At 44.4% G+C, this 69,251-nt stretch overlaps 1 protein-coding gene across 1 annotated transcript; it reads left to right on the top strand.

Moving 5' to 3' along the window:
• The first annotated feature begins 29,360 nt into the window (after positions 1–29,360).
• On the top strand, positions 29,361–66,920 carry NME9 (NME/NM23 family member 9). Its single transcript, XM_044273875.1, has 17 exons — positions 29,361–29,458; positions 33,116–33,173; positions 35,887–35,990; positions 37,489–37,560; positions 38,920–39,036; positions 42,248–42,323; positions 43,999–44,081; positions 45,119–45,211; positions 46,800–46,951; positions 49,646–49,842; positions 50,525–50,669; positions 50,766–50,873; positions 54,052–54,203; positions 55,138–55,282; positions 57,751–57,983; positions 58,112–58,171; positions 66,529–66,920. The coding sequence occupies exons 1-17, from the start codon at positions 29,426–29,428 to the stop codon at positions 66,561–66,563; spliced, it is 1,863 nt and encodes a 620-aa protein (XP_044129810.1). The 5' UTR covers positions 29,361–29,425; the 3' UTR covers positions 66,564–66,920.
• The last annotated feature ends 2,331 nt before the right edge of the window (positions 66,921–69,251 follow it).

Below are 69,251 nucleotides of genomic sequence, written 5' to 3'. Positions count from 1 at the left end.
TTTAGAACATGCTGCAATGCAGAACTGATGCGTGATAAACAACGCTCATGTACACAGACCCATTGAAATGAATTGGTCAGGATTAAGTGCGGGTGCTATGTGTTCACGTCACGCATTGCACCTGTGTGGATAACTTGCTCGTGTGAAAGGGGCCATAGAGGTGTGGGGTGCTGCTCCCGGGAGTAGGCTGGGGCTGGGGAGACAGAAAAGAACACCGTTTCCTCATTCAGATGGAACGAGACCACCTTTGGCTGAAAGGAGCGAATTGGTCCCAGGATGACTTCATCCTAATACACAACCAGAAAGAGAGGCCTAGCACAGACAGCCGTGAGCTCCGACAGGCCCCATAAGGATGTGATGGAATGAACAGTCCACAGGAAAAAATCTTGAGGGAGTGAGAAAAAACACGAAACAAAAATACACACACACACACGGAAACAAGACAGTGGAACCGACCCAAACCCCATAAAAAATTGGGGTGCAACCTGTCATTCGGGATAAAAATAAAAAATTCCATTTATCCCCACGGCCGAGAGGTTTACCTCATTAAAGTTTTCCCCAATTAAAATGGCAATGTGGTAAGCAGGGGCATATAGATGATGGCAGGAAACGCCATTACAGGGGAGAAGTCATCTGCAACTGCATGGAAGACCGCCTGAACTGGCAGACCCAACCGCAGGCTGTAGAAAAACATACCTACGGGACAGGCAGAAGCAATGACACTATCCACCGCCATAGCGGAACAAACTCTGTCTAAAGAAGGAGAGAATGTAGTTATCAGATAAATGCACAAAACAGCCAGACAGGGAGCAGAGATTGTATAAATACTGAACCAAAAAGGGAGTGTGGACGCCGAACACCACGAGAGTCCCAGAAAAAACAGGTGATATAGAACCAATACCACCCACACAGGCACTCCACAACAGAAAGGGGCAATACGAGAATCCAATGACTATGGAAAACTGGCCAAGAAGGCAGAACCAGTATCTGGGGAAGTGCAACTACTTGCCTTGTGGAAGGGGAGAAGCAGAAAAGGGCGTAGCGGCTCAGTAGCAAACCAGCTATTAACAATAACAAGGACAGTACAGCCGCTCTACCTGATGAGGGGAGAAATGCAGACGACTCGCATAGGAAAACTGAATACGTGCGTACCCAAACTCCCAACGGAGATAAAGCTGATGCTGTCACCATCTCAAATGGGGGTGGCAATACACTACTTGGAAAGGGAACAAAGTGCAGACCAGTGCCATAGAAATTAGTAAGGATACGTAAAGAAAAAATAAATAAAAAAAACGTACTAGCGCACACCAAAGAACAAACTCATCAGTTACTGCACGCCATGCTATTGGCAGACGACCCGTGCCTTAAAGGGGCTGTCTAACTTCAGTAAGTGGCATTTATCATGTATAGAACGTTAATACAAGCCACTTACTAATATGATGTTATTATCCTTATTGCTTCTGGTGCTGGCTAGATTAATTTTTCCATCACATACACTGCTTGTTTCCATGGTTACAGACCACCCTGCAATCCATCAGTGGTGGTCGCGCTTGCACACTATAGGAGAAAGCATCAGCCTCTCTGGTGGCCGGGACTGTAATAGCTCACATAGGCTGGTGCTTTTTCCTGTATTGTGCAAGCACAAACACCACTGATGGATTACAGGGTGGTCTGTAACCATGGAAGTGTGCAGTGTATAATGTGATGGAAAAACAAATCCAGCCAGCACCAGAAGCAATGTGGACAATCACAATGCATTAGTAAGTGGCTTGTATTAACTTTCTCAACATGATAAATGCCACTTACTGAAGTGAGACAACCCCTTTAAGGAATGAGTGTACCTTTCAGCTACTGTTCCAGGTGCAGCATAAATACCACTCCTGCTGGATCTACCGCACCCCAACACTGGCAAAATATGAGCACAGTGCCACTTGTAGAAGGAAAGTAGACACAATCACAGCTCCTAGAACAAGCAAGAAGGTTTCACCCATAGAAGGGGGAATGCATAACATCTACTGCAGCAAGTGCCAGGGCCGATCCTCACATGGAAAAAGGAGATGCAAGCAGCGCTTTGGTGTCCGTCTCCAAAGCAGAATGGAGACGGAAATGATGCAAACAGATGCACTCCGAGCAGATCCTTTTCCATTCAGATTGCATTAGCGCAAAACTGATCCGTTATGGACCGCTTGTGAGAGCCCTAGATGGATCTCACAAACGGAAAGCCGAAATGCAAGTGGGAAAGTAGACTAATGCTACTCTGTGTACAGTAACCAGCGGTAGTGAAAATATTCCGCCTATGGAAAGAGAATAATGCTACAGGATGGACATTGTCCAGTGGTAGTGGAATTACACCACCTAGAGAAGGAGGGCAATACTACAGGATGTATGGTATCCAGCGGTTATGGTAGGAACTCCGACTACGGAAGGAGGTTCAGCTAGTATGGTCCTTTGGGGGACACGGTAAAAATAACAGGGAAGATGGGTGGTGGGAACTTGGTCCAGGTAGCTCCAAGGGTTAATAAAATTGTATTTTTTTGTAATGTTAAATTACATAACTAATGCTATAATAACATAACATGGCAATACCAAACCTACAATAAACTATCCCCAGGTATAGGGGTAACCATTTTACCCCACCACTAAGGTGTAAAGGCAGGAAAAGGGTTAAGTAGGAGGCTGGGGGCAGAGCTCAGCGGGCCGCTGGAGGAGAGGAGGTATGGGCATCAAAATCATGCTGGGGCAAAGCCGGGGCCTCGCGTACAAGCTGTAGCTGGTGGGAGAAGTTAATACTTTTTATTGTCTGCCTCCTAGTGGCAGCAGTTTATACCCAAGGTCTTTGCTGTGTTTCCCAATGACACAGACAAGAAAAATATTCTGTAGATACTACATATTCATGTACTCTGTCATTTCCAGTAGTAAATGTGTCAAAAGAGGAGCATGTGCCGGGCCCGGCATGGATGTTTCTATCTGGACTGGGAATTTATCCTTTCTGCCAGAGTCCTAGTGCCAACCAACTTTACTGCAAGGAATTTTCTACCTTTTATATATTGACCACCAATCCTCCCGATAGGTCATCAATATCAGATCGGTGAGGGTCTGACTCCAGCAGAGATCAGCTCTTCACAGCAGCCTCTGGTGTTTGAGTGGATGGAGTTACAAGCATAAAGATTCTGTTCATTCTGTAGTGGTCATAGTGGTTTAATGCATCCCAGCTGCTGTTCACATGAAAGAGAACCCCACCGATCTGATATTGAAGACCTATCTGGAGGAATGTAATATATAAAAAGGTAGAAAATTTAGTGTCACTTTATGTGTGAATAACTTTAAAACGCTTTTACTTATCCAAGCCATTCTGAGATTGTTTCTTTGTCACATATTGTACTTCATGACACTGGTAAAATGAAGTAAAAAAAAAATCATTTTTATTTATAATAAAAAAAATACCAATTTTTTTTTTAAAAATGTGCAAATTTCCAAGTTTCAATTTCTCTACTTCTATAATACATAGTAATACCTCCAAAAATAGTTATTACTTTAAATTCCCCATATGTCTACTTCATGTTTGGATCGATTTGGGAATTACATTTTATTTTTTGGGCTTAGAAGTTTAGAAGCAAATCTTGAAATCTTTCAGAAATTTTTAAAAACCCACTTTTTAATGACCAGTTCAGGTGTGAAGTCAAAAAAAATTATCAAAATGGAAAATTTGCCCAAAATTAGCTGTTTTGGCACAGTTTTTATTTTTTATTATTTACGTTCATCTGACAGGTTAAATCATGTACTCTTTTTATAGAGCAGGTCGTTACAGACGCAAGGATACCTAATGTTTATTTTTTTTATTTATTTTTTAGACAATATCATTTTTGAAACAAAAATAATAATTTTAGTGTCTCCATAGTCTGAGAGCCATATTTTTTATTTATTTTTTGGGCGATTGTCTTAGTTAGGATCTAATTTTTTGAAGGATGAGAGGACGGTTTGATTGGTAAGATTTTGGGGTGTGTATACATTTTTGATCGCTTGCTATTACACTTTTTGTGATGTAAGGTGACAAAAAAAAAAAGGCTTTTTTGACACCGTTTATTTTTACTGTGTTCACCTGAGGGGTTAGGTCATGTGATATTTTTATAGAGCAGGTTCTTACGGACGCGGTCATATGTATACTTTTTTTTATTTATTTAGGTTTTACACCATATTTTTTTTAACAAAAAAATAATAATAATAATCATGTTTTAGTGTCTCCATAGTCTGAGAGCCCGTTTTTTCAGTTTTTAGGTGATTGTCTCAGATTGGGTATCATTTTTGCGTGATGAGATGACGGTTAGATTGGCACTATTTTGGGATGCATATGACTTTTTGATCGCTTGCTATTACACTTTTTGTGATGTAAGGTAACAAAAGATGATCATTACTTACCGGTAATTTGATTTTCCATTTAGCCTCGACAACAGCACTAAGCAGGAGGGTTACCCCGCCTCCCAGGGACAGGAAACAATGTGGAGAACGAACCTTTAAAAGCCTCCTTCCATGTTCCTTCTCCAGTAAGTATCTGAGTAACTCAAAGATGTTGCTGAACATAAGAGTTTATTAAAGAAAAGAAACAGAGCACCATGCAAAACTAGTCAAGTTACATTGAAAATTGTTATGGATAAGAAATCATAAAGGTGGGAAATACCAGTGCTGTTGTGGAGGCTAAATAAAAAATCGAATTACCGGTAAGTAATGATCTTTTCCATGCGCCTCCCCAACGACACTAAGCAGGAGGATTAACAGGGAAGTAATCAAGCCCCCTAGGGTGGGACGACCGCAGATAGAACCTTGCGTTCAAAGGAGAGGTCCCTGTTGGAGGCAATATCCAGCCTATAGTGCTTGAAAAAGGTGTTTGGGCAAGATCAGGTGGCCGCCTGACATACTTGATTCAGGGAGGCGGAAGCATTTTCCGCCCAGGAGGTAGAGACAGCCCTGGTGGTATGGGCCATTAGCTGAGATTGAGGAGAACAACCTTTTTCTTTGTATGCCTTGGAAATAACTGTTTTTATCCAACAGGAGATAGTCATTTTAGAGGCCCCTAGGCCTTATTTTCCCCTGCATATTGGATTAGTAGGCGGCTAGACTTCCTAAAGTCCTTTGTGGCTTCTAGGTAGGTCAGGACACATCTTCTAATGTCCAAGTTATGGAATTTGGCTTCTTTTCAGTCTTGGCCTATGGACAGAAGGTAGGCAAAGAGATCTGTTGGTCGCAGTGAAACTTAGAGAACACTTTAGGTAGAAAAGAGGGTTCATGTTTTATTATTATCCTGTCGTCTAGCACTGTCAAGTATGGTGGGCGACAGGACAAGGCTTGGATTACGCCTACTCTTCTAGCGGAGGTGATGGCAATTAAGAAGGCTGTTTTCATGGAGAGCAGGCTAAGAGGTATCTCTGAGAGGGGTTCAAAAGGAGGGTCTAATAAAACAGAAAGGACCAGGTTAAGGTCCCACGGAGGAACCATGGTTCTGACTGTAGGTTTCAGCTTACTGGCACCCTTAAAGAAACGCCTGATCAGAGGCACCTCTGCTAGCTTAGAGTCCAAAAAGGCACTAAGGGCTGCTATCTGAACTTTCAGAGTACTAACTCTTAAACAGCTTTCAAGACCTTTCTGCAGAAATTCTAGGATTGTTTTAATTTCAGTTTTTTTTTTTTTGAAGGATCATAACAATGCTCTGAAAATCGCAGATAGGCTTTCCAGATCCTAAGGTCGATTTTTGAGGCAATCAGCTTACGGCTGTACAACAGAGTGTTGATTACCGCATCTGAAAGACCCCTAGCTCTAAGGAGGGAACGTTCAGTCTCCAGGCAGTCAGATTCAGTTGCCGGACATCCGGATGATGAACAGGGCCCTGAAGAAGAATATCCGGGATCCAAGTATGCGTCCAGAAGTCCCCTTTGGCTAGGCTTAACAAGAACGAAAACCAAGTCCTTCTTGGCCAGGATTATGTCGCATCTGTCCATCATTATTTTGGCTAGGGTTCTGGGTATTAGCGATATAGGAGGGAAGGCATATAGTAGGTCTGTTGGCCAAGGGATCTAGAATGCGTCCACCCCGTTTGGGTTGTCTTGCTAGGACAGGGAAAATAATTTATCTACTTGTCTTTTCGTTTTCGAGGCAAAAAGATCCAGGATTGGAGTACCCCATTTTTCGCACAGAAGTTAGAAGACCCTCTTGTTCAGGGACCATTCTCCTGACTTTAGGGGTTGTCTGCCAGCTGATTTTTTTTTCATCTGAGATGGACCGCCAAAATCAAGTTTACCCCTACCTGTGCCCAGGAGAACAAAAGGTAAGATGTGTGATTGAGGTTTTTGCTTCTCGTGCCCCCTGCTTGTTTACATAGGCCACTGCTGTACTGTTGTCTGATAAAATCTTTACGTCTTTTCAATGTATGGTTGATGAAAAGGCTTTTTAGGGCCAGGAAAATTGCTTGAAGTTCCCTCAAGTTTAAAGACATGGGAAGGTACGACTGTTTCCACACTCCCTGTACAACCAGGTCTCCGCAATGAGCTCCCCAACCTAAATTGCTTGCGTCGGTGGTGATCACAATTGGGTTCTGTGGTCTCCATTAGACTCATTGAGCCAAGTGATCTTAACCACCAGCTTAGAGTCATTTTGATCTGAAACGGGAGTGACACTTTCCTGTCCAGCAAAAGAGAGCTTTTGTTCCAGGTTTATAAAATAACATTTTGTAGTGGCCTGCTATGGAACTGTGCCCATTTGACGGAGGGAATGGTTGAAGTCATCAGCCCCAGGACAGCCATAATTTGTCTGAAGGAGACTTTCGGTAACGACCGGAATGACAGGATTCTTAACTCCAGGTCCTGAATTTTTCCCTCTGGGAGAAAAGATGTAATTACCCGGGAATCCAGGAGACCTCTTACAAATTCTTTCCTCTGGGTAGGAATGAGGTCCGATTTTTCTAGGTTTACTATCCACCCCAGGGAATGAAGTGTGTTCTTGACTACCTGTAAGTCACCGAGAAGGTTCTCCAGAGAATGAGCAGCTATCAGGAAGTCATCCAGATAGGGGATGAACAGGATCTTCTGCTGATGGACGTAAGCCGATACTTCCGCCATAACTTTCGTGAACACCCGAGGGGCGGATAAAATGCTGAATGGAAGTACCTGGAATTGAAGATGAACAAGACAGCTGCCCAGATAGATCGCAAACCTCAAATACTTCTGATGTTCTTTGTAGATGGGGACGTGATAGTAAGCGTCAGCCAGGTCGTGCGTATTGATACAATAGATTGATAGTGGATTTTATTGTTTCCATTTTGAATTTTTTGTAGGAAACATGTCTGTTTAGGTCTTTTAGGTTTATAATTGCCCTGTAGGAGCCATTCGTTTTTTTTTTCACCAGAAAGACAGGTGAATAGAAGCCTTCCCCTTCCTGATCCCGGGACACTGTTGTCACTGCCTGCTTTAAGAGCAAGGAATGAATCTGTACTTCAAGAAGGGATTGATCTTTAATGCAAAGTTTCCTGTTTATGTAGAATCTTTTTGGTGGAGGAGAAGCAAACTATTTTGTAGCCTGAGGATAATGAGGTCCAGGACCCACAGAGACTTTGCAGTTCTTTCCCAGGCTGGGAGACACTTTTGGTTGAAGAGAAATCCTTTTCCTCTGCCTCTGGATGGTTTCCATATACCCGAACTCTCTCTTTTCCTGTGGTCTGGTCTACCTTTCTTTTGGGGACGAAAGGATCGGCGGTTATGGAAGAATCTGGCTTCTGATGGAAACCCTTTTTTCCTGTCGGAGGCTTTGTCCAGGACATGATTCAGGATGGAGCCAAAGAGCCTGTCTCCTTCGCAGGGTATACTAAATAGTTTGTTCTTAGAGGTGCTATCCCCCTGCCCATGACCTTAGCCATATAGACCTCCTGGCTGAATTAGCCAAGGCGGCCGATCTGGCTGATAGCTTTACCAGATTAGCAGAGGAGTCTGACAGAAAATTAGTGGCCTGCTTAAGGACTGGGAGGGAGGCTAGAATGTCTTCCATAGGAGTACCCGCAAGCAGATGCTCTTCTAACTAGGCAAGCCACATTGAGAGGGTCCTGGCAGTACAAGTAAGCGCAATGCTGGGCCGTAACATAGCGGTGCAAGTGTCCCAGGATTTTTTAAGGATTGACTCGCATTTTTTGTCCATGGGCTCTCTCTTAAGAGTCCCACATCTTCAAAGGGAAGTGAGGACATTTTTGAAATCCTGGTGACTGGGGCATCGACTCGTGTGGTTTTATCCCAGTGAGCCGAGTTTGATTTGCTGAAGGGGTACTTGCGTTTATAAATCCTGGAGACTCCCGATCTTTCCATTCATTAGCAATTAATTTTAAAATATTTTCGTGTACCGGAAAAACTCGTCTTTTTTTGTCTGCCAGACCCCTAAACATATGATCTTGGATGGATTAAGGTTCTTTAATTTGCTCAATATTCTAATAGTCTTTAATAATGAGTCAGTATCTTCAACTGAACAGAGGGGCCTCTCGGAATTATTGTCAGATGAATCCGAATCTGAAGATACTTCGCCTTCATCCAAATCAAATTCAGATTCTAGAGGAGTCTCTGGAATGGATTTTGAAGTGGAGGGAGCCTATTCTGGTTTCGAAGGCTGAGGAAACTTCTTCTTTAATAATGGATCTTAGACTGTCCACTAGAGACGGCATTTCCTCTGGCATTACTTTATCTGCACATTTTTGGCAGTGTTTTTTTGGAGTGGCCTGCTAGCTGTTTTTTACAGATGGCACATTTCCTTTTAATAGAGGATTCCCCGACCTTGGGTTTTCCCTAAGAATTTAAATAAAAAGATTCCTTTAGGAAGTATTCATAAAGGAAAACTTTCCAGTGAAAGGAGCCTTCACCCAGTACAGAGGCCTCCCCAGGAAATTTAAAAGGGTAGGGGTGAGCAGAGAGATGTTAAAAAATTACTCCTATTAGGAGGACGCTTATCGGGCTCGAGGCCTTCGGAGGGTCTGAGGGCAGATCCGCGGACAGAGACATACTGGGCCCTTCTGGAGCTTGCACGCTGAGACAGGCGTCCTTCTCTGCCTCTAGCCAGCATTTAGCTGTTACTTCCTGGTCATACCGACGTTGCACGCGTGCACCCATGTGACCGGATCTCACGATTCTTCGGCCCAGAAGTTCTCGCTCTACCAGCATCCTCCTACGCAGGCCGCAAATGGAGACCGTGTCACCCAGGGTAGCCTGCAAACCGCAGGGCTTATACCTGGATGTCAGAAGGGCCTCTCTCTTGCCCCGGGATACGACATTCTGCTGCAGGCCTCCTGACACCCGGCCAGGGAGAAAAAAAAAAAATGATAATAGGCTGCGTGATACTGGTAAAGAGCAGGAAAGAAACCCGCTCCATTCTCCACTTCATCCCAGAGGGACAGGAAACAACTGGAGAAGGAACATGGGAGGAGGCTTTTAAAGGTTGGTTCTACACGTTGTTTCCTGTCCCTGGGAGGCAGGGTAACCCTCCTGCTTAGTGCCGTTGGGGAGGCGCATGGAAAAATAATAGCTTTTTTTTTAACACCGTTTTATTTATTTTTTAAATTACAGTGTTCACCTGAGGGGTTAGGTCATGTGGTATTTTTATAGAGCAGGTTCTTACGGAGGTGGCAATACCCAATATGTATACCTTTTTAAATTTATTTCGGTTTTACACAACAATATTTTTGAAACAAAAACCAACAAAAAATAAACATGTTTTAGTGTCTCCATAGTCTGAGAGCCATATTTTTTTTTTTTCTTGGGCGATTGTCTTATGTAGGGTATAATTTTTTGCGGGATGAGGTGACGGTTAGATTGGCACCATTGTGGGGGGCATACGCCTTTTTGATCGCTTGCTATTACACTTTTTGTGATTTAAAGTGACAAAAAAAATGACTTTTTTTACATAGTTTTTTTTTTTTTACGGTGTTCACCTCAGGGTTTAGGTCATGTGGTATTTTTATAGAGCAGATTCTTACGGACTTATTTTTTGGGCCATTGTCTCATGTAGGGGCAAATTTTTTGCGGGATGAGGTGACTGTTTGGTACTATTTTGGCTTACATACGACTTTTTTGATCACTTTTATTACCTTTTTTGGGAAGTAAGGTGGGCAAAATTTCAGAGTACTGTACTGTGTTTTTACTTTACACTTAATCTGCTAAAGGGGCCCCCTCTCTCTGTGATCCTGTCAAGAATCAGGGGCTGAAAAGTCACAGCAGCCCCCGATGGGAGAGAGCTCCCGTCAATACAACGGTCCCTACGGACCGCAGCATGGAAGGGGTTAAACAGCTGACATCTGTGTGATGATGTCAGCCGTTTCAAGCAGAGTGTCAACAAAGTGCTGACACTCTGCTTTACAAGCTCGGCCATCCTGAAAATGAGTGGGAGGGCGAGCAGATGTGTCCCTAAGAGGTTAAGGGGCTGTCTAGGAATTTACAAGTGTTTGCCTAACCTCCAGAGAGGCCATCGCTATATGATTAGCAAGGTTAACACTTGGGATGAGCAAATTTGCATAAAACTTTGAATACTGTACGAAGTGAGCGCTCCGTACAGTATTAGACTGTATTGGCTCAGATGAGCTGAAGTTATTGGAGCCGAACCCGTTTGCGAGCAAGGTTTTTTACAGTAGAAATTAAATTTACGAAGTTATTACCGACGTTTCGCAAGAATTTGCGAAGCAATTACGTCGGCTCATTCAAGCCAATACATTCTAATACTGCACGGAGCGCTCGCTCCGTACAGCATTCAAACGAAGTTTTATGCGATTTGACTTCAGATGAAGCATCCAAAGTCGATTCGCTCATCCCTAGTTAACATCTTGTACCCCCGCCAGGGCCAGACTGGCCATAGACCCTAGAGGGAAATTTCTCAGTGGGCCAATGCACAGGGAGCTACCTGAGCCCTCCTTATGGCTGCCAGACAGGTTCATAACGATATTATGATTTCATCATTAATTTTGTGCACCTGGTTATGCTAAGATTAGTATTTTGTTCCTCTTGCGCAGTATTTTGCACTGCACTGTGGTATTTGGTTCTGCTGGGGTGGTATTTTGCACTGCGCTGTGGTATTTGGTTCTGCTGGGGCGGTATTTTGCTCTGTGCTGTGGTATTTGGTTCCTCTTGGGCAGTATTTTGCACTGTGCTGTGGTATTTGGTTTTGCTGGAGCGGTATTTTGCACTGCAGTAAGCTATTGCTGACCCTACTAAGCCATTTCTGTTGATCCCCCATCTACTTCTGTTGCTCCACCTTCTGTGAATTTGAACCCACCTACAGCATGGGAGCCACATTTAGGTTTCTTTCCAGGGCCACTTTAAGTTCCCAGTACGCCCTTGACCCCCGCCGATCAGCTAGGGCTGGGAGATTAATCAAATTCATTTGAATAGTTCACCCTTTTAAAGTCCAACAATTGTTTTAAATCATATTGATTTTTTTTATTTTTCTTCTGGAACATTATAGAGAATAAGAGCCAAATTCCCAGTGCCCGAGATGTGATGACCGAGTGGCATCTTCAGTCATGAGGAGCTGGGATGCAGCAGGCAGAAGCAATGGGCGCCCAGGGCCTGGAGGTAGTGCCTGCCTCTGCACGTCATTGTCTTACTGCTGCTTCCCCCGGCCTCGATGTGCATGCTGTACGAGGCTGATGGTACACAAAGAAGACGGGATACCCCAGAGGTGGTGATGATGCATAGGTGGTGGGTACAGGTAGATGACCCACCTGGATGACTTTTTCTATGTAGAAGAAAGCTTCTGCCTCACACCCATCCTGCCCAGGACAGGGGACCAAGAAAGTGTGCTGTAGGTAATGCCCGTGCTTCATATGTGGGCACGTGAACATGTCTGTAGGGTGTCAATGGGAGCAGCTGGGCATAAATTATGGCACTTGTACCTTGCATATTCTCTGTTGTCCAAGCATTTCACACCCATTAGCCCAGACGTTCCCATTACTGGCAGTCCGACCACACGCCTTATGCACCCCTCCTTCTATGTGCAACTTATGGGGCCTGGGTGACTCTCGGCCAAGGACAATTTAATGGTCAAGGTTCTGGAGGGATGGATTATATGACCGCACCAGAAGTGTTAGGCGTCTGCTTATTTCCTGCCGCTCTACTGAAAAAGGCTCATTAATAGTTTAGAGATGGAAATAGAAGTGTTCTATTCACACTGTAGGGATTTGCTCTGGTAGGCAGGGTATGCGGACGCAATACAGAGGCAAGACCACGGTTGAAATAACTAAAGTCCAGTGTTTATTCACACAGAAAAGAAAAACCAATGCTTTACAGAGTCCTGTTGTTAGTTCACACAGCAAGAGCTCCCAAAAATAACACAAATCACCTGGCAGACCACAGCAGGCTTTAGGGCGCCTGACTCCGAGCAGGCGGCTCTCATGCAGGTCCCAAAAACACTGAGCTTTCAACAGCTCCACTCTCACTTGGAGGAACATACCTCACCCAGCTGAGCTGCTGGCTGGGGTTTTAAACCCAAGCCCAAAACCTGGCCTGGACGTGGGGAACAGCCACCCACCCTGCTCTTTGGCTGCTCCCAATAAGAACCAGCCCGGATTGGCTTTACAGCTACACTAAGTAAAACCGTGTCAGTGTCACTAGCTGCCGCTGACACATAAAATTACCGGTTCTCATCTCACCGAGGCCAGGAACCTCGTGACACGTACCTTCCATCAATGACGGACCCATGCACCCTCTTACATACCTCCCCCCTTTGTTCAACCCCGAGAGGGTGCACACACACCAGTGTACCCGGGACAGTGCATCTGCATTTCCCTGTAACCTGCCTGCCCTATGTTCCACAGAGAATTTAAAGTTCTGTAGAGACAAGAACCACCTGGTGACCTGGGCATTCCTGTCTTTGGCCAGGCTCATCCACTTGAGGGGAGTGGTCGGTCACCAGACGAAACTTCCTCCCTATCAGATAATAGCGGAGACTCGAGTGCCCACTTGATGGCCAGGCGCACACTCTCCACTATGCTGTACCGCAGTGTTTCCCAACCAGGAGTGCCTCCAGCTGTTACAAAACTACAACTCCCAGCACAGCCAAATGCTATCCGGGTACGCTGGGAGTTGTAGTTTTGCAACAGCTGGAGGCACACTGGTTGGGAAACACTGCTGTACCGGGTCTCCGCTGGAGTGAGCTTACGGCTGAGGAAGACAACGGGATGCTCCTCCCCGTTGACTTCCTGAGACCGTACCGCACCAAGACCTACTTAGGAGGCATCGGTCTGTACCACAAATTCCCTCTGGAAGTCGGGCATCACCAAAACCAGGGACCCACACAGGGCTGACTTCAAAGCAGAGAAAGCCTCTTCCTCCTGGTCATTCCAGCAGACTATCACGGACTTCTGTCACTTTAAGAGCCCCGTCAACGGAGCCGCTAAAGTGGTAAATCTAATAATAGCCCACCATTCCCTGGAACGACTACTTGTCTAGAGGTGGAAAGTCAGGGCCAATTCTGTATCACCTCTATTTTGTTTACTTGGGGTTCGAGGACTCCGCGCTCAATAACAAACCCAAGGTATTTAGTCTGCTCTAACCCCATCGCACATTTCTTTGGGTTAGCTGTTAGTCCCGCCTTTCGAAGGGAGTTCACTACGGCCTGTACTTTGGGCAGGCGACTTTCCCAGTCGGTAATGTGAATGATATCATCCAGGTAAGCTAAGGCGTACTGCCGATTTGGACGAAATACAATATCCATTAGCCGCTGAAAAGTGGCAGGGGCGCCATGCAGCCCAAAGGGTAATACCTTATATTGGTACTCTGGTGTGATGAAGGCAGTTTTCTCTTTGGCAGCCTCCGTCAGGGGTACCTGCCAGTACCCTTTGGTGAGGTCCAAAACAAAAAAATACCTTGCTTGGCCTAGCTTCTCAATTAGTTCATCTACCCGAGGCATGGGATATGCATCGAATTTAGATATTTAGTTACAATTTTGTAACTATTTTAGAAAGTTTAACGTGCCATCTGGCTTAGGAATCAAGACTATAGGACTGGCCCACTCACTTTTAGATCCCCCAATGACGTCTAGCCACAGCATGAGCTCCACTTCCTCCGAGATGGCTTGTCGCTGAGCCTCGGGCACCCGGTATGGCTTTAACCGGACTTTGGTACTAGGCCTACTAGGTCCATAGCGATTCGCTCAAATGGCACCTCGATGATCGGGAGAGGCACCAAAGGACTGCGAAAAAGGTGCTGGGGGCTAGTTGCCTGACAGGTCGGGCAAGACTTACAGAACTCATCTACCTCTTTAAACACACTGGGCCAGTAAAACCGTTGTAGTATCCGGTCCTGTGTTTTCTGCATCCCCAGATGACCCCCGAGAATATGCTGGTGGACTAACTCGACCACGCGTTTGCGATAAGCTTGGGGCACCACCAACTGTTCAATGGATTCACCTGGCAGCTGATTTACCCGATGCAACATATCCTGATGAACCACAAAACGGGGGAACACCGACTCTGCCCCTGGTTGTTGTGGTTTACCATCTATTAGTACATTTCCCCCAAGCCCGGGATAAGGTTGGATCCCAGTATTGTACAGTGCCAAAATGATCTCCGGAGACATTGATGTCCACCAGCTCAGTCCTCAGCGGCAATTCCTCCATGTCTCCCACCATTACACTTAGCAGGGTTGCTTCCCCCTCTTCCACCGAAATGGCAGTCACCCCTACCGCTGGCTCTTCAGACTCAGGTTGCCAGGGTTCTGGTCTCCCCCCTGAGCCAGGCCACTCTTCTAGGGTTATCCCTGTCACATGGGTATCAGTCAATCTCGTAGCCGGCCACAGTGCCGGGAAGTCTCTCTCTATTATAAGTTCATAGTGAATGTTGGTTGAGACAGCCACCTTGTGGGTCCACCTGCCGGAAACCATGGACAGATACACCATAGCAGTAGGGTAGTCTTTTAAGTCCCCATGTATATACATGACCCCTACTTTACGGCCATTATACTCAGCGGAGCTTAGCAGGGTCACCAGACTCCCTGAGTCCAACAGAGCCTCCGCTGGAGTGTCTCCCACCTCCACCTGGCACAGGTTGTTCAGAGACTCCGGAGCAGCCACGACACACAGTTTCCTGGCATACAATAATTGATGGAAGCCAAAGTTCGTGTCCATGGGTTTCCCCTGCTGTGGACAGTCTGCTCAAACATGGCCAGGCGCCCAACACCGCCAGCAGACCATTGGAGCGGGGTCCACAGGGGCCTCATCCGGGCAGGTTTGGTGGGCACCAGTCGCCCGGTCCGGAGGGACACAGGATTTGAGTGACCCCCTCCCAAAAGAACCCCCCTGTAAGTTCCGGGTAGCCTCATAGCGCTCCACCAGGTCGACCATCTCCAGCGCATTACCTGGAAAGACCTGACCAATCCATTGCTGGAGAGAGGGTGGCAGAGCCCTCCAGAACCTGTCTGCTAGCAACCGGTCCAGCATAGCAGTGGGGCTCAGCACGTCAGGTTGTAGCCATTTTTGCATCAGGTTGAGCAGGTTATTATACTGGGGTATCAAGGGTTCAGCTGGGTTGAACTCCCACTGATGCACCCTCTGGGCCCGAACCAGCACATTCACCCCCAGTCTTGCATAATCTCCCCCTTTACCTTTGGATAGTGGTCCGCTTGATCGTCCGGCAAATCGAAGTACACGCGCTGAGACTCTGATGCCAGGAAAGGAGCAACGACCCCCTCAGCCCACTGGTCCGGGGGCAGCCTTTCCCTGGTGGCCACTTTCTCATACATCGCCAGGTATGTTTCGATGTCATCTTAGGGATTGCTGCACGAACAGCTTTCCGGGCATCGTGGACACTTGGGGGTGCTCCAGCTGTTTGCAAAGCCATCACGTGTTGTAGCAGCAACTGGTTGGTCTCTTGCTGCTTATTAGCCTCGCAGATTAGCTTCCATGAGGGCCTTCAAAACAGCCTCAATTTTGTCACGTGACAGGTTTAAACCTAGCAGGTTTGATAAACGACATACACCCGTGCGCAAACCTAAAATATTTTGGCGATCACGCCAGCCTCACTGCGCTTGCCCACATCCTCCACCAATTGTAGGGATTTGCTCTGGTAGGCAGGGTAAGCGGACGCAATACAGAGGCAAGACCACGGTTGAAAAAACAAAAGTCCAGTGTTTATTCACACAGAAAATAAAATAAAATGCTTTACAGACACCTGTGTTAGTTCACACAGCAAGAGCTCCCAAAAATAACATAAATCACCTGGCAGACCACAGTAGGCATTAGGGCGGCTGACTCCCAGCAGGTGGCTCTCATGCAGCTCCCTCAACTCTCGGAGGAACATACCACACCCAGCTGAGCTGCTGGTTTTTAAACCCAAGCCCAAAACCTGGCCTGGACGTGGGGAACAGCCACCCACCCTGCTCTTTGGCTGCTCCCAACAAGAACCGTCCCGGATTGGCTTTACAGCCACACTAAGTAAAACTGAATTGCTCTTTTTGGTGAGCCAAGTAAAATAGTGTCAGCGAGCCCTAGCTGCCGCTGACACACAAAATTACCGGTTCTTATCTCACAGAGGCCAGGAACCTTGGTGACACGTACCTTCCGTCAATGACGGACCCTTGTGCCCTCCTACAACACCCTATGGATGACAAGGTTCTGCTGACGATGCTGCTAATGATATGCAAGTTCCTCGAGGGTAGCTCACTCCAAGAATGAACTACTGATGGCACCTCACCCTATGCAAGACCTAGAATGAAAAGTTGCTGGCATCTGAGTCACCATGTGCTACAGAAGACACCTGATAAGACTCCTGTGTATACAGGACCTACAATGTACCCAACCGAGAACAGAGACTAAAATCTGAGAGAATATGACCCCCACTTCTAAAGGACCCGAGTATCATGGATACTATAATGGTCCATAATGGTGAAATAATTGGAATCAATACAGAGACAGTTGGTGGTAAGGGGAGGGGATCATTAAAATATAGTCCATATATTAGAGGAAATCTGTCATCTAGTTTTACCCTATAGAGCTGCGGACATGCAGGAATAGATCTCTGCTAGCATGTCCACAATATACCTGTCCCATAGCTCTGTGTGGTTTTATTTTATTTAAAAAATGATTTTATAGATATGTAAATTACCTAAGTGAAGTGCCTAAGCTGGTTACTTACGGTTAAGGAGCCCAGCACCGCCTGCCTTCAGGAATCTTCTCCTTGCTCACAAATATACAGTGCTGTAATCTCGCGATGCGCAAGCTAGCGCATGCGCAGTTCGTTCACTCAGGCTGATGCCAGCAAAGGGAACGAACACTTTGCCGGCACTATGCATGCGCTAGCTTGCGCATCGCGAGATTATGGCACTAACTTTGTGAGCAAGGAGAAGATTCCTGGATGCAGGAGGTCCTGGGCTCCTTCACAGGTGGCGTGGCTGGGCTCCTTAACCGTAAATAACCATGCTGTGGGCACCTTACTGGCTAAGGCTAGTTTCACACTAGCGTTCGTCGGTCCGCTCGTGAGCTCCGTTTGAAGGAGCTCACGAGCGGACCCGAACGCCTCCGTCCAGCCCTGATGCAGTCTGAATGAAGCGGATCCGTTCAGACTGCATCAGTCTGGCGGCGTTCAGCCTCCGCTCCGCTCGCCTCCGCACGGACAGGCGGACAGCTGAACGCTGCTTGCAGCGTTCAGCTGTCCGCCTGGCCGTGCGGATCCGTTCAGACTTACAATGTAAGTCAATGGGAACGGATCCGCTTGAAGAGGTCACCATATGGCTCAATCTTCAAGCGGATCCGTCCCCCATTGACTTTACATTGAAAGTCTGAACGGATCCGCTCAGGCATCTTGCGCACTTAGAAAATTTTCTAAGTTATTAATGCAGACGGATCCGTACTGAACGGAGCCTCCGTCTGCATTAATATGATCGGATCCGTTCAGAACGGATCCGATCAAGCGCTAGTGTGAAAGTAGCCTTAGGCTACTTTTACACTGGCGTTTTGGTTTCCGTGGTGCGATCTGTTCAGGGAGCTCACAAACGGATCAGTTTTGCCCTTAATACATTCTGAATAGATAAGGATCCGCTCAGAATGCATTAGTTTGGCTCTGTTCCGCTTTGGTGTCCGTCTGACGAAACTGAGCCAAACGGATCCGTCCTGAAACACAATGTAAGTCAATGGGGACGGATCAGTTTTCACTGACAATAAAAAACCGATCCGTCCCCACTGACTTACATGGTGTGTCAGGACAGATCCGTTTTGGCTATGTTAAAGATAATACAAACGGATCTGTTCTGAACGGATGCATGCGGTTGTATTATCTGAACGGATGCGTTTGTGCAGATCTATGACTGATCCGCACCAAACACGAGTGTGAAAGTAGCCTAATTTACATATCTATAAAATCATTTTTTTAACTAAATAAAACCACACACACAGAGCTATGGGACAGGTACATTGCGGACATGCTAGCGTCGATCTAGCAGTGTATGTCCGCAGCTCTATAGGGTAAAACTAGGTGACAGATTCCCTTTAATTTTACATGACAAAGTGCCAGGACTACAAAGGCAGCCCAGGCACATATCACGAATTATATATAAGACTGGCACTCACTATGTGGGTCACATCAACACAATTTAATATTGCAGCATAAAATACATTTGCTAATACACCATAAAATTCACTTAAAACAACTCTACACATCCACAGTTACGGATAAATGTGTATGTGTGGAAAGAATAGAGTGAAAACAATCACATTCAATCACAATATAAAATATATTAAAAAAAATATATAAAGAAACCCATAAAAAGCGCATAAGAAGCGCAATGCACTCACAGCAATACTCTACACACAAAGTAGGACTCTATAAGTAAAATCTCTTCAATTGCTGTAATATGGGATATTATGCTGCTCAAATGCCAGATATCCAGCAAGCCTGTTAGTATACAGCGGTATATTTCATTTTCAATTGTGCTCCTTAAAGGGCTTCTGTCACGCCACTAAACTCATTTTTTTTTTGGTCTCCCTAAAATCCTTATGCTGCGATTTCTCTACATATAGCTATTACTCTGGTTCAGTAGTTCTATAAAAAAACAGACTTTTATATTATGCAAATTACCTCTCTAGCAGCAGGTAGGGCGGCTACCTGCTGCTAGCAGCCGCATCCTCCTATCATAGACGCCCCCTCATCATGTTGATTGACAGGGCCAGCGGACGCGCTCGTCCTCTGACTGGCCCTGTCTGCGCTTTAAATCTCGCGCCGGTCTTCAGTTGGCGCAGGCGCACTGAGTGGAGGACGCTCTCTCAGCCGCTCCATCCTCAGTGCGCCTGCGCCGGGTGTACATGTGACGTCATCGGCGCACTGAGGATGGAGCGGCCGAGCGAGCGTCCTCCACTCAGTGCGCCTGCGCCAACTGAAGACCGGCGCGAGATTTAAAACACAGACAGGGCCAGTCAGAGAACGAGCGCGTCCGCTGGCCCTGTCAATCAACATGAGGAGGGGGCGTCATTATGAATGGAGGATGCGGCTGCTAGCAGCAGGTAGCCGCCCTACCTGCTGCTAGCAGCAGGTAGCCGCCCTACCTGCTGCTAGAGAGGTAATTTGCATAATATAAAAGTCAGTTTTTTTATAGAACTACTGAACCAGAGTAATAGCTATATGTAGAGAAATCGCAGCATAAGGATTTTAGGGAGACCAAAAAAATATATATGAGTTTAGTGGAGTGACAGAAGCATGTCCATGTGACTGTTAAATCCGGCAAGAAGGAATCTCCGCCTGTATTCCTATAGTAAAAAGTTCACATTGGGCATATGACAATAAAGTAGTAACAGTCTTTACTCCTGAAGTGCAATATCCACACTCAATGTATAGCGGTTATATCCGGTAGTAGAAAGTTAACAAACGGGACTGCCAACTGCCGGTTGACTGATCACCTACCGGTAAGATTTCTATTCCCATTCCACTTACCACCACACTGTATTGCCTACAATACCATCGGGCATAGTGCTATTTTGATCACGATGTTTGCTCCCTGCCGGATATAACTGTACGCTCCATAGGGTTGAGCTTTATGGCAGAGTGGCCAGTAAGCCATTACTTTCAGCAAAAAACAAAAAGGCACGTTGCGAGTTTGCGAAAAGGCATGTGGGAGACTCCCAAAATGTATGTAGGAAGGTGCTCTGGCCTGATGAGACTGAAATTTAACTTTTCGGCCATCAAAGAAAAACGGGATGTCTGGAGCAAACCCAACACATCACCCTAACAGGGGGTTCAGACCTGAGCGTTCTGAAACGAGCGCTCTGTATGCGCGATTGTACGGGCGTTTACAATCGCGCATACAGAGACTGGCGTTCACACATTGTCACGCGTTCCCGAATATCTATGTGCTGGAACGCGCGACAAACGCCCCAAAAAAAGCTCAAGAACTTGTTTGAGCGTCGGGCGTTTTACAGCGCGATCGTACGCGCTGTAAAACGCCCAGGTGAGAACCATTCCCATAGGGAATTATTGGTTTCTCCGTGTTGAGAGTTTTACAGCACGTAGAAACGCGCTGTAAAACGCTCAGGTCTGAACTTAGGGTAAGGCCTCTTTCACACGGGCGTCATGTTTTTTGGCCGGATGCGTTCAGTGAAAAGCTTGTGATTTTTCTAGCGAGTGCTGTATTTTTACTATGCGATTGCGTCGCGTTTCACGCGCGTGAAAAAAAACTGATCCATCCACTAGATTCACCTGTAATGCAAAGACAATATAAATAGCCCCAGCATGCAGTGTTTTGTTGGACAGCTCCATTTTTTGTGGTAGAGTGGTTTTTGTGTGGTTGACGTGTGTCTTTGTTATTGGATTATCCTTTGCAGGATGTCCACTTTCACCCTGTCAACTGACCATGTCTTTTTGCACTGGCTGGTGTCCCGTTGTTTTGGGGAGCAGCCAGAAATGATTGAGGAGGAGCCGCGGAAGAAGTGTATGTGGGTGCATCCTATACTTTCGCAGAGGCCCAGCAAAGGACTCTTTTTTTTGGCTTGTACGCTCCCTCCAAAGTTCTTCAATTATAGGCCAAAAATCCAATACATGAATGTGTGTTTACAGATTGTGAATAAAAACTTTAAAATGTATGGATCTTTTGTGGCTAATGATGTTTTCCACAAATCATAAATCTATATTATATTGTGTGTGTTTGTGCCAAATAAACACCAAAGTTAACAATTATAAACTTGGAAAAAATAAACGTGTTTTATTGCACACTATATTCCAGTATACTATGGCTTTTAAAAAAAAAAAAAAAAAAAAGGGAACAAATATAAATTATACATTTACATAACGTCTTGATGGCGACGAGGCTCCCTGATAATGAGGGGCAGAAATTTGTTGCTGTGAATGAGGCCCGGAGTAGTGACTAGGCCCAGGTTGAGTGGATGATGGGCCCTGATATTGGGGTCCAGTAAATTGTGTCTGGGAAGGGGGCCCAGAGTATTGGCTTGGGCCAGGTTGGCTGGACGATGGGCCCTGCTGACTGTAACAGGGTTCCCCCTGAAACTGTGGCACATATTGGGCAATTGGTGTGCCATAGGGATCCCTTTGGGGCTGAAATTGTTGGGGGCCCTGTGAGGGCTGACTACCTGCGGGGTGGTGGGGGCTAAATATGTTGCCATGACAGCGCAGGCTTTCCAGCGCGTCAAACATTTCTGTCGGCTCTTGGGGGCGATTAGCTACCTCCAGAACTATTTCTAATGCAGTTCTGGTTCGCAGTAGTCGTTCTGGAGGTAGCGGACGCATAAAATGGGCCAGACTACGGGCAAACATGTCGTGATGATCCTCCTGCCGTGCTCTAGATAAATAATCTAGAACTTGCAAATTGATGTTAGACTCGGCAGGAGGCATTGCCCGTCGTCTGGCCCTGCTGGGTAGAGCCAGAGGGGAGGTGGGGGACTCGCCACCAGATGCTGCAGGAGGCCTTGATGGTGCTGTGCTTGGTCCAGCTCCACTTTCAGGCTGGGCTGATGTGGTGTCCTCCTCACATGCACCTGATTGGTGTGGGCCCGACTCATCAGCTTCCTCCTCTAGGTTGTCTTCAGTTCTAAAAACAGTAGAAAATGCATAAACATATGTTGAAATTTCAATACTTTAGTTACATTATAACAGATTTAGCAGGAATAACACACACACTCTTTAACTTGAATGTCTATAATAATCATGTTATCTTTAAGCAAAATGGCGCGATAAGCTATTGCATAATGCATTTATAAGCATTTAGTTAGCATCACATGTCACATAAATCATGTGTATTACCCTGCTGCATCTGTAACCTATATGTCCATACCATAAATACTACTCAGATGACCATTTCAGTATGACTATAAAATGAACTTACGGACGCAGCTCCATAACATCGCGCAGGAACATCAGCTGCTCCATGAAAAGATAGGGCCTTTTCTTGGGAGGGACCAGACCCGCTCCGCCCACGATGTTTCATCTCTTTGCGGAACTGGTCCCTGCAGCTCCGCCAACGATTCTTGACCTCCTCAACTGGTAATACAAAGACATGAAAGGAACAGGTATCAATATCTACATCTATTCATAAAAAATAGTCAATTAACGCCTATATACTAGGAACAATAACGTATAACTACGTCTATATACTAGGAACAATAACGTATAACTACGTCTATATACTAGGGAGTACTGAAAGCCTCAAACATGGTATACATTATGTACTTACTTAAATTCCTTCTACTTGGGCCTTGTGTCTTCTCCCAGATTGGGGCAAAAAGTTCCTGGGTAATTTCCGTCCAGGCAGCATCCTTTTTGTAGCGGTCCTGATACTCGGCAGCCCAAAGATCCCAGATGCAGGGCCTCTCCTGCACCAGGACAATCAGTTTTTCAACGTCAATGACGTGTGGTGATTTGGGCATTTTTTCACTCCGCAAGGGCTGGAAAAGTTTGGCCTGATTTGGAGAGGACCAACTACCCATCTAGACCTAGGAGAGAATCCAAAGAAAGTGTATTTGAGCAAATCGTTCCCTACACGGATCGACGCATACACTTATCCATAATCAGAAGTAGGGCTCGAATCCATCGCGAGCTAATACGAGAGTTGCCGGGAGAATGACACGCAAACCAGACGAGGTTTGATGATGTCAGAGGAAGGCCACGAGACCAACAAACAACGCCGAAAGCAACTATCGTTTTTACCATATTCAGCGGCGATACACAGCGAGTCGCACCGAAGCTGACCACCTAAAAGCAGCGAACATCACGCAGGGGAAGGTAAGAGGGTGAGCATCAGGGGGACGCCCCAGACGCAACCCCTATATACTAATACCTAACCCCATATATTAATATCTAACCTCCATGCTATATTGATTGCCAGCAGTGAAAACACTGACGGATATTGGGAGATTCAAACATCTATCCTAAGTCTTCAATTTGCTTGTCTGGATATTTTATACTGCACGAGGATTCTCATCACATTGAATAATATCTTGACACTTTGTTTCAGCATTTTTACCTTGACACTTGTTCTTGTGAATTAATATATTTTGGAAATAATTTTGGAACTATTTGAATAGTTTTGCCACACTATGGACACTTTTGGAAATACCTTTTGATATCTTTATATTTATCTGTATTTATTTGTTTATTTATTTTTATCTATTATTACATATGGTGCTAATGTATTAGGTATACCTGAGGCAGGATATTTATTCCAGACACCAAGAGATCAGCGATATTTATTAACTATAGTTATCAGCTAGATTCATCAGCTATATTCATCAGTTACATCCACCAATATCTATGCAATTATGTTTTAATGTTATATGTGTTGCTAATATAATTTTTTTAAAAATGTGAAGAGATAAACTATTGATAACCAGGTGGTGAGTGCTTATTTTATTCATTTCCTAATTTCTCCCTCTTCTCAGACACCAAACTGACGCAGACAGACGCTAAAAAACGCCTACTTCCTGTCTTTAAATTCTGAAGTGTTGCTTAGTTACAAGCGTGAAAAACGCAACGCATGGTATCCGGATTTACTGCGTTTTTTTGCCAGCCCCATTCACTTCTATGGGGCCTGCGTCGCGTGAAAAACGCACAATATAGAGCATGCTGAGATTTTTACTCAACGCACAAGTGATGCGTGAAAATCACCGCTTATGTGCACAGCCCCATAGAAATGAATGGGTCAGGATTCAGTGCAGGTGCCACACGTTCACTTCACGCTTCGCATCCGCACGGAAAAATCGCCCGTGTGAAAGGGGCCTAAGAACACCATCACCACAGTGAAACATGGTGGTGGCAGCATCATGCTGTGGGGGTGTTTTTCAGCAGCCAGGACTAGAAAACTGGTCAGAGTTGAGGGACAGATGGATGGTGTTAAATACAGGGATATTCTTGAGCAAAACCTGTACCACTCTGTGCATGATTTGAGGCTAGGACAGAGGTTCACCTTCCAGCAGGACAATGACCCCAAACACACACGTGTGGTTTAAGGTCCACAGGGGCGAGTATTCCGCGCGGGTGCAATGCGCGAGTTGAACGCATTGCACCAGCACTGAATCTGGACCCATTCATTTCTATGGGGCTGTGCACCCGAGCGGTGATTTTCACGCATCACTTGTGCATTGTGTGAAAATCGCAGCATGTTCTATATTGTGCGTTTTCCACGCAACACAGGCCCCATAGAAGTGAATAGGGCTGCGTGAAAATCACAAGCATCCGCAAGCAAGTGCAGATGTGGTGCGATTTTCACGCACGGTTGCTAGGAGACGATCGGGATGGGGACCCGATAATTTTATTATTTTCCCTTATAACATGGTTATAAGGGAAAATAATAGCATTCTGAACCTGTGGTGACATCACTCCGGTCATCACATGATCCATCCCCATGGTAAAAGATCATGTGACGGACCATGTGATGACCGGAGTGATGTCACCACAGGTCCTTTGACTGCAATCAGCAAAGAAAGACAGAAGAGATGCCGGCTGCGCGAGCAAGTGGATTAAGGCGAGTTAAATTATTATTATTTTTAACTCCTCCAGCGCTATTGTACTATGCATTCTGTATTCAGAATGCTATTATTTTCCCTTATAACCATGTTATAAGGGAAAATAATACAATCTACAGAACACTGATCCCAAGCCCGAACTTCTGTGAAGAAGTTCGGGTTTGGGTACCAAACATGCCGATTTTTCTCACGCGCGTGCAAAACACATTACAATTGTTTTGCACTCAAGAGGAAAATTCACGCATGTTCCTGCAACGCACCCGCACCTTTTCCTTGCAACGCCCGTGTGAAACCAAAGGGGAAACATGTAAATGTGTTGGAATGACCTAGTCAGATCCGCAAAACACATACGAATGTGTGAATGGACCCTAACAGGTCGGGGTAGGATCTTCACTAAATTTCAGTTCTCTGGTCACACTAATGTTCCCTTAACTTCAGGCTGACCCATACTATCTCCAGGTGTAGAGTATACTTTAACCTATAAATTACATGGCCTGTACACATATGTCTTGTACTCCTTGAGTTACATACAATTTCTATTAATATTGTCCACATTGTCCCTGGAGGAATGTGGCTCCAATACAGCTTTGCGCTAAACTATATATCGTAAATAGGCACTGTAGGCTACTCCTATCACACTGGGTCCTTACCTGAGGTCTTCACCTTAGGACCCCTTTAGCTTCAACTTAACTTACTTTTATGTAACATAGTATATAAGGCCGAAAAAAGACATTTGTCCATCCAGTTCAGCCTGTTATCCTGCAAGTTAATCCAGAGGAAGGCAAAAAAAAAACTGAGGTAGAAGCCAATTTTCCCCACTTAAGGGGGAAAAAATTCCTTCCCGACTCCAATCGGATAACTCCCTGGATCAACGACCCGTCTCTAGTAGCTATAGCCTGTAATATTATTACACTCCAGAAACACATCCAGGCCCCTCTTGAACTCGTTTATTGTACTCACCATCACCACCTCCTCAGGCAGAGAGTTCCATAGTCTCACTGCTCTTACCGTAAAGACTCCTCTTCTATGTTTGTGTACAAACCTTCTTTCCTCCAGACGCAGAGGATGTCCCCTCGTCCTGGGGATAAACAGATGATGGGATAGATCTCTGTACTGCCCCCTGATATATTTATACATAGTAATTAGATCTCCCGAGTCGTCTTTTTTCTAAAGTGAATAACCCTAATGTTGATAATCTTTCATGGTATTGTAGTTGCCCCATTTCAGTTATTACTTTAGTGGCCCTCCTCTGAACCCTCTCCAGCTCTGCTATGTCTGCTTTGTTCACAGGAGCCCAGAACTGTACACAGTACTCCATGTGTGGTCTGACTAATGATTTGTAAAGTGGTAGGACTATGTTCTCATCACGGGCATCTATGCCCCTTTTGATGCAACCCATTATCTTATTGGCCTTGGCAGCAGCTGTCCGACACTGGTTTTTACTGCTTAGTTTGCTGTTTATTAACATTCCTAGGTCCTTTTCCATGTCAGTGTTACCCAGTGTTTTACCATTTACTATGTACGGGGGATTTGCATTATTCCTTCCCATGTGCAAAACTTTACATTTGTCAGTGTTGAACCTCATCTGCCACTTATCTGCCCAAGCCTCTAATCTATCCAGATCCATCTGTAGCAGTATATTGTCCTCTTCTGTGTCAATTACTTTACACATTTTAGTGTCATCTGCAAAAATGTATATTTTACTGTGCAAGCCTTCTACAAGATCATTCATAAATATATTGAAGAGGAAAGGGCCCAATACTGACCCCTGAGGTACCCCACTAGTGACAGTGACCCAATCTGAGTGTGTACCGGTAATAACCACCCTCTGTTTTCTATCACTCAGCCACTTACCCACATAGAGACGTTTTCTCCCAGTCCGAGCATTCTCATTTTATATACTAACCTTTTATGCGGTACAGTGTCAAATGCTTTGGAGAAGTCCAGATATACGACATCCATTGATTCGCCGCTGTCAAGTCTAGAACTTACCTCCTCATAGAAACGGATTAAATTAGTTTGACATGACCGATCCCTCACGAAGCCATGCTGATATGGTGTTATTTGCTTGTTTTCATTGAGGTACTCCATTGAGATTTCATGACACCAGTAGGAGGCAAGTGTCAGCCGCGGCACACGTTTCCAGGCACAGAGGCGGCACACGTTTCCAGGCAGAAGAAAAAAAAATCATAATTTTTCGCTAACTTGTGACAAAAAATAAAAAGTTCTATGAACTCACTATGCCCATGAGCTAATACCTTAGGGTGTCTACTTTCCGAAATGGGGTCATTTGTGGGGGTTTTCTACTGTCTGGGCATTGTAGAACCTCAGGAAACATGACAGGTGCTCAGAAAGTCAGAGCTGCTTCAAAAAGCAGAAATTCAAATTTTTTGTACCATAGTTTGTAAACGCTATAACTTTTACCCAAACCATTTTTTTTATCAAAGACATGTAGAACAATACATTTAGATAAAAATGTATATAGAAATGTAGTTTTATTTGAAAAATTTTACAACTGAAAGTGAAAAATGTCTTTTTTTTGCAAAAAAACCCCGGTAAATTTCGATTAATATAAAAAAATGTAAAAATGTCAGCAGCAATGAAATGCCACCAAATAAAAGCTCTATTAGTGAGAAGAAAAGGAGGTAAAATTCATTTGGGTGGTAAGTTGCATGACCGAGCAATAAACAGTGAAAGTAGTGTGGTGCAGAATTGTAAAAAGTGGTCTGGTCATTAAGGGGGTTTAAAGGGAACCCGTCATGTGATTATAATCTAATTATATACAATCAAGTACTTTAGATGTATTCACTTACTGGTGTGACAGATCGTTACCTCATAATATACACACAAAGATGCCACATGCTAATGAGCTGATTGGAGTCTGGCGTGATGTCATTGAGTCCAGCGTATATTTAATTCATGCTATAGCCACTCCCCTGCCCACCTGCTGCTGATTCATGTGGAAAATAACTGCCATTCAGCAGCAGGTGGGCGGGCAGTCAGGAGCTCATAAATATTCATGACTCATCATTATCAGCTGGAGCTTTTCAATGCAAGATGTTGGCAGATTGACTGGGTCAATTAAAGAAAGTGACCCAGATTTTTGCTAAGAGAATCAGTTACTTATTTATGTTGCCCTTAGTTAGGACACCATAAAACTGGTGTCAGGTTCCCTTTAAGCTAGGGGGGCTGAGGTGGTTAAAGGGTTTCTGTCACCTGCTCCTAGAGGCTCCGTTTGCCCACCTCTTTTCACGCCCTTCTCCTCTTGATTGACAGGGAAGCACTGCTCTCCTCCCACCAACCATGTCTACTAGAAAAATCTCATGCCGTTCAACATTCGGCACAGTGAGGGAAGGACGCTCGGCGGCTGAACGGTGCGAGATTTACAGTGCAGACACAGCCGGCGGGAGGAGAGCAGCGCTGCATGGCCCTGTCAATCAAAAGAAGGGCGTGAAAAGAGGTGGGGCGAACGGAGCCCCCCCCCCCCCCTAGAGGCTAATTAGTATAAAAGTTTGTTTTCACAATAATGGCTTTAGGCAGCGAGATGGTACTAATATAGTTCTGTTCAGCTGACATTAGCACAATGCCCATTTTTCAGGTGACATAAACCCTTTAATATTGCTTGCAGAAATCCATGTGCTTACCGCCCCATTCAAATGAATGGAATTGATTTTCAGTAGCGGAACTTTCTGCCACAAAATCTGCAGCGTGTGAAAGCACTCCTGTGGATAAACAAAAATAAAAACCTGCGCCTGTAGTGCCCCCTATGCTCCTAAGATGGCATTATGGAGAAAAAAAAAAAGAACATCTGCAAGACATGTGCAACAGAAGTCAGGAAGGGGTTAAAGGGCTGGCATCTTGAGGAGCCATATTACTGTGGTACTAGGCAGCAGGTTACTCTGAGGGGGGGGGGGAGGGATATTTTAGAAACTTTTCTAGGACCCTGCTATTTTCTATGACCTTGGTCTAAGGGCTTAGAAAATACCAGGATCCTCCAATGGCCTTGGAGACCCGTGCTCCCTCCCAGCAGGTCAGGCATAGCGTCTCCCGCGGCCTATGCATGGGGTTTAGCCCTGACAACCAGGAGAATAAGCCTTTCCCAGGAGCAGAGCGCACAAATTACTCATAACTGCATGTTCACACATAAATCGCATCACGGCGCTGAACACATACAGCTTTTCGAACTCCTCGTTGACTTGCATGGCGGTCAGTCAGGGCGCGCCCACAGCAGCTCTAACTCCTCAACTCTGCGCTGCAGCTAGTACTGGCGGGAAACTGCTTGGCTGTCTCAGTTCCCGCCTCTTCTTCTCTGCCATTGGCTGCGCACCACGTCCATCCAGAGTAAGGGGTTTGGACACGCCCCTATGCTTGTATTGTCATGGAGACCAGAGGACAGCGTTGTTTCTCCTAGGAGACGCCGAACTGAGCCCGAGACCCGTAAGAGGCGACGTGTCCTGCGGTAGACATGGCCGGCAAGAAGAAAGACATCGTTCTGCAGGTGAGACAGGACCTCTGCCGAAATGTACCTGCGGCATTACACTGATCAATATTCCATCATTGGCATAGCACTTCATACCACTGAATCCGTATATGGGTCGGATTTTATGTGCCGGAATCTGCTGCTGTTAGGGTACATTCACACTAGCGTTATTCTTTTCCGGTATTGAATTCCATCACAGGTGCTCAATACCTGAAATAAAAGCTTCAGTTTTATCTGCATTCTGAATGGAGAGCATTCCGTTCGCATGTGCAGATTTTTAAAAATGCAAAAATAAATACCGGATCTGTTTTTCCAGATGACACCGGAGAGGCGGATCCGGAATTTCAATGCATTTGTCAGACAGATCCGCACCCGGATCCGTCTACAAATGATATCCGTTAGCATACAGATTTCCGGATCCGTTCAGGGCTCTCACAAGCGGTCCAAAACGGATCAGTTTGCCCTAATGCATTCTGAATGGAAAAGGATCCGCTCAGAATACATCAGTTTGCCTCCTCCGTTCAGTCACCATTCCCCTCTGGAGGCAGACACCAAAACGCTGCCTGCAGCATTTTTCTGTCCGTCCTGGGAATGCGGAGCGAGACGGATCCGTCCTGACACACAATGTAAGTCAATGGGGACGGATCCGTTTTCTCTGACACAATAGAAAACGGATCCGTCCCCCATTGACTTTCAATGGTGTTCAAGACGGATTCGTCATGGCTATAGAAGACATAATGCAACCGGATCCGTTCATGACGGGTGCATGCGGTTGTATTATTGTAACAGAAGCTTTTTTGCAGATCCATGACGGATCCGCAAAAAATGCTAGTGTGAAAGTAGCCTAAAGTTAAAGGGGTTATCCAAACCCTATAATGACCCCGCTAATGCCCAGACCCCTCCTATAGATAATACTTACCCCGCTCCCCGGCACCCGTGTCACTCCTGCTCCCCGCTCGTCCCTGTCGCAGCCTGCTATTGGATAATGAACAGAGCTTCCAAATACGCACATTACAGTCTATGGGAGTTTATAAAAAATGCAGAGAGGAAAGAATACACATGTAAATCTGGATGAAATCCTGAAGCAATACTGATGACAATCTGGATGATAGATTATCCAGAGGGGGGGCAGCCAATAGCAGGCGGTGACGGGAACGAGCCTTCCTAGCATCGCGGGTGACACTAAGGAGGCTTGTCCCCATCACCGCCTACTATTGGCTGGTCCCACCTGATGCCGGATGTTTTTATCCGCACAATGGGGAGATGCAGGGGCGGCCGTGTGGGCGTCAGAAGCAACGTGGGTGTCGGGGAGCGAGGTAAGTACATTGTGTGTGTGAGGGGCCCGAGCATATGGGTGAGGGGAGAGGGCACTTCAGGGGTCGGATAACCCCTTTAAGGGTACATTCACACCACTGTACGTGTTTAGCAGTTCACAAATTGTGTTTCTTTAAAACATGGACACCGGCCGTGTGCGTTCCGCAAAATGCTGAACTCATGCCGCCAGCCCTATGATAGAAATTCCTTGTCTGCAATTGCCTGCGATCTTTTTTTGCATGGCCGCGTAACGGACGTGCGAATGCGGACAGTACACACTGTGCTGTCCGGAAGTTTTGCGGCCCCATTGAGGTAAATGTGTCCGCATCCGGTCCGCAAAATTGTAGAACAGATGCGGACCTATAAATTCGGTCTTGTGAATGTACTCTAAGGCCTCATGCAAACGACCGTTGTTTCAGTCCGTGTCCGTTGTTCCATTTTTCGTGATTTTCTGCGAACCCATTGACTTTCAATGGGTCCATTGAAAACTCGGCTAATGCACCGTTTGTCATCCGCGTCCGTGATCCATGGTTCCAGTCCGTCCAAAAAATATAACCTGTCCTATTTTTTTCACGGAAAAAAGTCAATGGGACCGTGAAAAAACGCGGAGGCACACAAGATTGTCATCCGCGTCCGCTCTTTTCCTATCATTTGCATGGCAAACTTGACTTAGACTTTTTTTACTTTCCTTCATGTCTGGTGATCCTCTAAAAAAAAAGGAAGACACACGGAAACAAAAGCGGAAACGGATCACGGAGCAACGGAACCCCATTTTGCCGAACGGAACACAACAACGGTCGTGTGCATGAGGCCTAATACAGACGGTGACCACCCCTTCACCCCCACACAGTCAGATTCAGTCACAACCGTTGACTTGGCATATTATTATCACTTTCCATACAGAGCTGGTCTCCTTAAAGGGATTGATCTTGAAAAAATAAGGGTCATGTAACCTACTTTTTCCCACTTTAACCCATTTTAACTTTCTAATGTACTTTATTTACTGCAATGTCTGCATTATAAGACCTAAAGTCCCATCACGTCCACTGCTCCACACTGCGCTTCCACCATCAGGTTCATCACTGAGCTCTTCTCTCTTTTCCGATCCAAGCAGAGACACTGTGCATGTCACCTCCGGACTCTTGTGGATGGTAACATAATCCAGTCCCCAGTCTTGACACGTGCACATAAGAAAGGGTTTATAGCACTGCATGCGCCTGCACAAGCGCCAGGACTTGGGGATGACCCATGCCAAGCAGTTAGCTGGTAATGGCTTAGTGTCTCAAACTAGAAGAGCAATTGACATGACGAGCGCTGTGTGGAGTAGTGGACGTAGCTTGATAAAGACCTCTGGGTCGAAACGTTGCTATTTTTTCGGTGTTAATAAATACAAGATTGGATGGGCAACGCGGGTCTCATTACTCTAAGGGTCCATTCACACGTCCGCAAGTGTTTTGCAGTCTGGAAATTGCGGATCCGCAAAACATGGACTCCGACTATGTACATTCTGCATTTTACAGACCAACGCTATGATAGAAATGCCTATTCTTTTCCGTGGCTGTGGACAAGAATAGGACATGCTCTATATTTTTGGCAGGGCCGTGGAACGGAACTACGGATGCGGACAGTTCGTTTTTCCTAGACAGCCCCTTTAAGGAGAGTCAATACCTCCTGGTAGGTGGGCGCTCATTGACTTCCATGAGCATCATGTCATTATACATTCCCTCTGCAGCTGATATGCAGTCAGGTTCTCATCATTAGAGGTCCCAGACAAAAAAAGGGGGTCATTTATGAAAATTTTTACACCAGTTTTTGGCGTAAAAATGTTGCACTACCCCCTTTTTGAACTCATATGACAATATTTTGTGTCACAGGTGTTTTTGTGCCACAATCGACACAAAAGAGTGTGGAGGCCGTGCCTGGGTCCGGGATTTTGGCCCTCACAAATTTACCAATAAAACCTGAAAAAAGGTGTAAATGTTGGTGAAAAATGACTCCAGGTGACTGAAGGTGCACCTATTTGCCTCATCATAAATTTGGTTCATCTTCTGCCGGCAAAGCCAGCGTGAAAGGGGAGTAAAAGACCGGCGTAAAAGAAAAAAAACGGTCTTTGTAAATGACCCCCAATGAGTTTTATTTTCAGTTTTCTCCTGTTTCCAGAGACCTCCAAAAGGAGTGTCAGGGGTCTACATGGTGGATGAGTGCCTGGAGTTTTGCACTATAATTTGTGTAAGACAGACCAAGCCCGTCGGACAATGCGCGCCATGCACTGAGCTATGGCTTCTACATCATGTTTCTCTAATCAGTATGCTATCATATGACCATATTAGTAATAGTAACATCCATTTTTGCAATTTTCAGATAGCCATAAATAATCAGGAACAATGGGAAGAGGTGCTGTCATCCAAAGGACTTCTAGGTAAGATGGAGAGAATACACATTTTAGAAAATCCTCTTTGTTGTTTTCAGAAGTGCTAAACGGAAAAATGATGCCATGTGCCAGGTCACAAGCGCTGTATTTTTGGCAAACTTTGTCTATTCACCGTAAAAGACAAAGATACAGAGGTGCAGGCTGTAATGACTATGATCCGACAGCCGGGCCTAGATCTCGGAGCATGCACAGAGCAAAGAGCGATGAGACGCTGATCTGTACCAGATTTCAGTAGTTGCAATCATGGGAAACCCAGAGATTTTTACTGTCAGCCCTTTGGCCTTGGAGACTAAGGGTAGGTTCACACTTGCGTTAAACGGATCCGGCAGAGAGACAGCCTGTTCCAACCTAGCTGGATACTGCCTTTCACTGCTAGACCCCATTGTAATGGGATCCGGCCACTTTACAGCAAAAACTGTTGCATACACTCATGCCGGAAAGCGGCCCAATCCCATTATAGTCTGTCGGTGAACGGCAGTATCAGGCTAGGCCAGATCCAGTGAGGCTTTGCCAGAACAGCCTGCCATATCCGTTTAATGCAAGCGTGAACCTACCCTTAAAGGGGCAGATGAAGGCATAGCTGTAAATTATTCTGGTCCATTGCCGAGCCTCGAGATATTAAGAGTACCCAGTCACTCTCAGATACTTAGAGTCTCTGGACAGTTATTGAACACTAAGGGTACTTTCACACTTGCGGCAGAGGAGTCCAGCAGGCAGTTCCGTCGCCGGCAATCTGGACGCAAACTGATGTTATTTGTCATCCGGATTAGTCTGACAAATGCATTGAAATACCGGATCCATCTCTCCGGTGTCATCTGGAAAAACGGATCAGGTATATATTTTTTTTTTGCATTTTTAAAGGTCTGCGCATGCGCAGACTGGAGAGCCGGATCCGTTTTGCCGGAACACTTAATGCCAGATCCGGCACTAATACACTTCAATGTAAATTAATAGCGGATCCGGCATTCCGGCAAGTGTTCAGTATTTTTGGCCGGAGAGAAAACTGCGCATGATGCGGTATTTTCTCCATCCAAAAAACGTAAGAGGGACTGAACTGATGCATCCTGAACGGATTGCTCTCCATTCAGAATGCATTAGGATAAAACTGATCCTCTTTTCCGGTATTGAGCTCCTGTGACGGAACTCGATTCCGGAAAAAAAATGCTAGTGTGAAAGTACCCTTAACTATAACTGGGCCAAGTATTGGGGGACAGTAAATCACTCGTTCCCGTTAATCGGCCTTTGTAAAGTGCCAGCGATTAACCAATTAGGTGATCATGCCATTTGTGTGGCATTAAAAATCATTGTTTCTGTGCAGCACATCACCCTCTGTAAACTGTCATCCGCTGCCCAGGCCAGAAGCAATGATTACATATGGGGAAGAGCGATCACAGTAGAGCGCATTTGTCCCCATACACAGAAGATGATTGCTTCATGTAAGCACAGCTCTCATCTTGTTTGACTAGCAGGCAATTATCAGAAACAGATGGTTTCTCCCTGTCTATTGATTGTAACATCGATCACAAAGGTGGATTGGCCATAAACCCTAAAGGGAAATTTCCCAGTGGGCCGATGCCCAGGGGGCCACCCGTGCCCTCTTCAAAGCCGCCAGCCAGGAACATAATGATCTGATGCTCTAAGCATTAATTATTGCTAGAACCATCAGGCACCTATGCATCTGGTCAACCTCCGCGGGCACCATCATCAGGATGGTGATGCAGTTGAATACTGTGGCGAGGGAGGCAGTATTTTGTGTTGCACTGTGCTATTTGGTTCTGCTGGGGTGGTATTTAGTGCTGCACTACAGTATTTCAGGCCCCGCCTACTTTTGCTATCCCTGGCTACTTGTGTTGCCCCTCCTTCTGTCAATTTGGACCCACCTGCAACATAGGGCCACTTTTATTTATTTTTCCAATTCCCTTTAAGTTCCCGATCTGCCCACGTTGGTCCATTAAAAAGGACCGTTACTGCTAGATTTCCTGACAGATTCAGCCTATTGGTGTAGGTCCCTGTAGAGGGATATCCTGACCCTCTGATCAGTGTCGGCTGTGTCCACATTTTCATTGTGGTTACCATTATGTGCTGAATCCGTCACACGGCAGACACCAGCGGCACCAGATAGACCCCAATGATTTATAATGGGGTCTGCCTGGGTTCTGTCATGGTGTCTATTGCTTGGACAGCTCTACATACTGCGCTGTTCACCCTCTCAAATATGACAGTACCAGCCACAGATGTGAACATAGCATTAGGGCATGTTCACGTGGTGTTTTATGCAGGCAGAAAAAACCTAATGCATAAAAAGTGCAAAATAAGTTTCTGATGCAGTTTTCAATGAACGCGCAGTTTGTAATGCAGATTCTGATACGGTTTTTAGGCCCCCCCCCCCCCCCTACCTTATTGATTTCAGTGGAAAATTTCCATGCAGAATTCAAGCCAACAATAAACATGTCCCTTTTGTTTTTCCAAGTCACGGATTTTCAGTCTACGTATGGAATAAATTATGCACCAAATGAACTATGGTGCAGTTTTCCTATTTAATCCATACTGGAATCCATGTAGAAAAAAACCTCGGTGTGAACACAGCCTTATTGTCAGGGTTTTCTTCTAACAGTAAGAGATTGTACAGTGTGGACAACCTAACCAATGGAAAGAGGCTGGATTGTGTTTCTTCTTACTGTGTCGCTGGTTTTCTTATTAGTGGTGGACGTCTATCAGGCCTGGTGTGGTCCATGCAAAACAACTGTGAGTCTGTTCCGAAAAATCAAAAATGAACTGGGGGATGACCTCCTGCAGTTTGCTGTGGTAAGAACTGCACCATGAGATGAATTCAAAGCATTATCATTATAATAATTTTAAAATCTAAAGCCGTATTACCTGTGACTATATCAGACACTGGCCTCATGCACATGACCATATTAAAGAAGATCTCCGGGAATTAAGAAAATGAAAATACTTAACTATTACTTTATTATAAATATATTTCCAAATACCTTCCATTATTTATAATGGCTCGTTTTGTCTAGGGAAATAAAATGTCCGCCATCCTGTTGGTGCATACAAAACCTGTCCTAATCACACAGCAAGACAAGTTACTTCAGAACACTGAGGTAAAGAGCTGCCTCATCCTCCTCTCTGCTTTGCTTGTCGAATACAGTTTTATATGATGAGGTGAGGATGTGGGTAATGAGCAGCAGAACTTGTATGCAGTCTCCATTATGACAGCCTGTCCTGTCTGTACTTTATGTCTCTTCATGTACTCCATTCCTACAGAGATTCCGCTGGAGATTTTATCAGCTGTATTCAGGATCATAATCTCTGACAAGCAGAGCAGAGAGGAGGATTAGGCGGCTCTTTACCTCAGTGTTCTGCAGTGACTTGTCCTCCTGTGTGGTTATGACAGGTTTTGTGTGTACTAATAGGACGGCGGCCAAATTAATTTCTCCCAATGAGAAATTAGGAGCCATTATAACTAATGAAAGCTATTTGGGAATATAGTTATAATAAAGTAAATGCTCAGAAGTCTCCAAAAGTCAGGAAGAGGGGGATGCAGCCGCACAGTTGCTCTCTTTTTCTCCATTCAAAGGCATTTAAAACATAGAGGGGTAAAACAAAGACCTAAAAACCCAGGTGAGGCTGGGTTCACACCTGAGCGTTTTACAGCGCGTTCCTACGCGCTGTAAAACGCTCAACAAGGAGAAACCAATGATTCCCTATGGGAATGGTTCACACTTGGGCGTTTTACAGCGCGTACGATCGCGCTGTAAAACGCCCGACGCTCCAAAAAGTACATGAGCGACTTTTGGGGCGTTTGTGGCCATAGGACACTGTAGTGAATCACACAAACGCGCGTCAAACGCGCGTTTGCTATTACAAAAACGCGCATAAAAATGTGCGTCAAAAACGCGCGTAAAACGCGCGTTTGCGCAACGCTCAAGTGTGAACCCAGCCTTAGGCTACTTTCACACTTACGTTGTTAATTCTCGTATTGAGATCCGGCAGAGGATCTCAGTACCGGAAATAAACTGATCCATTTTGATTTTGCACCTCAGGATGCATCCGTTCCGTTAGGATGTGGTTGTGTGAAATCAAAATGGAAAAAAAATGCATCTGTCACTAAATACATTAAAAGTCAATGGGTGACAGATCATTTTTTTTTTTTAGGCTCCTCTGCTGGATCTCAATACCGGAAAACAACAACGCAAGTGTGAAAATAGCGTTAGGTTTTTATTTCCCTGTAACATTTGTTTGCATCCTTGTAGAATTTAGCTTTTTGTAACAATTATTGCATCCTGTTGACTAGGCTGAAGCTGATGGCATCGATGCCCTTGAGAAATACAGAGGCAAATGTGAACCAACCTTCCTTTTCTTTGCGGTAAGTTCTTTTTTTTTTCTTTTCTTTTATGCAGATTTGCTCTGCCAGAAAAATATAGTTTCTCCTTGCCGTATGATACCCTCCACACTACTTAGCTGGGTGCAGGACCTGGTACCCGAATTATGCTACCTCCTTTACCCTGCACGACGCCAGGTAATGTTAGGACCCGCACTGCATGGTAAACTAGGTAAGCATGTTGTGTGCCAGTTAGTTCAAGTGCTCCCCTCGTGAACACAGAGGACTATGTGGTCCGCCATATTCTGTGTTCTCTGTTACCACAGCAAGTAGCAAGGTCTTCTATAATGTATGTTTAAATCACAGTATATCCGTTATTTTGTAAATCTCAATGATTATAGCACATTTTGGGGAATTATGTACATATTTTTATGGAAGTGTTCAAGTAAGAATGCAAAGGGTGTATATTTAGTTATGTATTTAAAGGGGTTGTTCGGCCTCGGATCTAACTTAATCTGTGCTGTCAAATAAAAGAAACTGCACTCACATGTCCACAGGCCCATTGTATTAGTGCTGCCGCTCTCTTCGTTGTAATATCCAAAATTAAGCAGCACTACCGTTAAGCCCATGGAGTGGCGGTGCCAGCAGTGTTAGGCCTCAGCCCAGAAGGCCCCTGATAATCAAGGATTTGGGAGAAATACTGCAGCACTCGATGCCTTCAATGCAATTCCTAATTTATTCACCAAGAATGCGACATTTTGACTAGAATGAGTATTTTTCAGGCAGAGTGACCACCTATCTTCTGCACCTATCTGACATTAGTGGCATATCCTAGCAATATGACACCAATGTTTGAGGTGGGACAACCCCTTTAAGTAAAGATGCTCTAGACTTGTGGTTTTATGGAGGATGAATATATTTGCAAAAAAAATAAAAAATGTCAGCAGAGACGGCAGGTCCTTTTTAAATTGGACTGCATACCCCAGGGGACAGACTTTAACGGGCACCATCCCCTACCAATGCAGGAGACAAGTCAGCGAATGAAGCAGCGCTGTTAGGGCTCATTCAGATGATCGGATCCACAAAACACAGATACGCATTTTGCGGATCGGACCATCCTTCCCTATGATAGAAATGCCTATTCTTGTCCGCAAAAATGGACAAGAATAGGATATGTTTTTTTGCGCGGCCGCGGAACGGAGGCATGGATGTGGACAGCACACAATGAAATGAATAGGTCCGCATCCATTCTGCAAAATTGCAGGAAAAGATGCGGACACAAATATACGGTCGTCTGAATGAGCCCTTATTATCTAAATTTGCAAAGAAGATAACATCAGTGAAGTTTTTATGTGTTCGGATTTTCTACTTTCCCCTTTACTAATGTGCATTGTATCTTGGAAGGGAGGAGATCTGGTTGCGGTAGTGAGAGGTGCCAATGCTCCATTGCTGCAAAAAACTATCCTTGATCAGCTTGAAGCAGAGAAGAAAGTGTTAAATCATGGCCTGGAACGTAATGTGGTGAGAGGTCTTACTGTTTTTAAATGATAACAGATAGTGCTGTATAAATGATGATTTATGTCACATAAGAATAAAGCACCCCCAGCTTGGTCTCATGCTGTATATATAGTTTCAGGATGGGGACTTCGAGATCAAACTTACATTTCTAATTTTGAAACAGACTAAGGCCTCATGCACACGACCGTTGTGTGCATCCGTGGCCGTTGTGCCGTTTTCCGTTTTTTTTCGCGGACCCATTGACTTTCAATGGGTCCGTGGAAAAATCGGAAAATGCACCGTTTTGCAGCCGAGGCCGTGATCCGTGTATCCTGTCCGTCAAAAAAATACTATTTTTTTGACGGACAACGGTTCACGGACCCATTCAAGTCAATGGGTCCGTGAAAGAACACGGATGCACACAAGATTGGCATCCGTGTCCGTGATCCGTGGCCGTAGGTTGCTTTCATACAGACGGATCCGAAGATCCGTCTGCATAAAAGCTTTTTCAGAGGTGAGTTTTCACTTCGCGAAAACTCAGATCCGACAGTATATTCTAACACAGAGGCGTTCCCATGGTGATGGGGACGCTTCAGGTTAGAATATACTGAAAAACTGTGTACATGACTGCCCCCTGCTGCCTGGCAGGTGCTGCCAGGCAGCAGGGGGCACACCCCCCCCCCCCTGTTTTTAACTCATTTGTGGCCAGTGCGGCCGCCCCCCCCCCTCCCTCCCCTGTAGTTAACTTCTTGGTAGCCAGCCCCCCCTCCCTCCCCTGTAGTTAACTAATTGGTGTCCAGTGGGCCCCCCCTCCGTCCGCTATAGATAACTCATTGGTGGCCAGTGGGCCCTCTCCCCTCCCACCCCCTCCTAATTAAAATCGCCCCCCTATCATTGGTGGCAGTGGTGAGTACCGATCGGAGTCCCAGTGTAATCGCTGGGGCTCCGATCGGTAACCATGGCAACCGGGACGCTACTGCAGTCCCGGTTGCCATGGTAGCTTAGCAATTTGTAGAAGCTTTATACTTACCTGAAGAGCAGCGATGTCTGTGACCGGCCGGGAGCTCCTCCTACTGGTAAGTGACAGGTCTGTGCTATAAGCAATGCGCCGCACAGACCTTTCACTTACCAGTAGGAGGAGCTCCCGGCCGGTCACAGACATCGCAGCTCTTCAGGTAAGTATGAAGCTTCTACAAATTGCTAAGCTACCATGGCAAACGGGACTGCAGTAGCTTCCCGGTTGCCATGGTTACCGATCGGAGCCCCAGCGATTACACTGGGACTCCGATCGGTACTCACCACTGCCACCAATGATAGGGGGGCGATTTTAATTAGGAGGGGGAGGGAGGGGAGAGGGCCCACTGGCCACCAACGAGTTATCTACAGCGGAGGGAGGGGGGGCCCACTGGACACCAATGAGTTATCTATAGCGGACGGAGGGGGGGCCCACTGGACACCAATGAGTTATCTATAGCGGACGGAGGGGGGCCCACTGGCCACCAACGAGTTAACTACAGGGGAGGGAGGGGGGGCCCACTGGACACCAACGAGTTTACTACAGGGGAGGGAGGGGGGGGGCGGCCGCACAGGGGAGGGAGGGGGGGGGCGGCCGCACTGGCCACCAATGAGTTAACTACAGGGGAGGGAGGGGGGGCCCACTGGACACCAACGAGTTTACTACAGGGGAGGGAGGGGGGGGGGCGGCCGCACAGGGGAGGGAGGGGGGGGGGCGGCCGCACAGGGGAGGGAGGGGGGGGGGGCGGCCGCACTGGCCACCAATGAGTTAACTACAGGGGAGGGAGGGGGGGCGGCCGCACTGGCCACCAATGAGTTAAAAACAGGGGGGGGGGGGGGGTCTGCCCCCTGCTGCCTGTCAGCACCTGCCAGGCAGCAGGGGGCAGTCATGTACACAGTTTTTCAGTATATTCTAACCTGAAGCGTCCCCATCACCATGGGAACGCCTCTGTGTTAGAATATACTGTCGGATCTGATTTTCACGATGTAGCTCATATCCGACAGTATATTCTAACATAGAGGCGTTCCCATGGTGATGGGGACGCTTCAAGTTAAAATATACCATCGGATTGGAGAAAACTCCAATCCGATGGTATAAAAGAACTCCAGACTTTACATTGAAAGTCAATGGGGACGGATCCGTTTGAAATGGCACCATATTGTGTCAACTTCAAACGGATCCGTCCCTATTGACTTGCATTGTAATTCAGGACGGATCCGTTTGCCTCCGCACGGCCAGGCGGACGCCAAAACGACTTTTTTTTCATGTCCGTGGATCCTCCAAAAATCAAGGAAGACCCACGGACGAAAAAACGGTCACGGATCACGGACCCACGGACCCCGTTTTTTCGGACCGTGAAAAAAAACTGTCGTGTGCATGAGGCCTAAGGCTTTATTCACACATCTGTAATAATGGGTCCACATCCGTTCCGCAAATTGCAGAACGGGTGCGGACCATTCATTCTCTATGTGAATGGAGAGTGCTGCCGATCTTCCAGTCCGCGGCTCCTGAAAAAAATAGAACATGTTCTATTCTTGTCCACAATTGCGGACAAGAATAGGCATTTCTATGGGGGTGCAGGCCGGGTCTATTGCGGATACGCATGCGCAGACCGGTAAAAATGTGAAAAAAATATATAACGGATCCATTTCTCCGGATGACAAACCGCGAGATGGATCCGTTCTTGCAATGCATTTGTAAGACGAATCCGCATCCGGATCCGTCTACAAATGCTTTCCGTTTGCATGCAGATTGCCTGATCCGGCAGGCAGTTCCGGCGACGGAACTGCTTGCCGGATAACTCTGCCGCAAGTGTGAAAGTACCCTAATATGTGTATTTTATTTCCTAAATAGTGTGCTCAGAAATGCTGACTGTTTCCTCCCATTTGATAGTCTCAGTAAATGTACAGTCTTTATCTCCATGCTTACTGAGTTTGCAGTTTTGATGATAGCAGTGTGTGGTGTGCTCCAATCAGAACATGTCCTAGGATAGGACTGCTCTATTGAGGGCCGGACGTTCAGTTCCGCAAAGTGTGGATTGCACACGGCTGGCATCTGTGTTTTGTGGATCTGCGTTTTGCGGACCGCAAAACGGACACAGTTTTACACTAGAATGTTTTTTTGGGGACTGAGAAGATGTCTGCATATATGTATGATGCATGATAAAAACCAGACCTAAAATAGTGTTTATTACTCCCTATACTGGTCCTGAATTACTAGATAAAAGATGAGACACTTCTGGAGGAAGAAGAAGAGTTATCCCCTCTCCCTGCTCAGAATGAAGATGAAGAACTGGGTGAGTGAATATAAGGAGTCGATATGTATTATATATACCCCACTATCTGGTGAGCATGTAGAGTACAGCAGTGCTGGTTCCTGGATGCAATGGTATGCCCTTGTATTGTCTCTTAAAGGTAGGCCTGGTAATTTGGAATTATGATGATAAATATAGATATATACGGTATGTGTGTGTGTGTGTGTGTATATATATATATATATATATATATATGGTATATATTAGAAGAAAATTCACAGCACTCCCAAAAAATGTTCAATAGTAGTGGCCTTTGTTCACCAGCACAACGTTTCAGTCCTTTTAGGCTACTTTCACATCTGCACGTCTTCTTATTTCCATTCTTTTGCTCCGTTATAGGAGCAGAAGAATGAGAATAACGGAAGTCATGCATATGGCACATAACTGAAGCAAACAAAGCCTAACAGACCCCATAAACTGTAATGGGATCCGTTAGGTCTCCATTCAGAAGAGCATATTTGTAGTGGATAAAAAAGTCCTGGTTTAGGCATAGAAAATGGTGTAAATGTAAGGCAGCTAGGAAGCTGCCTTACATTTAGAATTGGCGGTAGATACACTGAAGTTATGTAGACACCGGGCCAGCATGTCTAAAACGCGGGTCTTAATAAATGTGCCCCATCGTGTATAACCATATGCATAATATAACCACATTTATCTATCTCATGCCCACTATAAAAGTGACTGAATTGAAATATACTGTTTTAAACTGTAATAAACCGTGCTCGGGGCATTATTGCTCTTATTGCTTAAGAGATCCTTTGTGGTATTAGGTGTGCGTTATGTACATACATGCTGATGTTCCGATGCGCGGTCGTGGTGTGCATAATTGAATGCCGGGCCACACGTGGGACTCTTACATGTGTGACTGCCTGATTCTCTACTGTTACATGTTTGATACATATAAAAATGATGGGTGATGTGTGCTCTACGTTTGGCTGACATGCATGGAGTTTTCGCCTATTCTCTTTAGTAATAAGAAAATAAAAATGTGCAATAATTTTGTCTTTAAAAAATGCTATGTATTAAGGCACCCTTAAAGTGATGAAAATTATTAATCCCCTGTGAGACACAAAGTTTTCAATTTATCTGTACATGAGACTGGCATAAATACACTGTTTCATCTCCTCCTGTGAGCTCCAAATTCACTGCTTTCTTTCCCATTGTAAATGATGGAACTCTCGATGCCTGCATCCACCACTAGAGGGAGCTATGCACATATAAATTTATACAGCCCTGATTGAACTCTATAGTAACTGTATAAATCCCTATGCGGTATGCTCCCACTAGTGGTGACTGTGTCAGGAAGCTTTTAAAGCTGCTAAATGTCAGGCCCCTTCTAGGCTCTATACTAGTCGCATGTTCTGTCTCTATAGAAGTTACACCATTTACCATCATGTTAATCTTATGAAGCTTATTCCACATACTGGGAAATACCTTTATGAAAAATAAATACTTACCGGTATTTCCCCTTTTACACTAATATTCTGAAAGAAAAAATTTGATTTGTATATACACATTATGAGTTTTAACATGGGAGGTCAATTACATATACTATAACACATGGTGATTTCAGGATGCATACACCCTATTAAGTCAGGTGTATTATAGCTGTATCTGCTATAGAATTACATTTCTTCTTTTCCCCCTCCTATCGCAGTTCCATCAGGAAAATCTTACACAGTAGCCATCATTAAACCTGATGCTGTTGCTCATGGGAAGGCAGATGAAATCATTATGAAGGTAAGGATTGTCAGGTTGAAATGTTCCATTGATAGGTGAGTTATGATAATATGATATTATTATTTGGCATATTCGAAGCCCTGTACAGGATAAGAGCATTAGTGGCCCTGATGAAGTGTTGTGTCAATGTGTACTCCTCTGGCCGTTGTTCCTTGGGGATTGGTGCAGTGGAAATGCAATATTAAATAATGAGGTCAGAATTAAACGCATAAAAGTCTCTTGTGCTGAATGCAACGTAGAGCTTCAAATACAACCAGTAGCAGCTGACTTCAAGTGCAATTTTCTGGCACCAGCAAGGATTATGGAGGCAGGTTTGATGGATGAAATTTTGCACTTGTATAGTATTGGCTTAATAGTATTCTGCTTGATGGGTGTCTTAACTGTAGTCCCTTACCTCACAGCAGTGCCTTTAATGCTGGTTGTAGCTGTTCACTCCACTGTCTGTCTTCTCAGAGATTAACTTGAGGCGCAATTAAGTTGATCTCTCTGGAGAATCTGTAAAGAATCTGTAAGCAGGATCTCTGGCACATGCTTCCTCTCCTTTCTGTGTCAGGGCAGGAACTCCCCCTCCTGGCAGGAAGCAGGGCCAGCCCACTCCTACCAAGAGGGGAGGAACAGGGTGGTTAGCCCTGTTCCTTGCCAACCATTTACTAACCGTTCCCTTAATTGGAAAGAATGACCAGATCTCTGGGACCCACACCTACACCGATAACGGAACAGGGAAAAGTGGTGGCATGCACAGCCACCCTCCATTCATTTCTATGGGCCCGCCAAAAATAGCCGAGCACTGGCTCGGGTATTTCCGTCTGCTCCATAGAAATAATTAGGAGTGGTGGCCGCGCAAGTGTGGTGCGCTCCCATTCACTTGTGTGAGTAGAGCGATTGGCAGTGGCCGGACCCCACGAAACCCAGACACCGCTCTTCCCGCTCCGTTCTTGGTGTATGTCCCCATTGTCTGTGATGGGAATACCTCTTAAAGCTTTTTAATTATTTGCATGGAGTTAGCAAAATGACTGCTTTACACTTGCAATTTTCAGATACAAGAAGCCGGGTTTGAGATCTTGGCCAATGAAGAAAGAACTATGACAGAGTCTGAAGCCAGAGACTTTTATAAACACAGAGCAGGAGAGGTAAGTGCTCGATACAGCAAATCAAGACTTGGTTTATACACTTAAGGCCCTTTACACTTATCTGGGGCGAATGTTCTCTCATAAACACTCATCCCCAATAATCTGCACCTGTAATGGTGCCGCCAATCACCCGATGAGCAGTGTAGCATTCATTCATCAGGTGAAACAGTAGATGTCGAGTGGACCCCTGAATTATCATTTGTGGGCAGCAGATCATGCTATGTGAACAACGATCTGCTGCCTAGAAAAAATTAATCTGCATGGGGATGAGCAATGGCATTAGTGGTGGCCTTTCCCCATACAGTGGAGGGAATTGCTACATGTAAATGCAGCTTCTGCCTCCACGGACAAGCAGGCAGTTGTCGGGAAGGAAGGCTTCGTTCCTGACAATCGCCTGCTCCATCAGTTTGTGTACCTCGGCCTTTACTCGTTTCTCATATATTACAGATACCAGAAGTCCTTGCTCTGATGTGCCGGGGCCTGGCATGTATACTGCCTGCAGTGTGCGATTCTGGTTCCTGCACAATTTAAATGCTACATGTTTACAAAAGCCATGTGAGAGATCGGAAAATACTTCAATGTGAACATGTGGAAACTGATTAATTAATTAGGCCATGTACATTCACTTCAAGGCCTATTCTTCAACGGTAGAAAAGATTGGCATATGCTGTTTATTTTCATCATGTTCATAGGTACAAGTGTAGCAGACATAGCAGCATCTATGGGGTCAACAATTAAAAGGGTTTTCTGAGATTTTAATACTGAAGACCTATCCTGGCACAGCTCAGGTACATTCTATAGCGGCTATGCTTTCTATCACACTCAGCCGCGTTCACTTGAATGGAGCTGAGCTGCTCCTAGGCCACGTGACACATAAATGTGTCGTCACTCAGCCTAGGAAAAGCAGAGAGAAGGCCACGGCACATCTGATTGTCAGGGGTCCCAGGTATAAAAATCTTGGAAAACCCCTTTAAGGGAGGTATCTTCACACAGAGGTATGTTGCACTTAGTGGTGACTATGGATGATGGAAGAGTGCGGGCGCTATTTCAAGTTTTGTTGTGGAGCTCCACAATTGCCTGCTGCATTCTTGCTCTGTGTATTATCCTTCCTCTGCTCTACTGCAACTGTATTTGCATTATTACTTTACTGCGACCAGTGGATTAACTATAGGGGTTGCAGCTGTCACAATCGGGCCATTATGGTGTGGTTGCCTGTACCGTTACTTCTTTAATGCAGCTCTTTCTTTATCTGATGGGTAGGGTCTGACACCCGGGACCCCCGCCTATCAGCTGTTCAAGAAGGCACCTGCGCTCCTGTGAGTGCCGTGGCCTTCTCTCTGCTTTTCCTACAAACTGGCCATAGTCAAAGGGCAGGAAGAGGGCACAACATGAGCAGCAAGGTGTGTGAACCTTTGGCTACGACCTCTAGTGTGGCATCACTGAATTAACCACTTAATGTGGCATACTTGCATAGTGATGTCATTTATGTTTGCATTCTCATGGTGACAGGTTCCTTTTAATATCATTAGGATCAGCTGTACTTGTCAAATTGATTTATTTATTTTTTATGTATTTCTTGTTTGGCTAGGAGAAGTTCCAGGAGCTGGTGCAGTTTATGTCAAGTGGTCCGTGTCATGTCCTCATTATTTCGAAGTTGGGAGATGAAGATGTGATCCCTGCATGGAGAGAATTCATTGGCCCAACTGATGTGGAAATTGCTAAGAAGGAGAAACCTGAAAGGTCAGTTGATGGTAAATGTAAGATTATGCAACTGAACACATCATGTGCAGGAAATAGGGGCAGTCCGTTTGGCTTAACCAATACATATGGCACTAATACTACTTTTTATTCTCAAACATCAGTTTAGAAATTTAGGGGGTCATTTATTAAGACCGGGATTTTATACCTGGCGGTGGATGCTCCAGAGTTATAAAGAGGCACATCCACCCCTGCTTCTTAGGCCTCATGCACACGGCCGTTGGGCCCGCAATTCCGGAGATGCGGAACGGAGTTACAGAACGGAACACCGGAAGCACTACAGAGTCTTTCCATTGTTCCACACCGCAAATAACATGACATGTCATATTTTTTTGCAGTGCGGACAGACCACGGACCCATTCAAGTTGAATGGGTCTGGCCCGCTGCATGGATGGTCCCCAATGCATAGAACGGCCGCACAGCGGCCGTGTGCATGCAGACTTAATGTAAGATAGTTTCCTAGCTCTCTTGCATTTAGACTATTTTCTATGCATAAAACAGGCATAGAAAATGGTAAATGAGACGGGCCGACCTGGCGGGGAGAGCAGGGAGAAATAATAGATTGCGGCACAATCTGCGCCAGAAATATGCCTAATTTAGGTATATTTCTGTTTAATGAATGACATAGTGTAAATGATATGTAGATGCTAGAACACAGCTCTGCATCCTGATAACTAGCCCTGTCAATCATGGGGAGGGTGTGTGTGCAGAGCACAGGGGGTGTTACATAGCAGTGCTCAAAGGATTAAAATATAACGTGGCTCTCCCGTATCTGATTTAAGGTTAAGGTGCTCTGTTTTTTGGACGGTTCACCTATTCATCCACAATATATTGCAAGAATTCAAAAATAAAAATAAACACAGGCTCTCACCATCTGGTAGGATGTATGAAATTATTAGTTTACTCAACAAGCTCAATATAGTCAATACAATATATGTATATATTAAAATATCAAAATATCAATACACTGTAGATCAATAAAAATATCTATACACTGTAGATCAATAAAAACATATAGCTTCTAACTTCTAATTGGTATATTACATTCGGAGTATACAATTGAACTGACATATAATATGTGATACAATCAATATGTAAACTTTGTGCATAAATAGTTGCAATGTGCTTCTGAGATTATAAACAGTTATGAAAAATCATATCATAAATAGTGTTTCAAAAATATAGTCACCACAATTCCTATGTGATTGGTGAAAATAGAAATGAAAATAAAAAGATATCCACAGTATTGGTAAAAAAAATATATATATATAAATATACGGTGTGAATAAAAAAAAAAGTGTCACAAAAATGAGGAAAATTATGCCCGTGATAGTCAGTATCAATTCAATGCTCCCAGTCAGTAGAGCTTTAGTTTCCCTGAGGGCTAGGTATTACTTATAGGGCTAGCGTCTGGGGCGTCCCCCTGATGCTCACGCTCTTACCTTACCCTTCCCCCGGTATGCTTCGGATACAGTTGTTCGGTTTGGACAGGCTCAGTACTTCTGTCTCTCGATATCTGTTGCCAAAGACCTCGATGGTATGTTGCAGTCTCTCCAGACTGTATTGTGCGTGGTTCTCGACGTCTCGCGTGATCTTGCTCTGAAGTCTCAGGACCTTGCCGTGCCCGAGCTTCAATGTCCCAGCAACTATAGCGTTGTCACATGGTGTTTCACATGAGTCAGAGCAAGTCATGTGATGCCGCTTGCGCTCCAATAGATCTTATAGGCTCAGTCTTTGTGATAAAAGACAGTGAAGATGGTAATAATATTGGAAAATCTATATAAGGTTTTAGGTGGGTAGTCTTTCTCTCCGAAACAGCCAGATGTGTTTCGAGGCATCGACCTCTTCCTCATTCACACAGAACGCAAAAAACATTCATGTGAACAAGCTCTAATAGTGTTGATCCTAGTGACAGAGCCTCCTGCAGCGCCAAGCTTCCGGCTACTTCTCTTCTGGTTCCCACTGGACAAGAAGTGTGATAATCTATCTACATGCATGTCACTACTACCAGCCAATCAATGGCCTCTGTAGTGGCAGCGGTCACATGCCATGGATGCAGAAGTCACTGCTGAGGGCATTGATTGACTGGCAGCAGTGATATGCATGTAGACAGTGGGGGAGATTCATCAAAACTAGTGTAAAGGGAAACTAGTTAACTTGCCCATAGCAACCAATCAGATTATAAGGAGCTTTTAAAAAATAAAAGGTGGAATCTGATTGGTTACTAAACCCTTTTCACAGTTTTTGATAAATATCTGTTATAATGTCACACTTTTGGTCCAGCAAGGGCCAGAAGCAGAGAAGAAGGGAGCCAAATCTGTTTAAACTTGCTATTACTGTGGATATGCTGGTCGTGGTGTCAGTTATGCATTTTTGTGTCAATGGAAAACTCTTCTTGACTCATCAAATGTATTGGCATGTACTGCTCATTCAGCTTGATATTTGAGCTCTTACGATATTGTCCTCCCTTTGTATGCCAAGCTCTATTCTGAATAACACCAGACATATCATTTACACAACACACTCAATTATGTTGGATGCAAAGTACCTTCCCTGTAACACCAATTTTATTTTTTTGTATTAGCTATATGATAATGCGTACAATTTCTTTATAAGCATATTTTAAAATGAAATACTAAAACTGCATGTTTAAAAGTTAGATCTTGTTTCTTTTAGCTTGCGAGCCCAGTATGGCACCGAAGTTCTGTATAATGCAGTCCATGGAAGTAATGACGGGGATCAAGCTAGCAGGGAATTGGCTTTCTTCTTCCCAAGTTTTAAACTTCAACATCAACACACAGAGGAATCGGCCTCAAGGACTCCAGAAAGGACCTTAGCATTGATCAGACCTGAGGTCTTGAAGGACAGGAGAGGTAGGGATGTTGTTACCTTCTTAAATGCTAAATAGTAATATATTTCGAATTTACATTTAAGAGGTTGTCCAGCTGGTGTAATTTTTTGAAAGCTTTTAACAAACTGCATTATTAATAGTCCAGTGTGTGTACATGAGAAATAACAATATTTCTGGCCACTGTATCCCTTGTATATGGCACTTTTTAGCAGTTTTCCTCTCAATATCTTAGTTTGCAGTTCCTCCAGAGCTGGTGGGTGGAGAATGTTTGCCATCCACTACACACAGAAAGTAGAGGAGAATATGCTTCCTAAGCTTCTTTTACTCACTTACTATTGATTTATGTAAAGTTGTGACTCTTTAAAATAATAAAATAAGTCAAACTCACTTAACTTTCCTTGCTGCTCCTTTTATGATTCTTCCCAGGTCCCTCACTGGTCCCTGCTTCCTGGTTTCTCTCAATGCAGAAATTTGACCACTCAACCAATCACTGACTGAGGCTGTTAAATGTGGATCTTCTTAAAGCCATTTTGACCATTTTATTTTCTTTAAATGGTCACTCTGGCCCGACAACTCCTTTTTAAAATTACTTCAACTCCTAGTGACCATATAGATTATTTGTGGACCCTAAGCTACAATAAAGTCTTCTTACATCATTGTCATAAGGTTCTTGCCTCCCTGTCTTTACTATATTTTTATTTTAGACGAGGTTCTGCAAAGTATTCGAGATGCCGGTTTCTCTATAGCAATGCAAAAGGAGATAATGTTGACTGAGCAGCAAGTTGAGCAGTTCTACAAGGAGCATGCCGATCAAGAGTATTTTCCAGCCCTAAAGCAGCAAATGACAAGGTGAATTACCCATCTAGAACCAAATAGATTAATTTCTTATCTCACAAGTGCTTGTTAAAGTTATTTTAATATGTTTTTATCTTGTTATTCTGTCAGTGGCCCTGTTCTAGCCCTAGCACTGGTAAAGGACCATGCTGTCAAACACTGGAGAAACATGTTAGGCCCTGCCGACCTGAATGAAGCCTTGAACACAGCACCAGACAGGTTGGTAAAAGGGGTTTTCCAAGTCTTTAGAACTGATGACCTATCCTCAGAATAGGTTATCAGTATCTGATCAGTGGGGGTCCGACACCCGGGACCCCTGCTGTTCAGCTGTTTGAGAAGGCACGGGTGCTCCTGCTTACCAAGCACTGCGCCATACATAGTATAGTGGCTGTGCTTGGTATTGCGATCAGCCCCATTCACCTCAATGGGGCTGACCTGCACCTAGGCCACGTGACCAATGAACGTGACGTCAAGGCCTAGGAAAAGCTTACCCAGCGGTGCTACTGTGAGTGCCAATATCTTCTCAAACAGCTGATTGGCAGGGGCCAGGTTCCGGACCCCCACCAATCAGATACTGATGACCTCTCCAGACTGAACAGAAAAATGGGAATGCAGAGGTGAACAAAACCTTAGGAAACTGTAATTTATGCAGTTTCATAATAATGGATGTTCTTATAGGTTTATTAATGATAGGTTTCATTAGAGGCTTCGTCAGGAGTCTATTTTCAGTTATTTGTGACGGGAAGAACAGTGCAGCATGCAGTGCTATGTTTCCCATCAAAATAATATACACTCCAGCAAAAGCAATATTCAGTTACCAACACTATAGAGTTTGAATGTGGTGCCTGCTCAGGTGCCGAGTTCTCGACATATCTGTCCATGATCAGAGAACTTGTGCAAGCTTAACTCCTCTGACACTGGAGTCAATAGCAGCCTTGTCATCTGAGCAGTTAGGCCCCCTTCACATGACCGCATTTTTTCTCCCCATCCAATCTGCATTTTTGCGGATTAGATGTAGACCCATTTATTTCAATAGGACCGCAGAAAATGAGAACAGCACACCGTCTACTGTCCGCATCCGTATGTCCATTCTGCAGCCCCACAAAAAATATAGAACATGTCCTATATTTGTCCATTTCGTGGACCAGAATAGGCATTGTTACAATGGGTCTGCAAAAAAAAACAACTGATGCAACACGGACTTCATCTGTATTTTTTTGCAAAATACATACGGTGGTGTGAATGCACTCTTAGCCAAAGAGATGGGCATGCTCTGATTCCCGATCAAACAGCAACACCAAGGGGTTATAAATGAGTGGGGTCCGTCAGGTGCTCTTAGTGTTAGCCATAATATAATGGGGTCTGGAACTCAATTATTTTAGTTTATCTGCTCCTCTAACAGAACAGCAAACTTGATGGAAGTGTGAACAGAGCTTTAAATGGAGTCTGTCACCTCCAAAATCAGTGTCAAAGAAAGCTCACTGTCATGTATGGTAACTATACCTTTATTGTTAAAATGTGGTCTGCTAATGCTGAGAAATAGTGATGGATGAACATCGGCCGTGACAGAACGCGAACGCAAGATCGCAATCAAATGTTCGCAAACAGGTGCCAGCCCCCATTCACTTTAATGGCAGGCGAACCTGAAAAACCTTCAGCTCATATTTGCAGTCACCAAATACTTACTAGGAGTGTACAAATAGTCCCACCACATGGACAGTGACATACCAGAGGGGGATCAATGACAAAAATTCCAACAAAAAATATGTATCTTAATCAGGGGACATTTTTATGTGACTTAAAGGGAAATTCTCTGAAATGTGCCCTATTGTAGCCTAGAATTTTTTTTATTTTAGGCCATGGGAGTACAGGCCTTAAAAATTAGGCATTCAACTGACATAAAAGAAATTCTGATTATGTGGCTTGAGGTACATTATGCGGTCAATGGATAAAAATGTTACTGTAGGCCACTGGACTACAGGCCCCAAACATTAGGCATTCACCGTACAGAAAAGATCAAGTGATTATGTGGCCGGAGGTATATTACACGGTCAATGGATATCAATTTTTCAGCAGGCCAGTGGACTACAGGCCCCAAAAATTATGCATTCAGTGTACAGAAAAGAACAAGTAGGTAGCTGAAGTAACGCAGCAAAACCTCAAACAAATGCTGGTTTATATAGAAAGTATATTATTGGTATATATAACACCCCTGCTTCAATCAGTTTTTTGGGGGGACAACTGGTAAACTACACCAGGAGAAATTATTCATTCCAATAGCGTTTGGCACTCTGTGTGGCTGCAATATCGCAGCAGAAACGCACACAACTGCTGCACAATACAATTGCACTATAATATACTTTCTGTTAGAAAGTATATTATAGATATATAACACCCCTCAGTATGTCACACCTATCGATAGCTCATCTATACCAGTCCTTAAAATGACTTTTGTGGCTCTATTAGCTAGCGTTTGGTGTCCCTAAGAGTCTGTCCCTGCTCCACACAGCAACCTCTCCCTACACTGGCAAAAGACTGAATGTAAAATAGCGGCCAGATCAGGTTTATTTATAAGGTAGGGGGTATGTCCATGTGCTGAAACGTCTCAATTGGCTGTCCTGTCCCACCTGATGGATGTGTCATGGGTCAAAGTTCTTCACAATGTAAAAAAATATTGCGCCGGCGGACATCTCCGTATGTTCGGCGAACCGCAAACAAGCAAAGGTCGCCGCAAAATGACCGCAAGGCCATCTCTACTGAGAAATGTTTATTTTTATTTTTATGCAAGTAAGTATTTGGTGCACTGCGGGTGGGGGGCACGCCGTTTGGTTCACCTGATGGGTACCAGTTCTGAATCTCACAAACTATCATTCAGAGAAGAGGGTCAGGCACTGGGTCATGGTACACCAAACATAGTGGTCCTGTCTGCAGTATCATATGTTCTAGAAGGATGAGCTTAGTATATGCCAAACAATTCTATAATAAACTCATTCATTTCTACACAAGTTTTCTCATGAATGGTGAATAAGTCCATCAGAAAAAGTTTTGGCTGTGATTTTTGACTTCCTATACCACACAGCCTGGAGCCCTTTCTGCCTTTCTGGGCTGGCCTTAGCAGGGGAAACAGTCGTGGTGCAATTTAGGTGTCCTATAGAAATTAGACAACCACAAACCTGGGATATTCCAGATATATACAAATATGCATATTGTTATTTTATATTTTTACCCTACTATTAAAAGTCCATCCAAGCTACGTAACCGTAAAATGTATTTTGACAAACCTAAAACTGTGATACTGCAGCTTTTCTTAACATTGTAATCAGTTCATTTCAGAACTGTGGGAGCTTTGTGCCTTGCTTACAGACTAATGCTACTTCATTTACGTATGGCCTTACAGCTTGCGGGCTCGGTTTACTCCCAAAGAAACTACAATTAACCAACTGCATGGAAGTTCAAGCACCGATGAGGCAGAAAATGAACTCAACTTCTTTTTCCCTGTAGAGCAAACCTTAGCAACTATTAAACCAGATGCATTGGAAGAACATAGAGGTAAGAAGCAGAAATTTGTAATTCTAGAAATGTCACCTGTCAGTAGATTATTAGTATTATTCCCGTTCGTGACCAGACACATTTTTGGCCTTTTTAATACATGCGGCCTCAAAAGCAATAACCTTTTTCTGTTCGATTTGTTCAGTCTTTTTCAGTGATACATGATGCTTCATCTTTATGTAATTTTTATTTTAGTCTTTTTCGTTTGTATTTTGCAGACCTGGCAAAATGTAAAATATTAAAATATATAAAATGCAATTTTTAAATTGTGTTTCCCTTTGCTATTATAGTCATTTTTATATAGAGGATATGCAATTTATGGTCTATGGGGGCAGGGCTATTAGCTTTGTTGTGCCCCTGTGGTGAGTGTTGTTCTTTTTTGTTTTATTGTTTGCTTTTTTATTTTACACATAATAGACCTTTGGGGACATTCTTACAATTGAATTTTTTTTGCAGATTTCCGAAACTATTAGCCCCATTTACAGGTGGAATACAGTTTTCAAAGCCTCAATGCCTCATTCACACAACCGTATGTGTTTTTCAGTCCACAAACTGTAGATCCGCAAAGCATGGATACTGGCCGTGTGCATGCCACCATTTTGTTTTTCCCTTTTATAGAAATGTCCAATGCGGTTCGATGCAGAACATCTGACTGACAATTCTGGCAGGCTGCTCCTCTGCCGGATGGTTTTAACACTAGAGTGAAACTAGTCTAACTATGGCAAATTATTTTGCGCTATATAGCAATATTTATTTTGGATTGCCCATTTTAGAAGGAAGAGCTCCTAGGTCCTTTGCCACTCCCTAGCTATTCATTGATTGGGGAAGAACACAAAAACTCAATGGATCTGATCTGAGCCTATGGATTTATAGTGACAGCTACCAACTAACCTTTTAGTAGTATTAGTCATTTTCTGCCATTATATTTCTGCAGATGAAATCATGGAAAGGATTCAAGGTGCTGGTTTTAATATCTCTCAAATAAAGGAGACTCAATTAAGCCAAGAGATGGCTGAAGAATTTTACAAAGAACACAAGGGAAAGCCCTTTTTTGATCAGCTTGTTAACTATATGTGCAGGTGGGTTCAACATGGACATTGTACAGGCCATTGTTCACAAGGTGGTGGGTGGAGATATTATTGCACTCTTTATGTGTCCTCTCCTGGTTCAGCTGATCATTGCAAGAGCAGCTTTGTAAACTCTTTGCGATAAGGCTACGACCACACGGCACGGTTGCGACGCGGCCGTACAGGCCACAGGGGGCTCCAGTTAGACTAATGAAGACAGAACTGTCCAGTGTGTGCACTGTTAATGGCCACACAGTATTAATGGTGCCTCACGGCCATCAACAGTGCTGATCCACCGGACAGTGCAGTCTTCATTAGTTTAATTAGACCCTGCTGCGGCCGCCTGGCACTCGAACTCAGAGCGGCCATTTCACAACCGTGACACAACCACGCCAGGGGCATCCAGTGCATGAAAAAAAGTAGCAATGCATGTTGGCCATTCAAATGAATGTCTAAGGCTACTTTCACACTTGCGGCAGGACGGATCCGACAGGATGTTCACCATGTCGGATCCGTCCTGCGGCTATTTCACCGTGCCGCCGGACCGCCGCTCCGTCCCCATTGACTATAATGGGGACGGGGGCGGAGCTCCGGCGCAGCACGGCGATGCACAGCGAAAGCCGCCGGACTAAAAAGCCTGACATGCAGTCATTTTAGTCGCTGTGCACAGCCGTGCTGCGCCGGAGCTCCGCCCCCGTCCCCATTATAGTCAATGGGGACGAAGCGGTGGTCCGGCAGCACGGCGAAATAGCCACAGGATGGATCCGACATGGTGAACAGCCTGTCGGATCCGTCCTGCCGCAAGTGTGAAAGTAGCCTCACCTTGTAATTTATACAGGTCCTTCTAAAAAAATTAGCATATTGTGATAAAGTTCATTATTTTCTGTAATGTACTGATAAACATTAGACTTTCATATATTTTAGATTCATTACACACCAACTGAAGTAGTTCAAGCCTTTTATTGTTTTAATATTGATGATTTTGGCATACAGCTCATGAAAACCCAAAATTCCTATCTAAAAAAATTAGCATATTTCATCCGACCAATAAAAGAAAAGTGTTTTTAATACAAAAAAAAGTCAACCTTCAAATAATTATGTTCAGTTATGCACTCAATACTTGGTCGGGAATCCTTTTGCAGAAATGACTGCTTCAATGCGGCGTGGCATGGAGGCAATCAGCCTGTGGCACTGCTGAGGTGTTATGGAGGCCCAGGATGCTTCGATAGCGGCCTTAAGCTCATCCAGAGTGTTGGGTCTTGCGTCTCTCAACTTTCTCTTCCCCATATCCCACAGATTCTCTATGGGGTTCAGGTCAGGAGAGTTGGCAGGCCAATTGAGCACAGTAATACCATGGTCAGTAAACCATTTACCAGTGGTTTTGTGAGCAGGTGCCAGGTCGTGCTGAAAAATGAAATCTTCATCTCCATAAAGCTTTTCAGCAGATGGAAGCATGAAGTGCTCCAAAATCTCCTGATAGCTAGCTGCATTGACCCTGCCCTTGATAAAACACAGTGGACCAACACCAGCAGCTGACATGGCACCCCAGACCATCAGTGACTGTGGGTACTTGACACTGGACTTCAGGCATTTTGGCATTTCCCTCTCCCCAGTCTTCCTCCAGACTCCAAATTTGCTTTCATCCGAAAAAAGTACTTTGGACCACTGAGCAACAGTCCAGTGCTGCTTCTCTGTAGCCCAGGTCAGGCACTTCTGCCGCTGTTTCTGGTTCAAAAGTGGCTTGACCTGGGGAATGCGGCACCTGTAGCCCATTTCCTGCACACGCCTGTACACGGGGGCTCTGGATGTTTATACTCCAGACTCAGTCCACTGCTTCCGCAGGTCCCCCAAGGTCTGGAATCGGTCCTTCTCCACAATCTTCCTCAGGGTCCGGTCACCTCTTCTCGTTGTGCAGCGTTTTCTGCCACACTTTTTCCTTCCCACAGACTTCCCACTGAGGTGCCTTGATACAGCACTCTGGGAACAGCCTATTCGTTCAGAAATTTCTTTCTGTGTCTTACCCTCTTGCTTGAGGGTGTCAATGATGGCCTTCTGGACAGCAGTCAGGTCGGCAGTCTTACCCATGATTGCGGTTTTGAGTAATGAACCAGGCTGGGAGTTTTTAAAAGCCTCAGGAATCTTTTGCAGGTGTTTAGAGTTAATTAGTTGATTCAGATGATTAGGTTAATAGCTCGTTTAGAGAACCTTTTCATGATATGCTAATTTTTTTAGATAGGAATTTTGGGTTTTCATGAGCTGTATGCCAAAATCATCAATATTAAAACAATAAAAGGCTTGAACTACTTCAGTTGGTGTGTAATGAATCTAAAATATATGAAAGTCTAATGTTTATCAGTACATTACAGAAAATAATGAACTTTATCACAATATGCTAATTTTTGAGAAGGACCTGTATGCAGGCAGTTATATAAGCCTACTGTTTTTCCATTTTTTATCTCTGTCATTGTGTTTGCTTTCAGAGGTCCTTGCTTAATGATGATTCTCAGTAAAGAGAACGCAGTGCAAGAGTGGCGGTCACTAATGGGGCCTACAGACCCAACTGAAGCACAGATATCTTCTCCCGAGTCCTTGAGAAGCTTGTTTGCAAAGAGTGTGCTGCAGAATGCAGTCCACGGTTCCTCAAACTTAAATCAAGCCATGGAAAAAATGAAGTTCATATTTGGTGATATTGACGAGGAGAGAGAAAATAATGGTAAAGCGGAAAATAAACTGTCACATCATTTTCTTCCCAATCTGACAGCTGTACTAGCCACAGCATAAACTAAGAATTCTAACTCATAAACTGTACATTGTTTCTCTCTATGGAAACCTCATTTTTAGATGATGCTACAAATGATGTCAAGCAAAGTGAGGAGAACAGTGAAAACACGGCACCAGAAGGTAACAGCATAGAGAAATTAAGATGTACTATGCGCATAACCACTTCTGGGTGGAGGGTATCTGTTGATATGGTTAGGTGCATGACCGTGAGTGAATATGTTTTTGGTGGTTGAATTCTTAGATTTGTCAGTATAAAGGCTCATGCACACCACCGTAAGTGTTTTGCTTTTCACGAATCGCAGATCCGCAAAACACGGATCCCGGCCGAATGCATGCCACCATTTATAATTTTTAACTTCCTTGGAAATGTCCTATCCTTGTCTGTGAAATGGACAAAAATAAGACATGTTCTATGTTTTTTGCTGGGCCACTTTTGCTGTCCCATTGAAATGAATGTGGCCACATCCAATCTGCAAAAAATGCGAATTGGATGCAGACCAAACATATGGCCGTGTGCATGAGCCCTAATGCATTTCTCTGCTAATTGTATAACCTGTTTAAATAGAGTGTTACAAAGTAGGAAAATGTTTGGAATCTACAGATTCCTCTCTATAGATATATACCGTACATTGTAAGGTTGTGTTTCTATATTTTATTTTTTAAATAGTTTTATTGTCCAAAAGAAATTGCACAGAACCATCCATTATAGGAGAACAGTTAGGCCTCTCTCACACTACCATTTTTTTTTAAAGTTTTGCGGGCCGTCTTTTGCATTCCGTATACGGTCCGAATACGGAACCGTTCATTTCAATGGGTCCGCAAAAAAATGTACTCCGTATGCATTCCGTTTCCGTGTTACCGTATCTCCATTCCATGCAAAGATAGAACATGTTCTATATTTGGTCGCAAATCACGTTCCGTGGCTCCATTAAAGGGACACTGACAGCCCCAATTAGCATATTTAGGTATATATACGTGAGTACAGGTCTTATAAAGTCTATTAAAATGATCTAAGTATCCCCCCTGTCCACCTTATAAGTACCAAAATATAAAGTTATATAACCTGCTTGTCCGGTCACCAATCTGCCCAAGGGGCGGCGTTTCATCACAAAATGCGCCCAGCCAGCCGCTCCTAACTGCCGTTCTGAAGCCCCGCCCAGCTCATCAATATTCACTTAGCTGGGCGGTGGCTACAACTCTCCGGACTCAAGTGCCGCAGCCTCTGCTTTATGCGCATGCGCCGGGCACTTGAGTCGGGAGAGTTGTAGCCGCCTCCCAGCTAAGTGAATATTGATGAGCTGGGCGGGGCTTCAGAACGGCAGTTAGGAGCGGCTGGCTTTGGAATGCATACGGAAATGCATCCGTATGTCTTCTGTATCTGTTCCGTTTTTTGCGGAACCATCTATTGAAAATGTTAAGCCCAGCCCAATTTGTTCTATGTAATTACTGTATACTGTATATGCCATACGGAAAAACGGCCCGCAAAACTGAAAAAACAAACAAAACGGTAGTGTGAAAGAGGCCATAGCCATACAGTAGTGTGAAAGAGGCCTTAAAGGGTTTTTGTTATGAGAAATAACGTTATGTAGCTGACTGACACGAGCGATGTGCTAATGTCAGCAGTACATAACAGTATGCTTTATAACTCCCTGCCTTGGGTGCAGGCGCAGTAAGGAAGACGGCAGCAGGAGCGCGCCCTTCACTCACTGCGCCTGTGCTGAATACTAAACGAGACGGCGCAGGGCGGGATTTACAGTACACAGAGGAGAACTCGAAAGTAAATCAACTGGACCTGGGTGTGTCAAATGGTGCATAGACTGAGCCTCTAGGTGCTGAAGCAATGCCCTAATAGCACCTAGAGGCTCATTAGTATATTTTTTAAGTCTTTATTTTAAGAGAATGGCGGCAGGCAGGGAGTTATATAGCATACTGTTATCTACTGCTCACATTAGCACATCGCTAATGTCAGTCAGCTGCATAATGATTTTTCTTATGACAGAAACCCTTTAAAATAATGGTCAAATAATGAAAATGAATGCCACCTACACTGAGCAATAATATAAACGCAACACTTTCGGTTTTGCTCCCATTTTGCATGAGCTGAACTCAAAGATCTAAAACATTTTCTACATACACAAAAAAAACATTAGGCTCGTTCACACGAACATTTTTTGAGTTCCGTATACGGGCTGTTCTTTTGCGTTCCGTATACGGTCCGTATACGGAACCATTCATTTCAATGGTTCCGCCAGAAAACTGAATGTACTCCGTATGCATTCAGTTTCTGTATTTCTGTTTTTCCGTTGAAAGATAGAACATGTCCTATTATTGCCCGCAAATCACGTTCCGTGGCTCCATTCAAGTCAATGAGTTCGCAAAAAAAACGGAACACATACGGAAATGCATCCATATGTATGCATATATGAAAAAATAAATGGTAGTGTGAAAGAGGCCTAAATCTGTGTTAGTGAGCACTTCTCCTTTGTCGAGATAATCCATCCCACCTCACAGGTGTGGCATATTAAGGTGCTCATTAGACAGCATGAATATTGCATGGGTGTGCCTTAGACTTCCCACAATAAAAGCCCACTCTGAAATGTGCAGTTTGATCACACAGCACAATGCCACAGATGTCTCAATGTTTGAGGGAGTGTGCAATTGGCATGCTGACTGCAGGAATGTCTACCAGAGCTGTTGCCTGTGCAATGAATGTTCATTTCTCTACAATAAGCCGTCTCCAAAAGCGTTTCAGAGAATTTGGCAGTACATCCAACCGGCCTCACAACAGCAGACCACGTGTAACCACACCAGCCCAGGACCTTCACATCCAGCATGTTCACCTCCATGATCGTCTGAGACCAGCCACCCAGACAGCTGCAGCAACAATTGTTTTGCATAACCAAAGAATTTCTGCACAAACTGTCAGAAACCGTCTCAGGGAAGCTCATCTGCATGCTCGTCCTCCTCTTCGGGGTCCAGACCTGACTGCAGTTCGTTGTCGTAACCGACTTGAGTGGACAAATGCTCACATTCGTTGGCAAGGATCTGTCAAGTTGGAGAGGCGTTCTGTTCACGGATGAGTCCCGGTTTTCACTGTTCAGGGCAGATGGCAAACAGCGTGTATGGCGTCGTTTGGGTGAGAGGTTTGCTGACGTCAACATTGTGGACCGAGTGGCCCATGGTGGCCGTGGGGTTATGGTATGGGCAGGCGTATGTTATGGACAACGAACACAAGTGCATTTTATTGATGGCATTTTGTAAGGCAAAACTGTGCACATTTCAGAGTGGCCTTTTATTGTGGGTAGTCTAAGGCAGTGTTTCCCAACCAGTGTGCCTCCAGCTGTTGCAAAACTACAACTCCCAGCATGCCAGCACAACCAAAGACTGTCCGGGCATGCTGGGAGTTGTAGTTTTGCAACAGCTGGAGGCACACTGGTTGGGAAACACTGGTCTAAGGCACACCTATGCAATATTCATGGTGTCTAATCAGCACCGATTTAGACAGATTTGTGAACAATATTTGAGAGTAATGGGTCTTTTGTGTATGTAGAAATTGTTTCAGATCTTTGAGTTCAGCTCATGCAAAATGGGAGCAAAACCAAAAGAGTTGAGTTTATATTTTGCTCAGTGTATTAAAAAAGACAGAATTTTACTGGACAAGAAAGCTCATCATGCTGCACTGTTCTGTCCTGTATTTTTGACAGAATCTGTAGTGGAGGGCCCTGACAGATCATTCAGCACAGATGTGGGTCAAACCTAACATAGACTTCTGTGCATGTAATCAGTACCCCCATCAGTCAGAGCATACGGGGACTTTTTTTTTTTTTGAAAAGGAGAGAAGATGATCACTCACCCATCTAATCCCATCTGTGCTGAATTAGACTGTTTTATTGACGCCACGATGAGACATTTACCAGTGTCGGATTAGTCGCACCAAATACACAAATATCGGTAAGGGCTCACACGAACGTTTTTTTGCGTTCCATATACGGGCCGTTTTTTGCATTCTGTATACAGAACCATTCATTTCAATGGTTCCACAAAAAAAACTGAATGTACTCCGTATCAATTCCGTTTCCGTATTTCCGTTTTTCCATTCCGTTGAAAGATAGAAAAAGTCCTATTATTGCCCACAAATCACGTTCCATGGCTCCATTCAAGTCAATGGGTCTGCAAATAAAACGGAAAACATACGGAATGTACTCCGTATGTCTTCCATATCCGTTCCGTTTTTGCGGAACCATCTATTGAAAATGTTATGCCCAGCCCAATTTTTTCTATATAATTACTGTATACTGTATATGCCATACAGAAAAACAGAACGGAAAAACGGATCCGGGAAAGACGGCCCAGAAAACACTGAAAAAGACATACGGTTGTGTGAACGAGCCCTAAAGGGTACATTACAGTCCCTTTTGTCCACACCCAAACTTTAGTGTAATGTCTGCAGAAAGCTTCTTTAGCAATACCCCTTACATGTTGCGGTAATGATGATAACGGCTATCACTAGAGAGGAAGGTCTGATTTCTTACAGATGGAGAAACTTTCCATCCATCAGAACAGACATTTTCTCTCACTGAGAGAAGTGTCGCCAGAAACCATTATCATCTATTGGTTTTACAGAACAAACCAATATGATAAACCAGGGCAAATGGGGCTCCTGCAATTGGGGATGAATTTTTTTGTATTTCTGGTTCTTTGCATCTCCTTAAAGGGATTCTGTCACCTCCCCTCAGCCAAAAAACGATTTAAAAGCAGCCATGCAGCACAGCTTACCTGGATTAAGCTGTGCTGTTTAATCTTGAAATCCGTCCAGCAGTTACTTTAAAAAACGACTTTGATCAATAAGGAAATGCGTCCTGAAGGTGCCCAGAGGGGCGTTTTTTTCTTCCTAGTGAGCCCAGTACCGCCCCTCTTTCAGTGCCCAGCCCGCCTTCCTTGTATTTTCTAACTGCCGCCCCCAGCCTGCCACAGCCTCTCCTGCCTCTCCTCCCCCTCCCTCACGCCGAACGAAGTCTCGCACAGGCGCAGTACCCACTGAGGGCTGCGCCTGTGCGATCATCAGGAGACTGAGGGCGGCAGCTTCATCTTCGTCACTGGGCATGCGCCGAGCCCAGTGACGTCCGATGCTCTCTCTTCCCTGCTGACTGAGGGAAAGAGCTAATATCGGACGTCACTGGGCTCGGCGCATGCCCAGTGACGAAGATGAAGCTGCCGCCCTCAGTCTCCTGCTGATCGCACAGGCGCAGCCCTCAGTGGGTACTGCGCCTGTGCGAGACTTCGTTCGGCGTGAGGGAGGGGGAGGAGAGGCAGGAGAGGCTGTGGCAGGCTGGGGGCGGCAGTTAGAAAATACAAGGAAGGCGGGCTGGGCACTGTAAGAGGGGCGGTACTGGGCTCACTAGGAAGAAAAAAACGCCCCTCTGGGCACCTTCAGGACGCATTTCCTTATTGATCAAAGTAGTTTTTTAAAGTAACTGCTGGACGGATTTCAAGATTAAACAGCACAGCTTAATCCAGGTAAGCTGTGCTGCATGGCTGCTTTTAAATCGTTTTTTGGCTGAGGGGAGGTGACAGAATCCCTTTAAGAGCTCATTCATTACACTGGTCACACATGAGGCCGGGGCAGTATTTTGTATTTAAACGACAGGCAAAAGACCCAAATATTATCAAACCATTGGTATCAAATAACACCCCATGTTAAGGCATGCCCCCAAAACCTCAACTTATTTTTTGTTGGGAAAGGTGGCAACCCTAACTGTATATGAATTACAACTGTGAAAGTGTGCAAGTGAAAGGTATCATTACTTTCCGCTGAGTCTAGCTCTAAAAGGCATTGTGCCTGGTTTAATGCTTTATTTACATATATATTGTTTGGTCAATGATTTCCAACATTAATTGTGAGCCAAAACCAGGAGTAGAGGCTACACAGATATCTATAACTACAGTTTATGAAGCAATTATCTGAAGCCCAGACCTAGTTTTTCCAACCAGCAGCAAGGAGTTCACTCTCTGGTGCCCATTGACTCCACAGTGCTGAAGCACTCATCATCAGCTATTGAGATGATACTTGACCCAGGGAAGTTGAGGTTTTAAGGTGTATACCAGTCCCTTTCTCTGTAGGCCTTAATATGGATAAATTTATACTTCTGCTTCTGTATGTTCCACCCAGTTTTGCACAGTTGGCCATTGCAAAGGTGGAGCTGATCAGTTGATGAATGAGCCAACGCTCATTGATTGAAAGCATTGACTTTGATATAGACACCAAAATCATCATTCCTGGGCTGCAGATTGTTAGCTATCAGTTGCCACATGTACAGTTGTGTTCAAAATAAGACATCACTAACTAAGTCAGACATCACTAACCTGATAAATCACAGTTTTTGGTAGAAATGATATTCTACATGGCAAATAATTTACTAGCAGGTGTAGTAGAGTAATAGAAACCCAACAGTCATACCATGCATGCTGCTGATTCTCTGTAATTCAATCACTTTTTGAAAGGGGCATGTTCAAAATAATAGCAGTGTGGCGTTCAGTGAGTGAGGTCATTCATTCTTTGAAAAACAGGTGGCAATTATTGCCCTTATTTAAGGAAGGAAGGGAGCAAATGTTGTACATGCTGGTTACAGTGCATTTCTCTCTGTGCATTTCTCTCTGTGCTGCCCGCAAAAGATGCGGGCAGCACTCCATGTGCTGTCCGCATCCGTTGCTCCGTTACGTGGTCCGGATTTTTTTTTTTTTAACATGTCTTATTCTTGTCCGCACTTTGCGGACAAGAATAGGCAGTTATATTAAAGGCTGTCCGTGCCGTTCCGCAAATTGCGGAACGCACACGGACGCCATCCGTGTTTTGCGGATCCGCGGTTTGCGGACCGCAAAACACACAACAGTCGTGTGCATGAGGCCTTATTCTGAGGAGAATGGGTCATTCCAGACATTGTTCAGAAGAACAACGTACCTTGATTAAAAAGTTGATTGGAGAGGGGAAAACATATAAAGAAGTGCAGAAAATGATAAGCTGCTCAGCTATAATGATCGCAAATGCTTTAAAATGACAACCAAAACCTGAAAGACATGGAAGAAAGTGAAAAACTACTTTTCGAATGGATAGAAGAATAGCCAAAATGGCAATCAGCTCCAGGAAAAGCAAAAAACGTCTAAAGTTACCTGTGAGTACTGTTACAATTAGACAACGCCTATGTGAAGCCAAGCTATCTGCAAGAAGCCCCCGCAAAGTCCCACTGTTGAAAAAAATACATGTGCTGAAGAGGTTACAATTTGCCAAAGAGCACATTGACTGGCCTAAAGAGAAATGGCGCAACATTTTGTGGAGTGATGAAAGTAAGATTGTTCTTTTTGGGTCTAGTGGCCGGAGACAGTTTGTCAGATGACCCCCTAAACACTGAATTCAAGCCACAGTACACTGTGAAGACAGTGAAGCATGGTGGCGCAAGCATCATGATATGGGGATGTTTCTCATACTAAGGTGCCTATTTATCGCATACCAGGGATCATGGATCCATTTGAATACATCACTTGAAGAGGTCATGCTGCCTTATACTGAAGAGGAAATGCCCTTGAAATGGGTGTTCCAACAAGACAATGACCCCAAACACACCAGTAAACGTGCAACATCTTAATTCCAGACCAACAAGATTGACGTTATGAAGTGGTCAGCCCAATCTCCGGATCTTAATCCAATAGAAAACGTGTGGGGTGACATAAATGCAGTTTCTGAGGCAAAAACAAGAAATGGTGAAGAAATGTGGAATGTAGTCTAATCATCCTGGGCTGGAATACCTGCCAGAAGTTGGTTGACTCCATGTAACACAGATGTATATCAGTTCTCGGAAACAGTGGTTATACAACTAAATATTAGTTAAGTGATTCAAAGGAAAGCAAAATATTCAAACATTTTTCAGTTTATATAGCAAATGTTTGAGTTTGTAAAAAAGAATACAAACACTGGTGTCTGAGTTCTTCTCCAAGAGTTTATTATAGATTTGTGAGACAACTCCTCTTTTGCTTACATTTTGATTCCATATCTTGTCATACCAGGTGGGATTATAGTTACTCGGGGTAGTACTCAAATACTGCACACAGAATTTGTTCAGTTGGGAATAATGAGACTGCTATTTTTTTTTTAACAGTCTCATATTTACTTTTCTTCAATTTTTTTAGAGGAACAACACAAATTTGATATATTTTTCTTCATGTTTTGATTAAGAATAGAAGGTGTAGTGTTCCCAATGCATTTGTGTATGGAAATAAAAGCTATTAGAAGGATTCTGAGCTTTAGTCACTTTTTTAAACACACTGCTATTATTTTGAACACAACTGTACCTAATGAGTCTGAACAGTCAATTGAAATAAATTTCAGTCTCGGTGCAGTCGAAAGCAATGAATTTGTATTACTTAGTGTGCCAATATTTGCAGATTTTAGGTGCTAATTACAAATGTATTTATTTTATTTACAGAAAGTGAAGCAGAACCTCCTGAAGAAAACAGCTAATTAACAGCCAGTTCACTTCCATTGCGGTGGATATTAATTAATGAAAAATTATTGAAATAAAAGGAAACAAAATACAGTATAATAAAGAGCTGCTCGTTGTTACCTTGAAATGGACACAAAATAGGCTGAAAGACATGCAGTATTTTCTTAGGCTTCTTTCACCTTTGCCGATCTGGAAAGCTGTTCCTGAACAGGCCTTTGGCCGTGTGAAACAACTCTACTCTGATATATTTTTTATAGTGCTACTGATTTTATCGACAGCCATAGTCAAAGGAATTCATTACATTGTATGCAATCTTGTGGACTGGAACTGTCACTTGAAAGTTAAAGGGGTGTCCAGTGAGAAAGAAAAGTAATTTTGCAGATGGTAGCTATTATCAGTATATACATTTTACTAAAGCACCTTTTAATAAATGTTTCCATGAAATTCATGACTTCTTGCCCCTTCTTCCTTAATTAGAAGTGTTGTAGTTCTAGATAGGAAACAGGCCCCACCTTCCTTCAAGACATCAGATCAGTGGACTAAAGGGGTTTGCTGCTCTTCCATACTGCATTCTAAGCTGCACCCCATCAGACCTGCCCCCTCAGCATCATCATCCTCTTTGGATTTGTACTGCCCTCCTATATGTGACTGTCAATTGCTGTATAAGGTGATTGCGCTGCCACAGTGGACAAATTGCATCAAATTACATCAAGAGACTTCAACAGTCTTTTTAGATGCAATCAAACACCAGAGTATCCTACAGGGATAGCTTTTTCCAAAACGATCCTTCTGTGGAAGTTAGAGGTTTGCGCACAGAGTGAAGTATCATGAAGATTGCGATCATTAAAAAGATTTATTATACTCATAAAGGAAGTTTGACATCAAGCGTAAAATAAATGCATTCAGCCGCATAAAATCTGCACGACCTAGGTTTCGCCTTTTGCTTCTCCCCTGAAAAGGCAAAAGGCGAAACCTAGGTCGGGCAGATTTTTTTTTGTATAATTGTCTTTTTATTGAAAAAAGGTACATTAATAAAAGCATACATGTACAATTTCTCATATGACCGTAAGACAATTAGACATTCCAAATGAGAAAGCAACAAGATTGGCAATACAGATACAGCATCAAAATGCAATCCAAATCAAATCCAGACAAGTAACACCTCATCCTAAGAAAACCCGAGAACCGGGAAAAAGAATCATACATTCTGTTATGATATCAAGTAGTATAAGAAAACAAATAAAAGACAAGACAAGACACGAGAGGAAAGACAAAAGAAAAGGGGAAGAGGATCTTAGTCGCTCATATCCAAGAAAATATCCCAAGGCTGCCAGACAGTATTAAATTTATCTACTGTGTTATTAATAACCGCTGTCAAGTACTCCATCCTCCTGACCTCCGCAATACTATTAAACAGCTCCAATTTAGTAGGTATGTCCCGCCTCTTCCAGAACTTAGCGATAAGCCGTCTTGCCGCCGACAGAAGATGGAGCACCAAATAAAGCACTGGCTTCTTCAGTGTCATTGGGGGCATGTTCAATAAAAACATATATGGATCCAGTGAGAAGGTAATATTAAAAATCTGCAATAAAAGGTGTTGAACTTCCTTCCACAATAGAGAAATAGCTGGGCAATCCCAAAAGATGTGGAACAAAGACCCTAGACCAGAGTCACACCTCCAACAATTGCCAGAAACAGTGGGATGCAAGTGTCTAAGCATCTGAGGAGTATGATACCAAAACATTAATATTTTATATGAATTTTCCCTAAAGGTCACACAAGTGGATGACATTGCGGCCCTACGCCAAATAAGCTGCCATTCACTTGGCGAGATGTCTTTTTCAAGGTATCTCTCCCATTTGGACATATATGCATGTCGTAAGACCTGAGGTGCTTCCGGAGTAGAGAGGAGGACATAAATATCTGATATAAGACCCTTAGTAGAGGTCGAAAGTTTACATAGTCTTTCAAACTGTGTTGGAGTAGATACCTTTGTGTTTCGAAACATAGAATTAAGCAGGTATTTTATTTGCAAATGCTGCCATCTAGAGGACTCGGGCAGATTATATCTCTCTTTGAGCGAGTCAAAAGATATGATCTCCAGAGACCCATAGTCAACTACATCAGCAAATCTAAATAGCTTATTAGAAAACCATGGTTTGAAAGACGAACCCTGCAATCCCACTGAAAACATAGGATTATATAAAAAAGAGGTTAAGGAGGGCCTATCTGAGGCTAACGGAAATTTCCGCTTAAAACATTTCCAGATGTTAAGTGTATGTAACATAGGGCCCAGCAGTTGAGCAGAGCAATCATCTGGTAAAGACGACCACAAGAGGGCATTGGGGTGAATAGGGGCTAACCATAGCTTCTCAATCTCCATCCATCTAGAGAATGCCTGAAGTGAGGACCATGCCGGAATACGACCTAAATGCGTCGCCCAGTAATATTTCGTAATGTCAGGAAGCCCCAAACCACCTTGTGTTTTGAGGGCCGTGAGAGTGCTACATGCAATTCTATGCCTCCTCCCATTCCAGACAAACCTAAGGATGGAAGATTGCAACGCTCTTAGGTCTTTTTTAGGTATAGGGACCGGAATAGTCTCCATCACGTATAGTAACTTAGGTAGTATGGTCATTTTGACCGCTGCAATACGCCCTAACAAAGAGATAGGCAGGGGCATCCATTTAGCCATAAGTGCATTA

Source organism: Bufo gargarizans, unplaced genomic scaffold (assembly GCF_014858855.1).
Source record: "Bufo gargarizans isolate SCDJY-AF-19 unplaced genomic scaffold, ASM1485885v1 original_scaffold_1260_pilon, whole genome shotgun sequence".
Classification (NCBI taxonomy): Eukaryota; Metazoa; Chordata; class Amphibia; order Anura; family Bufonidae; genus Bufo; species Bufo gargarizans.
The sequence above is the reverse complement of the archived record's forward strand: the minus strand, read 5'-3'. Positions and strand labels throughout refer to the sequence as shown.

What these genes read in the sequence shown, in the direction of transcription:
- NME9 (XM_044273875.1), top strand. Translation starts at nt 29,426, where the DNA reads ATGGCCGGCAAGAAGAAAGACATCGTTCTGCAG. An exon ending in CAACCTTCCTTTTCTTTGCG is followed by an intron (nt 37,561 to 38,919) that starts GTAAGTTCTTTT and finishes GTATCTTGGAAG; the next exon opens with GGAGGAGATCTGGTTGCGGT. An exon ending in CTAAAGCAGCAAATGACAAG is followed by an intron (nt 50,670 to 50,765) that starts GTGAATTACCCA and finishes TTATTCTGTCAG; the next exon opens with TGGCCCTGTTCTAGCCCTAG.